Source organism: Leiobunum rupestre, chromosome 4, assembly GCF_980474605.1.
Source record: "Leiobunum rupestre chromosome 4, qqLeiRupe1.1.hap1, whole genome shotgun sequence".
Taxonomy (NCBI): Eukaryota; Metazoa; Arthropoda; class Arachnida; order Opiliones; family Sclerosomatidae; genus Leiobunum; species Leiobunum rupestre.
Window position 1 is genome coordinate 11564323 of NC_143387.1, and position 55475 is coordinate 11619797.

The 55475-nt window shown below is 38.1% G+C and overlaps 1 protein-coding gene across 2 annotated transcripts; it reads right to left on the bottom strand.

Annotated features, from left to right (window-relative positions):
- Positions 1-10306: 10306 nt before the first annotated feature.
- On the bottom strand, positions 10307-49496 carry LOC149946401 (ornithine decarboxylase 2-like). 2 transcript variants are annotated; one of them, XM_090171331.1, is made up of 10 exons: positions 49474-49496; positions 23451-23521; positions 22040-22154; positions 19598-19674; positions 17004-17179; positions 16041-16178; positions 15498-15663; positions 13707-13854; positions 11745-11827; positions 10307-10724 (listed from the first exon to the last, which is right to left on the bottom strand). In XM_090171331.1, exons 2-10 carry the CDS (start codon positions 23499-23501, stop codon positions 10467-10469), a joined length of 1212 nt encoding a protein of 403 aa, XP_090027457.1. In that variant the 5' UTR covers positions 23502-23521; positions 49474-49496; the 3' UTR covers positions 10307-10466. The 2 variants fall into 2 exon arrangements, with proteins under 2 accessions (XP_090027457.1, XP_090027456.1); XM_090171330.1 differs by lacking the exon at positions 49474-49496 and adding an exon at positions 26118-26263.
- Positions 49497-55475: the final 5979 nt, after the last annotated feature.

Below are 55475 nucleotides of genomic sequence, written 5' to 3' on the forward strand. Positions count from 1 at the left end.
TAATACCACTAGGGACCATACTTCCGAGGAGAGGTATATTTTGGCTTGCCAACTTGTTAAGAATATACTCTGAATATAGCGGTATATTGTTGAGTGCCGTGTTCATTGGTTAGTACGCCCAAGAGCAAACTTTTCCGAGTAGAGGTATATTTTGGCTTGCCAACTTTTATTTATTATAAAAATCGTTTACGTAAATAAATTTTTATTATTGTAAATACATTTTGGTAAAAGCATAGTAAGCTAGATCACCAGGCCCCCGAAATCTCAAAAAAATTAGATTACATGGGTTCTGTGCAGACCCCCGATAATGCCAAGCTGTTGTGCTTCATTAATTTTTTATTTATCTATTTGCAACCAAGTTTCTAAACCTAATGATTCTCAAGATAAAATTATGCTAATTTACATTATCTATATACAACGGCTACGAGTGTAAAAATGAAACAAAAACATTTGTTATTGCAGTGTAAATTAACATGTTAACTTCTCACAGTAGTTTAAGTAAATAATTAACATATTGATTTTTTCTGTAAATACCAAGAACATAGGTAGTTTGGATGTAATAATAATAATAATAATAATAATAATAATAATCAGCTAGGCTAATACCCAAGGCACCACCCTAGGCCTAAGTCGTCAAGCGACTTTTAAAGCCATTAATTCAGGTGGCCGGGTTACAATGCGTAGGAGGGTGGTGGCAAGCCCTGCATGCCACGCGTTCGAGCCAACAGCTCCCTACACTAACTATTACCGTTAACCTCAACAAGTTTTTATGGAAGGGGAAACCGAAGATCTCGGGGGAAAACCCCTTAAACCAGTGGGGAGAGAACCATTGCCAAACCTAGTTAAATTTATAATATTAAGTTATGGTTATGTAAATATTACTTAGTGGTATATCACATGGGTGAATTTTGGGAGGTGGAAATTTTTCAGTCGATGTGCGGTATTTTCCTGGGCGCGTCCATGTTTGATTTTCCCTTTTCAGCCCCATCCTCCATTACGGATACCCAAAGAGTGGATGCTAGACTCCCCGCTGCGGGCAGAGGCAATGTCCGACGGTCGGGAGGCAAGTAAGAGGGGTAAAATAAAGGCACGGAAAAGAGTGTTAACAAGAATTCACTTTCAACTCGTAATTTGAAAATGGGAGTTTTCTGTGTAACAGGAATGCGTTAGGAATCCGGACTCCGTTCGCGGGTTTGAGAGCTAAAACCATGTAACGTAACTCGTGTAGTTAGTTGACGTATTTATCCGTAACACCTGGTATATATCTAAGGTAAGCTACATAACTAGAGTACATTAAAAAAACGATTTTTATGTGAAGTTATTGATGTGTTCGTCAGATTTCTATATTTAATGGTTATACTTTGGTTTATATAAAATCAGTTTCGGAAAAATTACGAAATAAGGTCAAAATGAAAAGTAACGTTTAAATAATAAATACAATTGCCGAGTTGATGCAATATGGTATTATTTTTATCCGTTACTACCAAAACTACCATGTAGTACGTAGTTTCATGTTTTAAATGGCGACGTCCACGTTTTGAAGCGAAAAAAAACCAACTGTTATGGCCATGACCGCCATTTCTGTTTGGTTTATATTTCGTGCCCCCCGGGCAAGAAATAATGAAAGAGGGATAGGAACGCTACCAGATTTGCGGTTTATCGCCAAAGCTGGGCTACTTTAGATAAAATTGATATTTGAGATAGGAAGAAGATTAAAGCTACAGAAAGATAAAAAACTCGATCCTGAATTCCAAACAAGAGAAAACCGCAGGCAACGCCAGGATTACGCCAAGTGGAAATAAAAAAGACCGAAATTCCCAAATAAATCCCCTAAAAGATGCAAATTTTGATCAATACTACAAGTTTCAAGCCCAAACAACCACCAAAATAGAGACTTTACTTTCAACGGTCGTAAGAACAGTCTTTGGATAATAATAACAGAGAGTGTAAACATGGACTGTATTATAGCTAAAGGGACGGGTTATCTTGTAGCTTCCACAATGCTATTTACCTAGTTCGACGACGATTTGTCGCGGGGGGGAAGAGTGAGAGATTTTCTTAGGATCTTCAAGGCCATTTTGTCGCCTGAAAGCAAAAACCAAGTAACTTTAACTAGGTATAAACAGGTTAAATGTACGTAGTTTTTGCTTTCAGGGGCCGATTTTCTTTTTTCAAAATGAAATGGTAACGGTTTTTAGCGCTCCTCGGAAGTTTTTTAACGTTGATTATATTTGTAATTTTTGGCTTTTTATTCAGTTTATATTTAAATTAATGAGAAAACTTAGCATTTTTTGTAGAGGCTAAAGTTTATTAACAATTTAAATATGGTTAAAAAGCAGTGTTCGTATTCTTTGTGTGGTAATAAGGACAATTCTATTGCCTCTAGTAGACAAATTAGGTATTTTCCTTTTCCTCGCCCTAAAAAAGACATCGCAAAATGTAAAAGATGGATTTCTGCTTGCGGTAGATTTGACAATCGCTTAGAATTATCAAATATCAACAAATCTACACTTTACATTTGCTCTGAACATTTTGTCGGTGGTCTTGGTCCTACATCAGAAAACCCTGACCTCGTTTTGAACTTTTGATGAAATTTTCACAATAACCTTGAAAACCCTTGATTTAGGAGACTGCCAACTATTTTTAACCTCACCAAGTTGGCCGCAAACGGACTCTCCTCCCGCCGATTTTTTAGCTGGATAACCCGTCCCTTTAGCTATTAATACAGTCCATGGTGTAAAGTCGCTTCGCTACAGAGAGGCGCCTCTCTTTAAAAAATCCGTGGTACGATTTTATTCGCCGAGAATGTCCACAATTCCCGGGCGTTTGATGGCGCTAGTAGTATCTCCGGCGCGCGCTAGATTAGAGTTTGAGAAGACGCAAAAAAGGAAGAGTGTTTTAGGTATTTTTGCGAGTTTAATTTATTTTGAAATGTCTTGTTCGGCTTAAAATTGTAAATCGAATAAAAAGGTAACCACGCGTCTCTCTGATAAAGACCGGTGAATACGCGTTTTAATTTAATAAGCCTATTCTAATACATTAACATTTCTTAAAAAAGTTAAAACTTAATAGTTCTGCAGTGGCTGCAAAATGTAAACAGTGAACAGCTCCAAAATAAAACTACAGATTACTTACACTTTAACCTCGTATTTTGCGGTCTTCATTTCACCGACGATTGTTTTATGAATATCAAAACCAAAAACAGGCTTACATCATTAGCTACACCTACTATTTTTTTTGGAAAATTGCTATGAAACCACGGTTTTCCCTAGGTAAACTGAAGGCAAAAACATATCCCGCCATGGTCTCTTACTGCCTTATGTTCATTTATAATTAATTCAAATAGTAGCAAATGAAAATGCACCTGAAGATCATGTTACAACTACAATCTGTTGTAAGGTAAACGCAGCACTACAAATGCCAAATTATGCCCTCCAAAATCAATTCAACGAAGAAAATGATGATTTATATAAAATATTCACAATGATGAACACTAGCTTTAAATGAAAATTTTTTACAGTGGATAAAGTCAATTCCTATGAATTTAAACCCAGAACTATCTATTGAATTCTATTCCATTTAAATATATTTGTACTGAACATAATTATAGCCATTCAACTAAACATTTTGACAATAATGAAAACCATAACATTGAAGGTTTCGTAGACTTCGGTCCATATGGAAGATCAAAATAGTACGCAAATCAGGCCCTAGTATTCATGGTGAATGACATAAAACTGAAATTCAAACCACCAATTGGTTACATCCAGACTTTGAAGATATTGCTTCATGATTGTGTAACTCACCTGAAACGTATTGGCCTTATTGTCAAAGCTGTAGTCTGTGACCAAGGAACAGGCAATCAAAATTTGTTCAAAAGTATGGGGATATCAGTGGAAAAGCCATTCATTGAAATTGATCCTCCACATCTCTTGAAAAGTGTGATGAACAATTTCAAACGGTATCCCATAATAGTGGAAGGCAATCTAGTTTCTTTGGCAGTCCTGGAACATTTTATCAAAATAGACCAAGAAATTGGTAAGTTTCAAAGCACACATAAGCTGAAACGTAAACATATCAAGTTACCAGCATTTTCTAACATAAAAGTCAGTTTAGCTGCCCAAATTTGCAGTCAAAGTGTTTCTAATTCAAATGGCCTGTTCACTGGGATTAGGAGAGTTAACAATTGAAAGCACATACACAGCCAAGTTCCTCTTACACATGAACGGCCTTTTTGATTGGTGCAATAGCAGGACATTAAACAATGAAACACACTGTAAGAGAGCAATGACTGATCAATCCATCCACATACCAATGCTGAAAGAAAAATTGGAAAGGTATAATCTATGGTAGCTTCAGAACTGTAGGTATAAAACCTTACCTTGTATTGAAGGGTGGAAACTATCAATTCAGTCTTTGCTACTCCTATGGAATGATATAAAGGATAATTTTGGTTTTAAGTTCTTAGTAACTGCAAGAATTAGTCAAGATTTTTAGAAAACTACTTAGGTTCCTTTCGCCAATAAGGAGACAATTGAGATCATCCAAATCCTCAACAATACCAGGCCGCGTACAGAGCTGCATCAGTCAATAGCCTCTTAAAACCATCAGATTCATATTGAATTGACAATTTGGATGACTTTATTTTAAACAGACTCGTTTAAAGTACCAGCTCCTGGACCATGATGAAGAATTGTCCAAATATAATAACCATTGGGTTTTGCAAGGTAAAGGACAATTCACTGACGAAGATTTAGAAATTTGCAAAGCCATTGAAAGTCCGAACCTTCTAAAAGAAAATGTTCTTAATTTTATTTCAGAATATTTAATTCACCGCTGCTATTCAAAACACCAATGTTCTACCATGGTTTTGGTATATTTAATTAAGACTTGGCCAGCCCATAAAATATTCCACTTTAGATTCCACGAATTTCTTTTGATATATTAAAAAAGTACAGTTGATAATAAACTTACTTTTATATTTCTTTTGAAATCAACTGTTTTACTTAAATAGTAAAAATAATTCAACATCACAGCTGACTGAGCTGAATTCAACTTTAACCTATTGAGAGCAAAATTTATTTTTCTTTGATAAGCAATTTTACAGTGCCATCGTGTGTCCGGGAACTGCAAACACCGTCGTCTGCTTCTTCAACGCTCTCATGGGGAAAACACGTACCACGAAATTTTAACATTACGGGGATAGGAAGAGGCGCCTCTCTGTAGCGAAGCGACTTTACACTCTCTGATAAAAATCACCAAAATAAAACTTCTAATCCGCGCGTCATCCAAGTTCGACCCGTTTGTGACAGACAATCCAGATTCCATCCCTTCTTAATTAGTCGGTTACAGACACCTAGAACTGTGAGACATCAAAAAAGAACATCGCCCATCCCTGGTTCATCTAGCGTGACATTGAAATTAATCTATTTATTCTCCTCCTTCCTTGGGTTGCCGACCAAAGTAAGCGAAAATCATCCTGTTAATCTAACCCAAGCCACCTCCTTATGCCGAAGTCATCAAGCGACAATAATTAACCCGATCAAACGCGAGGAACAGAGGCAAAGCGGCGCGTACTGCGGACACGTGAAGGTTCCAGTTGCTTTCTCGGTCAGCTTTTAGCAAATTACGAAGAATCGGGAAAGTACGCAAGACGAAATAGCTCCAATATTTGAAACGCTTGTTGGATTTTTCTCTACTCTCGACAAACTTTGAAAAGTCATCCTTTAACGAGTGGAGTTCCGTGGTCACATCTTGGCAAAGATCACTCACTCGTTCGTCGTCCTCTTCCTCGCAAGATTTATTAATTTGATTTATTTTATTAGAGATAATTTTTAAGTAAGCGTCGTCAAAGTCTTTTAAGAATTCTTCCCAGAGTAACGAGTTCATTACCTAAAAACATGAACAGTGCTCTAAATCCACTCGAGAAATGGTTTCCTGCTAGAGCACTCTCAATAACTCGAGGTCCCATGGTTTCAGTTTCAACAAACACTTCCTCTATTCCGCTCTCTTTCAAGTAGTTCCATATGAAACCCACACCAAGACCCAGAAATACATTAGAAAAACGCTCCGGAAATAAAAGCTGAAGTTTTTAGCTAGTCTGTAGACTCCTTCGTCACTCCATAATGATCCTTGATCTTGATCAAGTTGACTCATGGTATCTTGGAAATTTATCATAGCGGTGTTTATCGTATTGAAGTTTGTAGCTGAGTGTGGTATAATTGGAGTAAAACCATAAACAGTTTTTCGTCAACTTCTTGGCATAACGAGACTGTTGTACCCGCTCCAAGAAGGCATATAATTAATTCCTTCTATTCGAGATAGATACCGACAATATCAAATCATCGTGCCTATCGATCTCCAATTGCTGATCTAAAGTGCTAAAGTTCTAAAGTATTTTACTCTGGCAAAAGGCGGTGCCCATCACGCTAGACGGCTGTACAGTAAGGGATCAAAGAGATTTAAGGATACAAAAAAATTCACACAATAAAGAGATCAGTAGAGTGGCGGCGGGTCGAAGTCCCCATGAAGGGGAGGACTAAATTAGGTCCGCACCGATCGCCACGGGGGGACCGCGACCATCCCGAAATGGAGCGAGAGAGGGGGGACAATGCGCCGTGGGTTTTACGCGCAATAGCGTTGATGGTCACAAGGCGCTTGACACGCCGCCGCGTCGTGAGAGAGGGCCAGTGTACATTAGGGAGAACCCTAGTACTGCTGACGTCCCACGAGTAGCCGATAGAAGTTACGAAACGAACAGCCTTCCGCTGGACCATTTCAATCTTATGTATTGGCGCCGCGGAGTGGGGGGACCACACGGACGAGCAATAGTCCAAGATAGGAGTCACGTGGGTCTTGACGGCTGAGGCTTTCGTGGGGAAAGAGCAACCGTGTAGATGACGACGCGGAAATCCGAGAGCACTATGCGCTTGAGAAACGATCCTTGAGATATGGGAATCCCAAGAAAGCGTGGATGTAGCGGTGACCCCAAGGTATTTGAAGGTCGAGACATGCTGAAGAGCTTTCCCAGCGAGGTGGTAGCTGTAAGCAAAGCCTTGGAGCCCGGGCGGTGTAGGAAAAGCACCTTGCATTTTTTGGGGTTAAGCTGGAGCTTCCATCGGGTGCTCCAGGACAGAATTTGGCCAACGTCCTCTTGTAGCGTTAGGTGGTCAGTTGGGGCCCCAATCGCCTTAGACAGGGCAACGTCATTAGCGTAGATGGAGAGCCGAGAGACAACCCCGGTGCCTACATCGTTGACGTAGATGGTAAAAAGTAGAGGACCAAGGACAGACCCTTGCGGGACGCCCGAGGGAACTGGATGCCAGGCAGACTCGGCGCCTGGTAGGACAACCCGGAATTGGCGACCCTCCAGGTAGGCCACAAGCCACAGCAGCGTTGGTCCACGAACGCCATAGGAGCAGAGCTTGGCCAGTAGGAGCTGGTGGGGGACAGTGTCGAACGCTTTTCGAAAGTCAAGAAAGATGACATCCACTTGAGTAGATCAGGCATCCACACAGTTGAGGAGCTGCGTTTCCGTGCTATGGCCACATCGAAAACCATGCTGAGCGGGAGTAAAAGTGGCGTGACGGTCAAGGTGGGCGGTGATTGAGGACGCCACAACATGCTCGGTGACCTTGAGCAGGTGGGCCAAGAGAGAGATCTGACGATATTCCTTGGGATCTATCACGCCAACTTCGTGTTCCGTTTTCGGTAGTTTGGCATTGTGTGGTTGATATTTTTGTTTCGAAGTTTGGGCGATTGGGTTTTTTTTAATATTTTAATTTATTGATTGTGTTGATCATTTGGGTGTTGAAATTATTCTTCTTCTTGTGAAATGGTTTAAAGTGGGTTTGTATTGTTATTTGCTCGAACAGTTCATTTTTCTCAAACTATTTCACTTAGAATTTTGAGATTTTCAGGGAGGGTGTAGTAGACAGTAAATGTCTTAATTATGAAATTTCAGAAAAATAATTTTTCACGGTTAAAATTTCTAACTTAATCTGTGATTCTAAATTAAGTTTTTAAGGAACATCGCTCAGATATAATTAATATAGTTTAACTATTAGATTGTTAGAGTTAATGGTTTTTATTTACCTTAATTACTAAATTGTTAATAAATTAAGAGTTGTTTAATTTCTAATTATTCTTTACATTATCACTGTGCTAATTAATAATTGTTTAAATATGTATTTGGATAGAATTTAAGTCAATATAAAAAGCTGGTCTAAAGAAGAATAAACTATTTTCTTGTGTTTTCTATATTTCCACCTTTACGAACAGTTTGGGAAATATCGAACCCAATAAACTTTTGAAATATCGTAAATTTATCGTGGGGGTCTTGGTGAGATATATAAACTTTAAATTCAATTTTAAAATTTTCGGCCCGTTTTCTATATTTTTATAAAAAAAATGAATCGCCCTTATAACAGTTTTGAATAAGCGTAGTTATAATGTTGTGAGACGACGCGTGGAGAATGAACTAAATTCCCCCCGAGGAGAGGTAACATTACGGGCTTGGCCGACTTGTTTTACAAATACAGCACAAATTATTCTGCTTCTTCTTATCCGGGGAACAAACTAGTTTTATAACTCCATCCATTTCGATTATTTTACTAATTAAAAGTTAACATACTTGAAAAACATGACTGTAAAGAGCATACTCGAAAAACCATGACTAGAAAGTTTGTAAAACACGTTTAAACTGAAAAGGTTACACGTTAGAATATAATTTTAGAATTTGCATATTTTTGGTTATAATGAGTACGCGACGACAATTATATCGTATTAATAGTTGAATTAATACTAACTTTTATCGTTCTTCAATTAGCCTTGTTAAAACCCTTAAAAATCACTTTCTTTCATGTTCAGGGGTTTTATTAAATGTTAAATAACTAAGTTATTTATTGATTTTCGCGATTGAAAATTCAGAGTGCAGATTGGGCATAGAGGTTTGTAACTACATTTTCAGATATTAACTATTTGAGGTCACATGGGCGCAAATCTCCATTACGCGTACTTTTTGAAAGAGGTGTCTTAGTTATTGTCTCATAACCTTTGACTTATGACCGATAATTCAGTAATAAGACATTAGACAGAAAGATATTACCCTAGCAATGAAAACGACATCACACTTGTTGAAATCGGACCATTGGATTAGGAGATATAACATATTTAATTATGGCGGCAATTTCCGAGATGGCGCACATTGGTACCCGAATTGGGTCTTGTGACCAATTTTTTTTACATACCCTAGGGGTCTTCTTAACAACAACAACAACAACCAAAAATAAACTGAGGGGACATCGAAGTGCTGACGGAATCATAGCTAGCGCATAAACTATAATGTGTAATCCAGCCCTGAGTATAATCAAAATCTTTAAATTAAGGTTTTTTTTAAACTTCTTTTCGATTTGCGCGACCCGCCGATTCTAGTTACCACAGACAGCATTTGATGAACTCGTTTGGTTGTTTGTAATGCAACATAGTTTAATTCCTTTTACAATATTTACTTTGTCGCTTACGATTAAAAGCAGAAATAATATAATAAATATTTTTGTAGATTGATTAATTTCACGACGAAAATCAATAGAACGTCTTGAAACGATATGTATGTTTGTTATAAATTTTTCACGAAAAGGAAAAATTGCTTGTTCGATTGCATTAACTAGCTTCGCTGTGATGAGTCAATAAGATAGTTGCAAAAGGCATGACGCTTCCCATACTGAACATACTGAAAGATTAACTTGAAGTCAGTCACAGCACCGATTCTACCGATAAATTTTATTTTTCTAATTACGTTAATTTCGTCAAAACCTTTCAGTAAAATATTTTCCAAAGAAATGTTCTTGTAAAATAATATCATAGACTTGCGCATGGGGCTTAAGGGTGCCATAATCGCTGAGCATTCTTGACCTCTAGGTACCCATCCCGGCTTGAACAGTTATTCATGGTTCAACCGTTGATCGGCATTTACTATTTGACGTGAAAAAGTAAAAGAGTTTTTCTATATGGTGTAACTATTCCGTTGTTTTTGCATCTTTTATTATGATAATTATTTATAATTTTTAATTGCTATATAAAGGTTATATTTGTATGGTTTTATTTTTATCTGCATATTAACTTATGATTGTAATCAGTGTTTTAATTTTGATTTTCTTTCTTGTCACTTCTGATGTTAGTACTTATAATTATAAATATAATAATGAACAATTATGACTGACCATTTTAATTAAATGAAATAATATTAAATTTAAGAACAGAAATTGAAACAATCAATACATACATTATATTCTTATTCGAAGCCACCAGGTGCAATAATTGGAAATAATTGCAATAACTTTAATATTTTAATAATATTTTATATTAATACGGCCTTGAAATGAAAATGAGGCATTCTAAAGCGTCCAATTGTGTTAGTTATGAATAAAAAGCAGAGATTATACGCCTTAGGTTGATGCAAAACAAGACTAAAAATTAAATTGGTCATTGTCCACGACGTCGGTGAATCCGTTTACGAAGTACAATCTTGGATTCGGCAATCCGGCAAATTCCGGAGTGAATCTGTTGATGGTGTAAGCTCCGGCGTTGGTGATTTCCATTTTGTCTCCTTCTTTCAGTTCCGGTAGCATCAGATCGGTCAACCAATCGCGTGGGTCACACGTCGGACCCCAAACGACCGTCTTCTTCAGCATTGGTTGCCAATCTTCCATTATTTCATCTTTATCCTGTAAAAAATTTGATAAATTGGTTAATATTTATAACCCGGAATTAATTTATTTATTCTTGGGGATAATGACTATTTTGTGTCGAATTTTAGGCTTTTTCCCATTTGTCACCAAACTCGAGCATCAGCTCCTACCCTTAAGAGTAAATCAAATCGGCGTGGTATCTCATTGTTTCTTAAAGACCCACGTCTTCTGACTGGCGTAGAAATGTATATAACGTAAATAAAACTGTCTCTTGCCCTCTCTCGTGTGGTGAGAAATTTGCCTGGACATAAATCCGCAGTGGAGACGTAAGAGCATTGGGAAATTTTCCTAAAATTATCGGGAGGATAGGGTGTTGAGTAAAATTAGACTCTTCATTTCACTCTCCGTTGAGGAAAGTCTTGACGAAGCCATTGTCGAGCATGACCCAATAGTCTTGAGGGGCCTCACAGCTATAGCTAAAAAACGCGAGCGCTAGTAACGGGGAAATTGGTGTCGATGCAATTGATTTCTGATCATCACGACTAGAGATAGTTGAACTGAAAGCGCTCCTTGACTTTAAAGGAGTAAATAATATTTTAAACCGACTTCAAAGAGGCAAAACATGGCTTTACCGTGTCAAATTAGTAAGAACGGGAGTCATAAAATTTTCGAGGTTCATGAGTTAAGAATGGAAACTGCGAGCTAGCCAAAGTAGAGAGGTACTACATATTACCTCCAGGAGTAGCTTCAACCAGTTGGCCAAAGCAAAACGTAATCGGGTTCAAAGGTCATTTTAGACTAAAATGGGATAATCCTTGAACGGGACCAGTAGTATTTGGGGATACGGAGAAGACACTAGAGGTCGATCAAGGGCAATCTCTTTTTAGTATTTCGATTGTGGTTCTTTAGTTTAAAAAGCTACCCATCGCGTTCTTTCCAATTCCGGGTTGTAAAATTTTCCAAAAAGGGCAACCTTAAATCCGAAATGCTCAACCCAGAATTGTAGACTACTGATTGATTACCAATATAATATGAAAATATGTCTGGCACACTAACCTTGATGACGTTTATCTCTGGTTCGTGAAAATCGAACAAGAATGAAGTCATGCCACTATACACGCCACAGTTGAGAAACACATCTGAAACGGTTAACGAAATGGTTTTAAACAAAATCCTGAAAAACAATTTGAAGGAATCGAAACTCAATTTTTTTATATTAAATAGCATAAACTTAAAGGGATAGTAATTTTCCATATTTACGGTTTGGCTAACGGATTTATCAGATGCTGGTCCCCTTCACTTATCACTCCAATGACACTCATTACAAAGGTGCATAATCGGTTTACCAAACTAACGCTTAACTTCCAAAAAATGCTCCCCACCAGCGCGATGCCAGCTTAAAACTTTTGGCTCCGTCTGATCGCCACCGTGTCATTGATTTGGTTTTTTACACGACATATATCATGGGAGGAGTGACTCAACTTTAAAACAATTATTATGTGTAACTTAACTCCTCTTTTTTTCCCCTCTCCTTTGTTATTATTTATATATATCTTGTTTGTGATGGCTACAGACAAGCCTTTCGGTTTAGTAGCTCTACACACCATGTAACCAAATAAATAATAAATAAATAATCAATCTAAATGTCGAAAGTCACAATAAAAATATTATGGTATCGCATGGTAGCAGATGATTTTTCGGTTCAGAATATGATCATCTTTCTTTTCGCATAAAATGAAACCGGCAGCCATTGCATTATAGTATTTAAATTTGATATCTTAAAATTTCAAAGTGCCTCATCGTCGCTTGCCCTTTTGATGATTACCAGTTTCACATTTTTAATTTAATTTTTGTTGTACAATTATGAAAACCATGAAAATATACGATATGCATATTTAAACTTGCGAATTTGGATAATAATACAGTTAACTAAACTAACTAGGACCTCAAAGTTGATTTGTCAAACTCTCTCTTGTCTGGTCGTAATGGTTTTCCGGCGAGGTTTTCGGTTTCCCCATTCCATAAAAACGTGTTCAGGTTCATGGTAATAGTAAGTATACGGAAGTGTTGGCTCGCCTAGCATGAAGAGCTCGCCACCACCCTCCTACGCATTTTAACCCAGTCACCTGATTTAAGGGCATTAAAAGTCTCTAGCTTGACATATGCCTAACGTGGTGCCTTGATTATTAACCTTGCTGAATATTATTATTATTATTATTATTATTATTATTACTTTTATTATTACTTTTTCAAAAACTAAACCTGTCTCCCCATTATTGCGTATGCAGCTTACCTGCAACGCCTTCAACCCCCCAACTTGATATCTTTTCATGTAAATATTCTTCTATTTTGAAAATTGTATAAAATTATAAAATTGTTTAATACCATTAGTATTTTAATATGGAATTATTATAGTACTTTTTTAAACATTGTATAAAAATTGTATAGTACATTTCACATTCTAAAATGTCAATATTATACTAATTTCATTATCTTTTTCAATTTTTCAATTCAATTCCTTTGCTGTGAATTACCTTGTTGGTGCTATATGTACTGTTGTAGTGCACAATAAACAACCGATTCATTCATTCATTCGTTCATTTATTATTATTACTTTAAAAGTATGAATGTTTGCCCAATATATCATTGGTTCTATTTATAATATTGCTACAATTTGAAATATACATTTTTCACGTAGGCTGCAGGTAGCTTTATATCTCCTGGCTGCCGATTTCGACAATTCTAAAGAAAACTAGGTGCAAAGAAAGGGTACTCTTAACTAATAAACCACCGTGAAATCAGTGTTGCTTGTAACGGTTTTATCAAAACAAAGTCTATATTACGGTCTACTAAAAATCTGTGAGAATCAAGTCATGCAATTTCCAGTTAGAACATTTCTAGTTAAGTAAACAGGTGGTATTGTCATGTTTTTATTTGGTCCAAGTCAGTATCATTAGAACTTTTGAAAACCTCGAAAGTTTAATATCCATGCTCCAAGTACATTACTCAAAATCCTACCTTGACACTTCACGGATTTTTGCCGCACTCCAATGATTTTGGTATAAAAGGAAATCATGTTCCCCACTAGGAACAGACCAGGTTCTCCGATCACTTTCACGTTCGAAGGATAGGTCTCGCTCAGCGCGGTGCGGATACCTTCAGCCAGCTAAAATGAAACAAGTTCGCCAAGAAGGCGATAATATTATTTCGTACCCGTATTCCATTTAAGCGGTTAGCAGAAAATCATGAATTGGTAATAAACCTTAAATTTGACTGAAATATTACTTCTGGCCAGACACGGCTTCGATAAGAAAGTGTCACACTTATTATTACTTCTGACCATACACGACTTCGTAAAGATAGTGCTACACCAGGCCTTTAAACACGCTTTTGCAGTGTTGTGTACACATTTCATTGTATAAGCCATAAGGCTGAACATTTTACGAAAAGAGGGAAGATCATTTCCCAATTTGCCCCTTCCGACGGCAGCAGGCGCTAAAGCTCTCTCATCTCTCTCGTTCAGTGAAAGAGTAGGAAGTGCGACTTTGTCACCATTACTAGGTAAGTGTTTCCCATTTTTCTCCTCACCTTTTCATTCAGAGAGGTTACTTTCAAACAGAAAATTCACCTTCCTCGAGCGTTTACGACCACTACCAGCTAACATTATTATTAGCATTTTATCTTTCCCCGTTTTCACCGCAGAATTTTTTTACCTTTACTGCTCATCAGGATTTGGAGCAGTAAGCGCGCCCTTTCAACCACTACGAGGTGACTGATTTCCAGTTTTCTCCGCCATTTCGCTTTCAGATAGGTTACCTGTAGATCTCTCTACGATGTCGAACGGTTCTCTCCCGCCTTTACGCGCACTACTAGCTAACCATCTACTTGTACCACTATTAAGTAAACGCAATATTTCATGCCCGACCCATATAGGGGGGCACGAAATAAAAAGAAACCTATTAATAACGTCGCGTTCTTTTTGTCTTAGTAGTGAAAACATAATTCGTTTTAAGAAGATTCTGCTCAACAACTCGCTGCTTGAACTTGGGGAAAACTCCTAGATTATTTCGGAGAGTAGATTTGTCTGAGTGTGAGATGATAATTTGACTCTCCATTAAAGGGCGTTCACCCCCACACGATAATAAATTTCACTCGTCTATAGGCGTTTCGGCGAGAATTCGAAATATGCCTTGATCACTTTAGGATTAGATACATTTTGCCTCGGTAAAATATCCCCGTAAATAAGATCATGGCTAATTTTCATATTCCTCTAAAAATGGCTCTAGGGAATAGTATGCGTTTTAACGATGCCTTCTGTTAGGTAATAAAGGTGTTTGGACGCTCTACAAAAGCTATGAGACTCACGTGAATAAACTGCCAACCGTGCGGGGGGAAATACGTTTTCTTGATTTAGGTTGAACCAAAAGTAAATAGAGAAGAACCTAATTGCGCTGTTTTTTCCTCTGAGGGTGTGCTACTCTTTCTTGTTCAATTTGGTTATAAGAGCAATTGAAGAGTGCTCTTGATAAGATAACTCTGACACCATAAGTTTGTGCCAAATGACAAGAGCAATATATCAGAAATTTCAATTCGCAATAGATCTTTAACGGAATGTAACCAGCAAAGCGATCTTAATGGAACACCTCTTCAATTTTACAAATTTCCCGGTACAGTAGCGCAAAACATTTTTAAAGCCAAAGGCAAGAGCGTCCGGAGCTGCAAACGTTGGTGTTCCACACCAAATACCTGAGGTTATATTCCCTTTAACGGCTAGCTATTGGAAGCGGTGAGATTCGAAGATTTACTGACCTGGATAAACAAATCCTCGGAGCCGTCGGGTCCCGGGAATCCTCCTCCAATGTCCAAGACCTCCATGGAATGTCCGAGTCTTCTGGCCTCGTCGAATACCTTCCTGGAACTCTGAATGGCCGCTCTGAAAGGCTCTGGCGACTTGGTGCAATGGCCCACGTGGAAACTATTAAATGGAATGCGCTATTTGAATTTTATATTCTCGATTACTTGGAGATTTCCAACAGTGACGTTAGGGAAGAAACATGAGGCTCCCCAGGCCAATTGGCACTAAAGTTTTTAAAACTTCCATTAATTTTAATTAGAGCTGCAGACTAGGGGAAAACTATATAGTCTGCTGTCTATCGCTCACTTCGGATTAATTCCGGAGGAAAGGCTCAGTTCTTCCCCTACTTGCCTGGTGAAACCATTTTGTACGCCGCCTTATGGAAGACGCAAAGAGACTTTAAAAATATTTTTGTGGTCTTCTTTGCGTTTTTCAAATCTACGGTGAATCGTCTGACCAACAAAAAAACATTGGACGCATTTCTCGTGGTCGTGTACCTGATGCCATGCAAATCGAGTCCCAGGCTGGAGCAAACAGCGACGAGACGCAGAGCTTCTCTTTCGGAGCATCCAAATTTTGAACCGAAATTGGTGTAATTGCTGGATACAACTGAAGCCGAGAGGCGAATAATGCATCTGAAAAATACTTCTTTCTTAAATTTTTTTACAAAATTTCCTGCCTACCTTAAGTCTAGAATAAAAAGTTTAGATGGAAGCTCTAAGATTGTTTTTATTTGTACTAGACTTGCTTAGTAAGTTGTTCTTGGATCGTGCTCCATTTAGTTGAGTTAATCGTATAATTCTTTCGGTGAATGAAGTGATCCACCAATACAATTCAAATTAGCCAGTCAATAAAATTGAAGTTTTATATACTAAGAAACGAACTGCACTAAGAGTAACGCTCCAAGAAAATATATTGACACGCGTAACAAAAATAGTTAACCTACTCCAAGTGGCTCGATCTTAAAAATAAAATAGTCTCACATAGGCGCGTGCTTTTCCAAACTATACCACTACAGATTTCAAAAGTTTCTAATTGGCCAATTTTAGTTTATTTATTCGTGAAACAAATCTGCCGGGCTCTGAGGACCTGAGGTTCTAAGAGTGGACATTATTTGCTCTTTCGCACATTATTGTTCAAAGTGTGAGCGCTCTAAGGTAAGATGTACACACCTATAGCGAGACAGACAGTCCAACAAGTTAATTGGAAATGTATAGTACTTGCTAAGACTTCGTGTATTTAAAAAATCCAAGCTTACTTAATCTTTAAGGCTAGTTAAAAAATAACCTTTCAAACGTTTTTATCATTTATACTTTCAAACACAATCTTTCGCAATATAGTTATTATATTTAACTTGTCTTTCCTCTGTAAAGTAAATCTGCATAAATTTGTTGGTTTAGTGGTCAAACTCTCCATGCAGCCCCATGAAAAAGCGCTCGTTTTGACATTACAATACTCACTTTGGTTTTCCAACACAATACTTGGACATCTTCACGAGTTCTTCCTCGCAATCGAAAACCATCATTTTCACTCCCAGCTTGTCGGCGCTCTTTATGTGACTCGGGAATTTTTGCGGCGCCGAGAACACGATGTCTTCTGGTGCGGCTCCCGCATCTATCGCCAACTCAATTTCTTTCTGGGAACGTAAATCAAATCTTCAATGAACAGCAAGAATGCATTTATTTGTACTTGGGGAGATTGAGAGGGACAGAAATTCACAGAATAGGTGTTTCTATCAAATACGGGAGGTCAGGTGTAAATGTGTTTTCAACGTCACTAGCTATAAACTCTTAAACGCGCCTCCCCAATCGACCTCCATTACCCTACAGTCTACGGGGAGGATGATGAAAAAACCGGTTTTGGGGGGAATGAAATTTTTGTGGTAGAGCGCTCGACTCGATAAAGATTTTGGAATTTAAAGTCCACGTGGCAATAAAGTACTAAAAGGCTTAAGATCGTGACGCGCAGAAAAACATTTTATTCTTTTTATAATTTTTTGGTTTTATTTTATGGAAACACCTATCAGCCTTTAATCAAAATAGGCACCTGATTAGGGCATCGTAATATTTAGGAATGTTAATGAGATATATGCCAGTATGTCCCTCCCCTTAAATATCAATCAGATTGGTTCATTGGCCCTCTAAAACGGCCATGGATGGAACTGAGATCGAAGGGCTGTGACTGAAAGGGAAAATTCGCCATGCGGGTTTGCAGTTTCAAAGCACAAAAGGGAACAACGGCTCCGGGTGGCTACGCTAAGTCTGTAGGGAACATATCAGATGTTTTGTAATATGTCCTGGACAGTTACGTTGGGCGGTTGCACGCTTGGTTTTCGCAATTTAAAGTAATTTGGGGAAGGGGATGTTTCCCCCCATTTCAGTAAGAAAAGGTGGAATCTCAGTTTTAGGGTAAGTATACCATACAGCATATATTTTGGAGCTAAAAGCGCGTTTGGTCAACGGCGTCACTGAGAGGGTCCCTCTCAAACATTGGGTGCTTATACGGAGAGAAAACCTTTTTCTTAAAAAAAATCATTTGAAACCGTTGTTTAATGTGTGGTAGAAACTTGCTCATAGTTATTTTTTGACTATTGCCAATTTTGTGAAATGCTGTCCACCTGAGACTACCTCACGTGTTCAAAGGCTTAACTAAAATTCCCACGTATACAAATAATTTCTATAAAATATTGCACATTTTCTTAATTATTTTGATTTTTCTTAATTAGTTTTACCTAAATATATGTAAAATAATATGATAATCACTAAGTTGATTGCTTTTAAAGACTAAATTTAATGTTCGCGGCATTTATTGGTTGTGCTTACCTCACTACACTATTGAGCAACGAAAAAACCTGCTCTAGTAGTAGATGACTTCGCTTAGTAACGTGACGTCGAAACCGGAAACGCCAAAAACCGTACAGTTTAGAAACCTAACACAACTGTGAGTTTGATTTCCCCAAGTTGCATCTTTTCAAATTTGTGTAAAGTTTAAAATATTATTTCTACGATTGCCGAATAAAGTCAATCATTGTGGTATTTGGTTAAATTATTTCGTTTTGGGTTTTTAACCAGACGCTGGTGGCCATAGAGACTCCACAGTCACCTGCTTTATAAAGGCCAAAATTTACTTTTACACTGAAAGAAGTCGATCCAACCCTACTAACAATTGTAAGAACTGCGAAATATTATCATAGCAGACGAAATTTATATGATGCACGGCATTTGGTAGGGTGACTGTCGTTCTATCTTATATTTTTTAAATAAATTATTTAGTTTTTAAAAAAGGAAATTGTTAAAGAAGTGATGAAATCGTAATTGGCAACTGGTTAAACCTAATATTTAGGATATGGAAGTGGCAGCATAAACATAATAATAATTACGACCTTTTTTCGCCACTGACAAGTTTTTAGAAGGATTAACAAAACCAAAATCAAGAAATTGATTGGATAATAAACGAAAAATTGGTCGATATTGAAAGTGCAACACAACGTGTTTAGATCTAAAATTCAATTCCACACATATTACCTCTAGAGACTAAACTAATATTTATGTAAGTTAATTTCATTTACCTATTCAAAAATTCCTCGTTTTCTAGCAACAATTTGCGTTAATTTCCATTTTAAAAGCGATTTAATTCCGCTAAGCTTTAGTGTCAAATTTTAAACACTTTGAGCGATTAAATGCACGATATTAAATCGCTCCCGGGTGGCGCTATTTCAATATTTTGGGCATCACCCGTGAAAAAGGAGCTACTAAAAAAGGACCAAGTGTCATACTTATGAGTAATATGTTACTTATGGCATTTTCTCCGAGCTTTTAAAAAGTACGCCTTGCAAATTGTATTATCAGCAGAGCCAATTTCCGAAATAAGATATATGAGAAACATTATGCGCCCTAACAAAAGCCTCATCACGCAAAACTCTCTGGCTTCTGATCTGGAACGCCAGAAATGAGGGTTTTGTATTCGCATACCCTCCATACATTGAAAGTTCGGTACTCTTACTTACTTACTATACCTCTCAGGGTAAAATTGTTTTAAGACTAGATTTTCGTACCTGACTTGAGCAGTCAAAGTTTCCTCCTAGACGACCCAGATGCTTAATAACTTCCGGAAGACCATTCGCCTTGACAGCTGAAAAACATATAAAAATATAAATGCATTCATTCTAGGAAACGATAATAAACTAACAATGTGAGTGAAGTTTTATCTCATTTTGGATTCATTCAGGTTAATCTTTGTCTCGCGCCAATAAATGTGCGCCGCCATTTCCACTATGTCCGTTACTCGCCATCTTTCAACAGCATATGTAACAGATCCATCATAACTATGCCTTAAATTATTTTTAAAGAAACTTTGGGTACGACTTCAATAACGTCACTTTCAAATCCTGGCGCCAACTCCACATCGATTTTACAGAAGGGACGGAAGTGAGTCAAGCGGAATTTTAAAACTTGCGGAATTCGTCATGCGTTTCCAGCTTTGGCGGCTTAGCTCGTGCCTCGCGGTCATGGTAATACTTCGAATAACACAAGGATTATAATTTTTTTCCATCTTTGCGTTCACTTATTGAATGTTCCTTGTGGAACCAGGTCTCTTTGAATTTTTTTTTCTATGGAAATGTTACACAGAGGCACATTTATAAGTGATTACGTTAGATATGCTAGCGTTGATGGCAGGTCATTCTTCCCAATTTCTATAGTCATTCTATATGTTTGTGCTAATGTGTTTTCTATCATTTCATTTAAAAGGGGCCGAGGTCGAGCGTGATTTTAAATATCTAGCTAAGATCATTAAAAACTTTACTCATTTATTGGTTAAACATTTGTTGAATATCTTTGAATTATCTCATTGCTGGTGTAAATATTCGATTTATATTATTGCTTTATTTTGTGAAACTCTCTATTCACCCAGGTCATTTCAGCTATGTAGAAAACCAACTACCTTCTATCATATGTAACATAATTACTCATAAGTTTGTCAGTGTACCTTTATTCCATTCAAAAATCTTCACTATCGGTTAGTTTCACCACGAACCAGTAAAAGGTAGACTATGTTACATTTTAACCTTTTTATTCATCCTAGTAATTTGGGGAGTCATACTATTGGCTACTAACATATGTATTTAAACCAACCTCTAAATTGAGAAGAATTTCTGTGTCGGAATTTTAGTCAGCCCAATGTTATTTTATTGAAATTTATAAACTCGCTCGGTTTGTGCGGATGAAGTTAAATAATGAGTAGTTTTGAAAAGAAAAGGTTGACCAATACGGTTCGGTTCAGTGATCGTCGAAGTGGGATATTTCACCAGCGATATTAACATCCATACCAAGCCTAGAAGAGTTAGCCCTAGGCTTAAAAGAATCTGCAAAGACTCCAACCTTGTAGATGCCCCAGAAACAGTGGCGTATCGAGGGGGGTGGAATGGCGGACCACCCCGGGCGCCACCATTAGGAGGGCGGCAAAATTGCCCCTTTTTACAAGGATGATTTTGGCGCCTTCATCCTCGCCTTCATCCCTTCTACTTCGCCTCTCTTCCTATCCTCCTTGGAATTATGATTCCGCCCCGGGCGACAATGGCCCACGCTACGCCACTGCCCAGAAAAGCTCAACCTGAATTTCAACTATTTTTTTCTAATAAACCGGGTTCTTTTATTTCACAATGCAAATTTATTTTAGAACCTCAGTCTCTAAAAATTCATTAATTTGCATATTAATTGCGCTTAATTGTAGTTCATTTTAGCTCCTAAGCCTTTGTTGTTCAAAGCGGTTTTTTTACTAAAATAATGGCCGTCATTTTATCAGACGTAGAACTAACTGGGCGACGGCATAATCGGCAGTTGAGATTCGATGACGTAGGGTACGGATGCCGCAATATCTCTGAAGCAAACCGTTCGTGAAGAAATAGAGCTAGTGGCATAATTACGTGTAATTATGTTACATATACTTTTATATATAACTTTGTTCAGGGTTGATTGTTCAATAACACTTTATTTATTTTTAAAAACATAAACTTTCGATAAATTCTACAGTAAAAGTGGATACTCGACCTTTAATATCTCTGCTAAATATTTTATCACAACATATTTGTGTATTGTTTTATTGGCAAACAACCTCAATCAATTTTTTGCGAGTATTTTAATTTATATCGAGTCGGAACCACGCCGGGAAAATACAATCTGTGATAATTTAACCTTAAAATGCAAATTAATAAACAATTTAAGGATGTGTAAATATGTACGAAAACATATTATCTCTTTCAAATGCGAAAAATGTCTGTACGTTGAACGAATTTCATTTGTTTCACCATAGAAGTTAAAATTTTCTAAGTGTTATTTTCTGGTGATTTTTTTAAATTTAACCCTTAATTATTGTCTAAAATTAATTAGGTTCACACATTTTCTTATTTCCCTTGATTACTTACGATTTGTACAACTGATTGCATAAATAACTAGCTTTCGGATTTTACATAAAATATATTATAATTATTTTTGTTTACCGTAGCAGCATTCTACGTCCGGCAAACACTGTTTCCACAAGTTGAAGCGATTGGTCAGCTTTTGAAGGTCCACGATACAGAATGGCTCGTCATCGCTCTGCACGTCATAAAGACTCTGCGGACAACAACCAAAATTCCAATTAATCAAGTTAAACGTAGCAATAGAGATACACGTATAACAAAAGTTTGAAACAAAAAGTTTAACAAAAGAAATACTGGGCATGCTTTTAACACTTAAAACACCTAAATTATATTAATTTAAATAACATAAATTATCTATTTGAAAGTTGATAATTTTCCTTTAAAATTGCAGACGAGTAAGCGATGTGAAAAACGGTGTTTACAGCTTTAAGAGTACATTTTAAGTTTTTTTTAATGGGTAGGAGAAGATTTTAATCTCAACGAATGTTTCCCTAAATTTACAGTTTCATTATCTTCTTTAATTATCACTGATAATATCAGAGGTACTGTAAATAATGTTTTATATATTGACCCATAAAGTAATACTACTAGACTCGAAAACCTTTTCGTGTGTTGGTGTGTTTGGTACCCACGCGAAAACCTAGGCTAGAATTCCTCAGAAAGGCTGCAATTTTAGAAATATATCAATCGATATCCTACATTTTGCAAAATATTTATGCGTGAAATACTAATAAAAACATGTTTTTGAATAACCAAAATAAATAGACATAAACAAAAAGCCTCGCACTGGATTCGCGCAATCTGAGAAACTACTTTTTTGCGGTTCTGACTCCCTTCGCGGATCGTTACGAATTTAGGGCATGCTAAAACTGGTTTTAAAAACGTCGTTCTCCGCAAAATAGCTAGCAGCTAAGTTCGTGTACCAAAACGTAATGATTTAGTTGTGTTTTAATAAAGGAAAATTCTAGGAGAGTTATAGAGTTTATTATTAAGAATTATGCTGAAGAGGATTTTTTCACAATGAACGTATTGAAGATATGGTTTCTCAATTTACATTGTTGAAATATGAGGAGGATAACAATAGATTCAGCCACTAAGCCTAGGTCTAAGTTATCTAAATCTTCTAACGCTTTGCTTTTTTTTAAATATCTGCATTTTAGCAGCACAAAACACCACTGCCAAAAAGTTTCAAATGCTTTAGAGTCGATCTGAATGGGTGGCACTCTGAGGGTGGGAAACATTGGGCGTTTGCACCTCCGATTTCAAGGAAACCTGATAGGAAGGTACAGAATACAGCTAATGCGAGACTTTCTGTTTATGTCTATTTATTTTGGTAATAAGCTTTATCACCCGGGCGTCTTAATAATAAGGTTTAGCATTGAAGCTTCATCGTTTTTTTTGGCTAAGATAAAAGTGTAGTATCTTTTCGCGTCCTACTTCGTCGATATATTTTTTTTCCTACTTGCTATAAATAGTTAAAACTGCTCACCTTGATGGCTTCGAGGCGCTTACCCTCAAGTCGCGAATTTCTGGTTGCCATTCTTCAAACGAAAGCTACTCCTTGAAAGAAAGATAAACACGATAACCATTTTAATTTTATTCTAGTTTCGAAAATAGTTTATAGGTACGACCTTAACTTTATAATTTTTTTAGTTTAAGTTTCTCAGTTCCCTATCTTAAACTTGTTCAATTTTTACCGAGTGATATTTCAAGAATGATCACGCAGTTTTGTTCAACAAACTAAGTCATAAGGTCTAATATGCGCTATTTGCCTGCTCGTCAAAGTGAATGCATTACGGAGAACGCAGTACCGCATTATCCATAAGGCTGACTAGGCCTAGCCTACGGGCCCAATGCATCAAAAGGGGGGGGGGGGGATGCCGAGGGGCCCCAAGAAGCTGGAAGCCTAGGAGGCCTGCTAGAGGCCTTATATTACATCCAATAAGAGCTCGGATTAAATTATAGCTAACATAATATAATGATGTTAAAGCAATCTATACTCATAATGCTAGGGTTATTTACCCACAAACTGCACTAAATTGATTTATTTGTTCCGAAATTATTATAATAACCAATTAAATTATGGTAATAAAATATTTTAAAATTGGAAAGGAGCCGAGCTATCAAAAAGCTCGCTCAGCTTGGCTCGTGAACAGTCCTAAAATTGGATCAGATCAGAATTTGATTTAAATCAATTATAAAGTATGAAATTCCACTTTATTCCGATATGATAAAAAATTATGGATCCCAACAGAATTTTGGAGATTGAATCAAATAATTTTTTTAATAGGCGATATTATAAAGTAAAATGGCCTTCTTGTTTTGATGGGAAAGACTACCTTCCACTATGCTTCCATTAGCTTCCCCACCAAAGAGCCTATGAATTCATCCATAGGCTTTAACTGTACTATTTCGTCGTCCCATTTTAACAAGTTCAACAAGCATATCCGACTTTATACTAGCGCCTATTGAAGCAAACTCGAAAATTAACAAAATTTCCGTACAAGTGGATTCTATATGAAACTAAAAGAGACAACAATTTCTGGTTGGTTAGCTTTTTTAGGGAAGGCCTATCGTTCGAAGTACCGCGTTTTTACTTAAAAAAGCTAGCAACCCCTAAATCGTTGATATTTGTTAATTTTCTCATAAAGTTGTCATTTTCCATTCCAACGGTCAATTGCTCCTAGGAGCAACAAACACAACACCCCACACAAGGAGAACGCAACCCGTCAAAAGTCGTTGATTTTCTTGTGTACGTTTTTCATTGGCTAGACGCTTTAGCGCCTGCTGCCGTCAGAAGGGGAAAATTCGGAAATTGTCTCCCCCCCGCCCGTAAAACGTCCAGCGTAAAGGCTCGTGACGCCCGTCCAATGAAATTCGTACCCAACCCTTCGTTAGCGTGTTTAAAGGCTAGCTGCGTTCTCCTTGTGTTTGTTGCTCGTAGATTGCACAAATGAAGAAACTGTTTCGAGTGAATTAAAATTGAAAATTGTTTGTTTTAAGTTTCTCCATATTTCAATAAAAACCAACCTTTGGAGAAAGTTCGGTTTTAAAATTTGGAGAATGTTACCGAAATGGCTAGGCTGAAACTGATATATTTGTCTATAAATGATATTAGCCGGCAATGAACGGAATATTTCATAAATTAGGTGAAAGTAATTTACAGATATAAATTAAAAGTAAACAAAGCTCTCTGAAAGAACAAAGTAACTTTTTGCGGAAAAATATTTCCATATTTTTAAACGTATATTATCTTTGTAATGAAAGAATTTTTATAAAAACTAGAGATGAGATAAAATAGTTTAATTTAATTACATAATCTAAAATGTAATAAATTTAAACTTATCGAGAAAAATTTATATTGTTTATAATATAATTATTTGTACCACATAGTTTTATCAAGTGGTAACACTAATTTTCGCAACGGTAGGACCACGGTTTACAGAATCTACACTGTAGATTCTTTAAACCGCGGTAGGACTATTCTGCTACAATTATTTCTACCCTAAGAATTTAGTTATTAATTTTTTAATTTTAAAACCAAACTTTCTACAAAGGTTGCCAAGGGAAACTCCAAAAAATATTAAATAAACCAATTGTAAAGTTAACTAATAAATTTTTACAAAATTATAGTTATCTATATGCGCCTCTCGGAATAAATCGCGTGTTAACATGCTCCAAAATGGCCCTTTCCAACCCTCAAACTTGGTGTAACTATTGTTTGAAATTACGAAGGACTATGCATTTTTTTCGACGTTCTAAATTTGCTAAGATCTTTCGAATTACACCAATGAAAACCCCCCGTGCTCTTTCATGGAAAGTAACTTCGCCGCTAAGGGTCGCATATAAAAGCTTTTCGTGCTGCGTCAATCTCTATTATTTCCTTATTTTTAAAATGTAAATATTATTTGTTACGGACCTTTTTTTATTTTGGTCAAAGAACACTGGTGAAGAGCCCGGCAATGGGCCCTGAAAAGCAGGCTTGTGGGTCCCTGCGACCCACTGCACGGCCTTCTGGATACTTATCAGAAGTACGTAATATAATATAACGTACTTCTGGTAATAATAATTGATCATGCAAATTTGTACAATATTTGAATAAAAAATCAGTATACCCATTTCTAATTAATATAAAAGTAATGAAACATATATTCACTTTTAGTTGAAATTTTCTTTTTGATGGAAGAGATGAAAACGTGGTGCGAGGCTCCTGGTTAAGTCGAGACGAAGAGTGTTTTAATCAAGCAATCAGCGATGGTATGGTGTCCGGTGTACATTCAAATTTGGTACTCGACCTTTAATATTTTATCACAACATCTTTGTTTATTATTCAATTGGCAAACAACCACAATCAATTTTTGGGAGTATTTTAATTTAGATCGAGTCGGAGCTATAATCAGAGAAAGTTTAATCTTAAAATGTAAATCAATATACGCAAAACAATAAGTTTGTGTATATATGAAACATTTATTATCTCTTTCAAATGGGAAAAACCGTCTATACTTTCAACGAATTGGTTTCAATGAGATCATAGAAGTAAAAATTTTCTAAGTGTAATTTTTATAGCTGAATCTTTTTGCAATATGATATTGAACAAGATGGGCAAGCCAATAATACACTTTCACTCCTACCTCCTAAAATATGATGGAAAAGAAATTCCAATGGCCAAAGCGCAACGTGAACTTCCGGAAAATGACGTGATTCTAAGTAAAGAGCAAAGATCGTGGGAAAATACTAAACAACGTTACCCAAGGGGATGTCAGTCGCCGTAGCTGGGTTGGCGTTTTTTACGCCACCTAGGAGCAACAAACACAGCAGCCTTCACAAGGAGAACGCAACCCGTCAAAAGTCGTGCATTTTCTTGTGTACATTTTTCATTGGTTAGACGCTTTAGCGCCTGTTTCCTTCGGAAAGGGAAAATTCGTAAATTGTCTTCCCCCCTGCCCGTAAAACGTTCAGCGTAAAGGTTCGTCCAATGAAATTTGTACACAACCCTGCGTTAGTGTGTTTAAAGGCTAGCTGCGTTCTCCTCGTGTTTGTCGCTCCTAGACGTCCCCAAGTCCCTTCTTTCGTTTCACTCTCTCTCTCTCTCTCCTCGTAAAGCCTGACGAAGCTAAGCGGCCATATTGTTCTCCAACCACCAAATCAACTACGTGAAATATTCTGAAACAAAACCACCAAGTAAACCACGCTAAATTCACAACCAAAATAATCATACATGAAACTTTTGTACCATGGTAAATTGAAATTTAATGATAAGACTGATAAGTTATGATTCAAATTTTTAATAAAATACGGATAGTAAAGCGTTTTGAACAGTGGTCCCTCTTCAGCGGTTGAACAACTAGAAACAATCTAATTTGTCAAACGAGAAAATATAAAAACTCGCGAAGGAGAGAAATGGGAAAGACACCGACTTATTCCCCGAAAGAAACGTCACTGGATGTCAGACAACAAGTCCTCCCTTTTCCTTTTTTTACAAGAATTTGAATCTTTGACTGCGCACGTGTGAGTCAGCCACACTGAGGCTAAAACCTGTTGGCAGTGGGATTCCTTTACAATGGTGTTCTTGATACTTCTAGCACTGGTCACTTGACAGCGGAATTTAAAAAATGTAAAAGTTCTTTGTCACTGATTTCAATAGATATCTGCCTCTCTTGTTAGCCCCAAGAACGTTTTTCGAAAAAGGAACAGTTTCAGTCGTCGTTTCTTCTTCCTTCGTATATTAAATAATTAAGTGTTTTATTTATATATTTAATTATAAATAGTGCTTTATTTTTATATTTATTAATTATTAGTGTTTGAAAAATAATTACAATTAATTATGTATATCAAGTCAATATTGCTTAAGAAGTCAAGTTATTTTGAAACTAATAATATAACTATTGCAAAGCGTTGCTAAAACCTGGTGCTGTTTAGATGTGTATAATTTACTTTACTATCGTAGCATTTGTAATGCTAGGTATCTAACGTACACATGGTGTTGCCATCATAAAATGTTTTTATTTTTAATTTAAATGGTCCAAACTAATTAAAATATTTTATGTATGCTATATTTAATCTATTCTAATTAAAAAATTAAACTTTGAAAATTTTCCCAAATAATGGTGTAATTTTTACGACTGCTACGTGACTACGGAGGTGACAGACAAATACCGGTAAACGAAAAGGTCCACCTAAATAGAAAGCGACAGCCAGTGACATCACTCGCGTCTGCGCAAGAGAAGGAAGGAAAGAACGAGAGTTTTCTTCAGAGGATTAACTTTTTTTTCCGAATGCGCGCCCGTTGGGGCTACACAACTTTTCCCGATGGCCAGTTTCAGGTCTGTCAGGTAAACAGGGGGCACAATTTCGACCCCCTTAATGAAACCGTGTATGGTCAGAAGTAATCTATAAGTGTGGCACTTTCTTATTGAAACCGTGTGTGGTCAGAAGTAACAAATAAGTGTGGCACTTTCTTATCGAAACCGTATATGGTCAGAAGTAATAAATAAGTGTGGCACTTTCTTATCGAAGTCGTTTATATGTGGCACAAAATAATATTATCGCCTTCTTGGCGAACTTGTATAGTTTGTATAGTTGGTCCAGAGATTTGGTCTCATTCGATAGAATTCTTAGACGCGCACGCAGTGCCGTTAATTTCTGCCCCCTCCGACCGGCCCTCAAGGGGTCGGAGTGTGCAATAACTGGTGGCTTTACCGGGGAGTCGGGGTCCGGCTTTTGTAACCCTTATGGGCGGTGGTGCACTGGGAGATGTTAGCTCCGTCCAAATGGTCCTATCTCCACCTCCGGCTTCGGTCAGGTGTGGGCTGGATACTGGGCTTCGGCCCCGGGCTAACGGAGAGGGTCCGGGCAAACTGGCCGCCTCGGCGGATTGGGTAGCCTGCTGTGGGGCTGCGGGCCTCCGTATGAGGGCACGGCGGACTCATCTCCCGGCCTTTTGGGGTTCCGCCGGGATATCCGGTGCCAGCTGTGCCGGGTTATGCGGGCTGCCGTGTGCCCACCGTTCCCCTTTAGGAGCTCTTTCCAATGGGCTTGGCTCTCTACCCTCGTGGGTGGGGTGTCGGCCGGAGTTGCTAGAGCATCCGTTCTCTATCCCACTGCTGTGTGTGAAGTGGCGGGCTGGTCGTCCCATTGCTGCACCTTCTGCTGGGTTGAGCGGCTTGCGTCGAGGGTGCGACCATCAGTAGTGGGGTTCTGCTACCCATGCTGGTTTTGTCACCTGTCCAGGCTTGTGGACGCTGGCGTAGGGCATTCTGATGATAGGCCTCCGGTGGTGTGGTTCTTTTTCTTACCGGTACACCGGGCTATAAATTCTGACAACATGCCCCCTCCGACCAACCCCCTTAAAGGGAAAGTGACCGAAAAAAACAAGTTGGTATCATTCGATAGAGCTCTTTGACGCCCACGCAGTGCCGTTAATTTCCGCCCCCTCCGACCAACCCCCTTAAAGGGAGAGTGATCGAAAAAAAACAATTTGGTCTCATAGAACAATAAAAGTAAAAGATTGGAATCGTCTACGCTAGCGTCTACTTGAAAGAGTGAGACCAAAAATCCAAAGCAGTGGAACTTAGGGCGTGTTGCAAAAGTCTGCTTTGCTAGAATCAAACATGTTAAATTCAATGGTCTAGCACTTTGGCTAGGGCTTTGGCAACAGGCCCTTAAGCTGAAAAGTGTGCGACCATGGGGACAGAATCTCCGTCTTGCCATATTCTTAGTACATAAATACATTCTTGCAATAATATGATTTATGCAGTTGTTAATAATCAATATTAAATATCTGCTCTAAGAAAATACTAATTTAATCACCGAGATATTATAAAATCACATGACCTGAACAGCTTTTGTATTAATTTGCCCACCCGGGTATCCTGAGGGTGGGCGGTGGCCACTCTTTAACATAGGATGCTAAATTATATATCAAACGCTAGGAAATCATATGACCTCAACAGCTTTTGTATTGGTTTGCCCACCCGGGTATCCTGAGGGTGGGCGGTGGACACTCTTTAACATAGGATGGTAAATTATATATCAAACGCTAGGAAATCATATGGCCTCAACAGCTTTGGTATTGGTTTGCCCACCCGGGTATCCTGAGGGTGGGCGGTGGCCACACTTTAACATAGGATGGTAAATTATATATCAAACGATAGGAAATCACATGGCCTCAACAACTTTTAAATTGGTTTGCCCACCCGGGTATCCTGAGGGTGGGCGGCACCCACTCTTTAACTTAGGATGGCAATTTATGTATCAAACGATAAGAAATCACGTAGCCTCAACAGTTTTTGTATTAATTTGCCTACCTGTGTCTACTAAGGGTGTATGGGTTTGCCCACTCGAATACACTGATGTGGAACTAATATTACGGCCTGGGCCGACTTGTTATACGTAAAATTACATTTCTGTCCTCAACAGTTCTTTTATTATCAATTTAAAAAGTGTTGTATTTTTCAAAAATTATCAAGTAAATTAGTTTAACATTTAACTTGGGTAATTAAAAATAATTTCACACAATTTTTAAATAAAATGGATTTAAGCAGAGACAAACAAGAATTTCCTCAAACTTTTTAAATTCTTTAATTTTTCAAAGATTTTCTTAGTTGGAAAATGATTTGTGTCGAATCTGAAAGTCATCGAAAGACTTTGGTCAAAAAAAGATTAGTATCGAAACTGAAGACCTGAGAGGTTTGATTTGAAGGCTATTACATGGCGCCAATTGAAATGTTTGACGGGAAGGCAATAAAGACTTACTGATTTATAACAACAGAAAACTACTTTCAACAGTTTTAAGCGATGCTTTGTGTGATAACTACAAATAAAAGTTAAATGCAGGAAAAATCAAACATATTTTCCCGAATTTGTGAATAATTTGAAATTTCTGCTTTTCAGATGGTTGGCGCCATCTGGTAAGACTTCAAGTATTTAAAACTAGGCTACTAATGGTGTTACTCCTTTAAAATGATCTTCTATCCGACTAGTGTTGGATAAATACATAATACCATAGAGAGCTTAAGCCTACGATCTTATGAATTAATGAGAGGAGCTCTTGCGTTCAACCACGTTTTACAGATATTGTGATAAATCCCACGCAACAGTGCTGTGAACGTCTTCGATTTTAAGCTTAACTGTTTTATAAAGCCAGAAATTAACGAAACTTTTCATTTAATAAAATACATGGCAAAAGTATCCTTACGTTGTAAACGTTCTACATTAAATTTCGTCCGGCGGAGTATTCCAAGCAGTATACTTGAGTGTGTGCTCCCGTGGTTTTGGGGGAAATTCGCGTCCTTTGGAATTGGCATCGAAACTACACTTTTTTGCATATCTCTTCAAAAGATATATTCTATACAGCTGGCGTTATTTCTTTGGGGGTAAAAATCGGGATAAAATATAGCTGGTACGCATGAACAATGAAATTTTGTATTCATGAAAGCTGATATTTAAAAAAAAGACGAAAATTCGATTTTCTGGCGTCACTGGTCTAATATAACATTCAAACCATTCAAAAATATGCGTTGAAACCGGTTGAAACGTTTACGCGATAGTTTTATTGCTATTCAAAACTTAATGATAAAATCGTGACGTCATCATCTCTTTATTAAACTTCTATTCCCCCCTCGACCATTGTTTAAGATCCATGGTCGCCATTTTGTCTTAAATTTTATTGATTCTGGTGACTTCCATCATAATTTCATATTTTTTAAAATTATGTAACATATATGTTTCATAATACGCTATTATTTAGGTCGATAAATATTCTTACTGCTATCTAGGGTGTTGTGTTTGTTGCTCCTAGCTGATATAAATTTCTTTGTTTCGAATTATCGTTTAAAAGGCTATACACCTTCCCTGATACCACTACCCGAGGGGCTGATCACTCCGCGTAATCGGTGTACAGAGCCGTACCTTTGACTGTACTAATGGGATTACGCGTAATCTATGAAATCCCTGCTAATCTAAGCGTAATCCGGTGTACAGAATTTCTAAGAGTGGTTAGCCCCTCGCCACTACCAGAGGCTAAAGTGCCTTCATTGCTTTAATCATCATTTCCTTGGACTACAATTGGGCTGTTTTTTTTTCTGTTTCGGCGAGTTTTTGGGCGAGTTTCTAAATTTTGAGTGTTTTTTGAGTGTGCAGGATCCCTAAAATAATTCTGTCACCTTCGCCCACGACGCCGCTCCCACAGACATGCGTTTGGAATCCGCGCGCCGTTCGTGGTTTGAGAACTAAAACCACGTAACGTAACTCGTTTAGTTATTGAGTTGTTTGAGAGCTAAAACCAGCTAAAAGCATGGGACAAGAAAGGGGGGATTATATTTAAACTTTTATTGGGTCATGGAGATAATCGAAGCCATGTATGTTACAATTTAGAATAAGTTTGCTTCCCCCAAGAATTGATCTATTTATATATAGAGAGAATGGTTATATTCCGTCGATTTTTAGGTCTTCGCTCAAGTTGCAGTTCTAGGATAAGAACCTGGTCCCTCCCCTTAAAATTCAATCAATTCCAGGCGGGGCAATATTGGCTCCCTAAATATTACGTCCTCTTGACGCGATTGATATTCGCGTGAGTGACGCGTTAAATAAGAACGCCTCCTTTTACATTTCCTCCCCTCTTTATTTGATACCCCTGGTTCATTCTCTCTATATATAAATAGATCAATTCTTGCTTCCCCGTTTTGTTAATATACTAAATATTTGTCATTTGATATGTTCTAACATGGAAGAAGTAGAGAAGGAACGGCGGCCAGAATAGGAAAGCCTGTACCGAAAATGTTGTTGTCTTCCCTCATTTCAACCCCCTTTTCGTTAGGGCACTTCGTCCTTAATGCGCATTATTCGACGCGCACTACGTCACGAGGCGGAGTCTAGTCAGCTGTAAACATTACAATATATTTTTCGTGTGTTTGTGTTGAGCTTCACCAAGGTGGAGCTTCACAAGGCGCAAAGGCCTAATTTATTTAAATTTTTTTAAATAGTTTTGTTTAGCTTATGAATAATTATGTACAATGGTAAACTACAAAAAATGTTTTTACACGGGTTGTAAAAATAGCAGTAAGTTTTATAAAGAACCTTATATGAAGAACGTTTCCTTTTCAACATTCCCTAAACCTAAAACGAAATATGAGAAATGCCAACTATGGATTAAAGCGAGTGGTAGGACCGATTTAACCACGGATTTGATTTAAAGGACTCACTATGTGCGTTCTACACATTTTCGTGGAGGAAATGGACCTATAGAGAAATTCCCAGATCCCGAATTATTTTATTTATACATGTATATATATAATAACCTCTATAATTTAAAGTTAAATCATCATTTTTATTTGCCCTTAACTACCTAAGCCTTACACATGAAAAAATATCCGTTAAAATTTTAAAAACAGTACGCAGTAGAGGACCAAACAAATAAGTTGTACCTTACTAAAGAGCATTGAATACGGACATTCAGACCAATAACATAAGATAGGATGCGCGTGAGGGTTGCACAAACGAAACTTGATGCCGTGTAAAAGTATGGGGGGAATGAACAAAAAGGGGAATTTCTAAAGATTTTTGCGACAGGTTTTTTAACATGACGCCGCCGTTCCTTCTCTACTTCTTCCATGGTTCTAATTAAAGAGCTTTGTGAATGAAACAGTTTCGCCTTATTGGATATCTCAGGTTGATCAGTTTTATCAGGAAACTATATAGGTATACATAAGGTTATGTATTTGTACCCCGCCGTTCCGCTGGGCACTACGGCGGCACACAAGACAAAGAGTCATGCCGGACAAAAATGCACTTTGCAAAACAAACGTTCGGCTCACATATGGCAAACAAACGCCCTCATCATGGCCCAACAAAAGCCGACACCATGGGCTGCCCTAATTCCCACCCTCGCACAGCTGAGGACTAGAGTGACTTCCTCTTCCACCGCAAAAATCCTCCCCAGTAGGATATTGAATGCCGAGTATGGAACACCCCCGAGGTCCCAGTGACCCAGCGCCCCGAGCACGCGACACCCCAAGGACTCCAGTGACCCAGTAAACCGGGTGTGGACCGCCCCCAAGAGCCCCGCGACTCCGAACACCGGGTGTGGAGCCCCTCAAGAGCTCCAGTGACCCCATCAAACCACTGGATAGGAACAGCGTATATAGGTATACACTTGGAATGTCTAAGAAAGATTTTTACGGCCGTGATGAAGCTCGTAGAAATGGGCGTGTCCAGGGCCGTAACTGGGGGTTCTGGCGCCCTTGGCAAATTGAACATTTGGCACCCTCTAAGTTGTGTAGCAAAAGATGGGTTTTCGACCCCCGAGGGCCTTGACTAGCGCGCCCCCTCTGGAAATTTAGAGCGCAATTTTTCCAAAAACCAATGACCCACCCAACCTGCAGACTATATAACCTGTCGAACCTGCAAATCACCTGCAGAAATACTAATAACCATATATGCAGATAAGTATTAATATATATTTTATTGAGGTAAAGGCTAAAGAGTGAGCAAGTACCATCTAGTAGCCGTAAACGTTTATTTTTTTATTTTTATCGTAATAATTTTATCCGAGTTTGGGCGACGGCGCGATCAGTGTTGTTGTTTAAGAAGAAAATTCATTATTAGCGCTGGCCTCAAGTGAGGAGACACGAGTTTCAAAAACAAAAGGGCAATGTAGCCATACGGCTGTCGAAATTCAGTCGAGGCGCATCACCGGAGAGATTTAAGGAAAATACAATCCGAGAAGCTACACATTTCTACTCTCAGCACGGTTAATTTTGCGAGGACAGACACCAGTCCGTCACTGCATAGTATGCTTACTCGTTTTCTCAGTTCTTTTACACTCTGTAACAACTTATATGTTACGGTAAAGTGGATCTTACGGATAAATGGCAGATTTGCAGGTAAAACATTTGTTATAATGTAAATCTACATGTTGACTTTTAACAGTAGTTTGAGTAAATACAAAGCAAATTGGAGGTAGTTTGACTGTGCCATGGCACAAACTAGTTAAATTCGACATTATTTTGTTATGCTAATGTAAGTAGTACATACTGGAGTATCTCATCGGCGAATTTTGGGGGCTTGCAATTTGTTAGTAGGTGCACGTACAAATAGCAGTTATAGTTCACTTTACTTCTAACTGGAAATTTTCAAAATTGGCGTTTACTTGGTTTTCCCACGAGACAGCCGAGTTGTTATAAAAGCTTTAATTTAGATTTAGCTGAATCAGAATTAGATTAGGAGAAGTTACTACAGAGCCTGAAATTCTGGAAACACAAATACCTTACAAAAGCGTGGGGGGTAAGTTTATTTCTCGTTGAAAATTCCACCCCCCTCAAAAGGAGAAAAGATTCTCGAGGGACGCTGGGTAACGATACCGCCATCTAACGTGAGCTAATGAAATGAAAATATCGTCTGCTATATCATACGACTTACGAGGCTTAGATATTAAGTGTTGTTGGACATGGAAGGGCGGGACTGGGATGACACCTATTTAAGTTACTAATATATTTAAAAAAAAGATGTAAGTTTATTTGTTGAGTCAAGAGCTGCGTTATTTAAAACATATACTTCAATATTCTTTACACTTTTTATTTATCTTTAATGCCAAAATTGCTAAATACAAATTTACTTACTTCATAATTTAATTCGATATGATAATTAAAATTGATCATCTTTGAAATATCACAAACTAATGTCCATTATGTCCCAACTACCACTGATTCTGTAAGGGTGGACTAACTCTTCGTTTTGATGTCAACATTGGTAAATTGGTCAGTGGCGTAGCTGAGAACTCAGAGGCCCCCCCCCCCGCAAAAATCTCTATGAGGCCCCCCCTTTTTAATTTTTGTATGGTTAGTGGGGCCCCCCGAAGCTCGAGGCCCCTATTGAAGCTCGAGCCCCCCCCGCACCGCGGGCCCTGCGGACCATCAGCTACGCCACTGAAATTGGTTAGCTTTTGAATCGTTTTTCTTTGTAATATCCGGCTTAAGAAACCGATTTAAAATTTGGCGAAGGCTTAGTATTCTTTGCCGTTTTTAGTTTCACATCGAATATATATTCGAAGTGACACTATTGCTATGGACGGAATGTCGTTAAGTGTTTGTTTGTTTGTTTGTTTGGCGTGGAAAAGCGACATTATAAAACTCTAAGCCACTTTCGTCGCTTTTTTTTCTGACTTTCATTCGCGACTCTAACGTGGCATCGCCGCGGGTACACGGAGGTACACACCGAAGGTATGCCTAGCGCTTCGCCTTAATACTAGGTCATTGGGCATATTTCAGAAATCAGGTTTAACGTGACATCGCCGAAGGTAATTTCTCTGTGTAAAACCCGCGGTCGTTGCGCTTCGCCTTAATACTCAGTCAAGTATACATTTGGTCATTAAGTTTGTTTTTGGAATTTCGGATCGGATTTCGCACTGGCTCGAATTTCGCACTGTAAATCGGGACTCAAGGAAGAGCGTATTTTAATTTCTTCGTCATGAGAGTAAATCAGCCATTGGATACAGGGGGTTTCAAGGATTACAGATGGGTTTATCGACGCCTGCAAGTTTTTGAGTTATTTTTGCGAGGAAAAGAGTACCACGGAAACTCTCGCATGGGAAAAGGGGAGGGGAGTACCACGGTAACTATCACATGGGAAAGGGGGTACCACGGTAATTATCACATGGCACGTAGGGGGAGGGGGTCCCGCGGTTATTATCACATGGGAAAAGGGTGGAGGGGACACCACGGTAGTTATCACACGGGAAAAGGGGGAGGGAGTACCAAGGTAATTATCGCATGCGAAAAGGGGGAGGGGTACCACGGTAATTATCACATTTGAAAAGGGGGAGGGGTTACCACGGTAATTATCACATTTGAAAAGGGGGTGGGGGTACCACGGTAATTATCACATTTGAAAAGGGGGAGGGGTACCAAGGTAATTATCGCATGGGAAAAGGGGGAGGGGTACCAAGGTAATTATCGCATGGGAAAAGAGGAAGGGGTACCACGGTAGTTATCACATGGGAAAAGGGGAGAGGTACCACGGTAATTATCACATTTGAAAAGGGGGAGGGGGTACCACGGTAATTATCACATTTGAAAAGGGGGGAGGGGACACCAAGGTAATTATCACATGGGAAAAGGGGAGAGGTACCACGGTAATTATCACATTTGAAAAGGGGGAGGGGTACCACGGTAATTATCACATTTGAAAAGGGGGAGGGGGTACCACGGTAATTATCACATTTGAAAAGGGGGGAGGGGACACCAAGGTAATTATCACATGGGAAAAGGGGAGAGGTACCACGGTAATTATCACATTTGAAAAGGGGGAGGGGGTACCACGGTAATTATCACATTTGAAAAGGGGGAGGGGGTACCACGGTAATTATCACATTTGAAAAGGGGGGAGGGGACACCAAGGTAATTATCACATGGGAAAAGGGGAGAGGTACCACGGTAATTATCACATTTGAAAAGGGGGAGGGGGTACCACGGTAATTATCACATTTGAAAAGGGGGAGGGGGTACCACGGTAATTATCACATTTGAAAAGGGGGGAGGGGACACCAAGGTAATTATCACATTTGAAAAGGGGGTGGGGGTACCACGGTAATTATCACATTTGAAAAGGGGGGAGGGGACACCAAGGTAATTATCACATTTGAAAAGGGGGAGGGGTTACCACGGTAATTATCACATTTGAAAAGGGGGTGGGGGTACCACGGTAATTATCACATTTGAAAAGGGGGGAGGGGACACCAAGGTAATTATCACATGGGAAAAGGGGAGAGGTACCACGGTAATTATCACATTTGAAAAGGGGGAGGGGGTACCACGGTAATTATCACATTTGAAAAGGGGGGAGGGGACACCAAGGTAATTATCACATGGGAAAAGGGGAGGGGTTACCACGGTAATTATCACATTTGAAAAGGGGGTGGGGGTACCACGGTAATTATCACATTTGAAAAGGGGGAGGGGTACCAAGGTAATTATCGCATGGGAAAAGGGGGAGGGGTACCAAGGTAATTATCGCATGGGAAAAGAGGGAGGGGTACCACGGTAGTTATCACATGGGAAAAGGGGAGAGGTACCACGGTAATTATCACATTTGAAAAGGGGGAGGGGGTACCACGGTAATTATCACATTTGAAAAGGGGGGAGGGGACACCAAGGTAATTATCACATGGGAAAAGGGGAGAGGTACCACGGTAATTATCACATTTGAAAAGGGGGAGGGGGTACCACGGTAATTATCACATTTGAAAAGGGGGAGGGGGTACCACGGTAATTATCACATTTGAAAAGGGGGGAGGGGACACCAAGGTAATTATCACATGGGAAAAGGGGAGAGGTACCACGGTAATTATCACATTTGAAAAGGGGGAGGGGGTACCACGGTAATTATCACATTTGAAAAGGGGGAGGGGGTACCACGGTAATTATCACATTTGAAAAGGGGGGAGGGGTCACCACCGTAATTATCACATGGGGAAAAAGGTAAGGAAGGGCCTTACTGGGTTGGTTCTACTATGGGGAAAAGAGTACCATGGAAATTATCCCCTGGGAAGAAGGGAGAGGTGAGTCCCACGGTAATTATCACATGGGGAAAAGGGGAGGAAGGGCCTTACTGTGGTGGTTCGACTATGGGGTAAATGGTGCCACGGTAATTCTCGCATGGGAAAAAGGGGAGGCGGCCTTACTGCGGTGGTTCGAATATGGGGAAAAGGGTGCCTCGAAACACATTATAAAACTCTAAGACCCTTTCGTCGCATTTTTTTCTGACTCTCATTCGCGACTCTAACGTGGCATCGCCGCGGGTACACGGAGGTACACACCGAAGGTATGCCTAGCGCTTCGCCTTAATACAAGGTAAACGTCGCATTTTTTTCTGACTCTCATTCGCGACTCTAACGTGGCATCACCGCGGGTACACGGAGGTACACACCGAAGGTATGCCTAGCGCTTCGCCTTAATACTAGGTCATTGGGCATATTTCAGAAATCGGGTCTAACGTGACATCGCCGAAGGTAATTTCTCTGTGTAAAACCCGCGGTCGTTGCGCTTCGCCTTAATACTCAGTCAAGTATACATTTGGTCATTAAGTTTGTTTTTGGAATTTCGGATCGGATTTCGCACTGGCTCGAATTTCGCACTGTAAATCGGGACTCAAGGACGAGCGTATTTTAATTTCTTCGTCATGAGAGTAAATCAGACATTGGATACAGGGGGTTTCAAGGAGTACAGATGGGTTTATCGACGCCTGCAAGTTTTTGAGTTATTTTTATAGTTCTACTATGGGGAAAGAGTTACTGGGGTGGTTCTACTATGGGGAAAAGAGTACCATGGAAATTATCCCCTAGGGAAAGGGGGGGAGGCCTTATTGGGGGGGAGGTTCGACTATGGGGTAGAGGGTACCACGGAAATTATCGCGTGGAAAACAGGGGGAGGTGGCCTTACTGCGGTGGTTCGAATATGGGGAGAAGGGTACCTCGAAACACACCACTAGCTGAGGGCCCGCCTGTAAAATATTTTAATGGCGTTACCGGGATTCGAACCCAAATAGCGGCTGGCGGCGTAATCTCCAAAACTGACGTTTATACCAACCGAGATACGCCGTCCTCGTCGAATTACATGTTTGAACTTTTACCGTTGCGCAATGGCCCCGGAACTAGCCTTCATTAAACGGAAATATTTTTAAAAAATGCTAGTTCCTGGGCGTAAAGATTTTTTTTATCCTGTTTACTCAAAGAAAAAACAAGAATAGTTATATGATAAAAACTTGCACTGGCTAAAGCTAGGAAGGATCTATCATGGATTAATCAAACGGAAATAGATTCTTCTTAGGTGAAAGTTGAATTTAGTTCTAGCGGATCGCGATGGTGGCGCCCCCTGGATTGTGACAATTTTTCTTATCGAAATCGTGTGTGGTCAGAAGTAATAAATAGGTGTGGCACTTTCTTATCGAAACCGTGTATGGTCAGAAGTAACAAATAAGTGTGGCACTTTCTTATCGAAACCGTGTATGGTAAGAAGTAACAAATAAGTGTGGCACTTTCTTATCGAAACCGTGTATGGTCAGAAGTAACAAATAAGTGTGGCACTTTCTTATCGAAACCGTGTATGGTAAGAAGTAACAAATAAGTGTGGCACTTTCTTATCGAAACCGTGTATGGTAAGAAGTAACAAATAAGTGTGGCACTTTCTTATCGAAACCGTGTATGGTAAGAAGTAACAAATAAGTGTGGCACTTTCTTATCGAAACCGTGTATGGTAAGAAGTAACAAATAAGTGTGGCACTTTCTTATCGAAACCGTGTATGGTAAGAAGTAACAAATAAGTGTGGCACTTTCTTATCGAAACCGTGTATGGTCAGAAGTAACAAATAAGTGTGGCACTTTCTTATCGAAACCGTGTATGGTAAGAAGTAACAAATAAGTGTGGCACTTTCTTATCGAAACCGTGTATGGTAAGAAGTAACAAATAAGTGTGGCACTTTCTTATCGAAACCGTGTATGGTCAGAAGTACCAAAAAGTGTGGCACTTTCTTATCGAAACCGTGTATGGTCAGAAGTAACAAATAAGTGTGGCACTTTCTTATCGAAACCGTGTATGGTCAGAAGTAACAAATAAGTGTGGCACTTTCTTATCGAAACCGTGTATGGTAAGAAGTAACAAATAAGTGTGGCACTTTCTTATCGAAACCGTGTATGGTCAGAAGTAATAAATAAGTGTGGCACTTTCTTATCGAAACCGTGTATGGTAAGAAGTAACAAATAAGTGTGGCACTTTCTTATCGAAACCGTGTATGGTCAGAAGTAATAAATAAGTGTGGCACTTTCTTATCGAAACCGTGTGTGGTCAGAGGAAATAAGTGTGGCACTTTCTTATCGAAGTCGTTTATGTGTGGCACGAAATAATATTTTCGCCTTCTTGGCGAACTTGTATAGAGTGTATAGTTGGTCCAGAGATTTTCCGCCCCCTCACGCGTGCCGTTAATTTCCGCCCCCCCCCCTGACCAACCCCCTTAAAGGGAGAGTGACCGAAAAAAAGTTGGTCTCATTCGATAGAACTCTTTGACGCGCACGCAGTGCCGTTAATTTCCGCCCCCTTCGACCAACCCCCTTAAAGGGAGAGTGACCGAAAAAAAAATGGTCTCATTCGATAGAACTCTTTGACGCGCACGCAGTGCCGTTAATTTCCGCCCCCTCCGACCAACCCCCTTAAAGGGAGAGTGACCGAAAAACAGTTGGTCTCATTCGATAGAACTCTTTGACGCGCACGCAGTGCCGTTAATTTCCGCCCCCTTCGACCAACCCCCTTAAAGGGAGAGTGACCGAAAAAAAGTTGGTCTCATTCGATAGAACTCTTTGACGCGCACGCAGTGCCGTTAATTTCCGTCCCCTTCGACCAACCCCCTTAAAGGGAGAGTGACCGAAAAAAAGTTGGTCTCATTCGATAGAACTCTTTGACGCGCACGCAGTGCCATTAATTTCCGCCCCCTTCGACCAACCCCCTTAAAGGGAGAGTGACCGAAAAAAACAAGTTGGTCTCACTGCCCTACAGATCAGAAACGCATTATGTTCCATAGATTAGTTTCAGTATATATGATACGAGCAGCGATAGTTATCTTAATTTTTATACAATCACTTTAGAAACAATAAAATTGATAAATACGAGTTTTTTATATGGTTATTTTTAATGGAAGTATAATACTCGTGTTTGTGAAAAGTTTGTGTAATTATTTTCGATTTGACTATCGCTACTCGTATCATATACAGTTTCTTTTTTTTTGCTCGGAAAAGTGTTTTTTTTCAAAAACTATTTATAGTACCGATTTCAAATTTGGAAGGTCAATTCTCTATACCGGGGGACATCAGTTTGAGAAATTTGAGCGTTTTCGGTAATGTTTTTCACCAATTTTGAAAAATTATTTTTCGACCACTAGGTGCGAGATAAAAAATTTCTATTATAAAGTTGTAGGCCGTCATCGAAAACCCTTAAAAATTGTTCACTCGACGAAAAACAATTTATTTATCAGTGAAAATTCGAGCTTGAAAAATTTACAAGTTGGTGAAGCCAAATTACGATTGTTTGAAACGATAATTGAAACCGAATTACCTAATCCAGTTGAAACTTTGGTTAAAAAAACGACCGGATTTAAAAAACACGAGGCTATAGGTCAATCCTAAACATGCATTGGGTATTTAAAAGAAAACTTTGGGAGATTATTATCAGTGTTTGATAATATTTCGAACAATGCCTCGTTATTCAGTAGCTGAGCGTACCGAGATAGTTGCCATTTACTATGGAGAAGCAGCGCAAAACCTTAGAAGAGTGACTGAAATCTTCGCAGAAAGACATCCAAATGGAGCACCATCTGTAAATACAGTAAGACGAGCAATTCACGATTTCAATCAATTTGGTAACTTGCAACCTAGGTTTCGCGGATTGGGTCAACCGGATTTAGACTTCGAGAACAATGTACTCGCGTACTTTGTGGCATATCCTCGTCACAGTTGCACTAACGCCGCTGCTGATTTGGGTTGTTCTGCAAATCGTGTGTGGAAAATTCTTCGTAAGAATCGCTATCACCCATACAGAGCTACGCTCCACCAAGGACTAATTGACGGAGACCATCAAAGACGTTATGAATTTAGCAACTGGTTACTAAATGCTGTCCAAGAAGATAGACAATTTTTGCGCCATGTTTTGTTCTCCGACGAAGCGTCATTTTCTAGAGATGGGCCCTTTAATCATCAAAACAGCCATCTTTGGTCTGACATCAACCCACATTGGGGTTTTGAATATCATCACCAGGTTCAATTTGAACGGGTCAATGTTTGGGTTGGACTCGTTGGAAACCGTTTGATTGGTCCCTTTTTCCTGCCGACGAACCTCAACGGCCAAAGGTATTTACATTTTCTACAGAACGAACTGAGTGACGCAATCGACGACCTTCCATTGGCTGAAAGACGTCAGTTGTGGTTTCAGCAAGATGGCGACCCTCCGCATTTTTCCCGGCAAGTAACTGAGCACCTCAACAACGAGTTTCCTGAAAGGTGGATAGGGAGAAATGGTCCAGTGCATTGGCCAGCAAGGTCACCTGACCTAACACCGCTGGATTATTTTCTCTGGGGATTCGTTAAAGCAAAGGTATACGCCACGCCCATTGAAACTAGGGAGGAACTCATTAGACGAATAATCGTGCTTGCCGAGACGTCACACCAGAAATGGTAGAGAAAGCGTTTGAGAACTTAATTGTCCGCGCACAAACCTGTGTTGCAGCCAATGGTGATATTATTGAAAATGTTTTGTAAAAATTTATGTGAATAAAATATCTGCATTTAAAAACCAAACGTGTACATTTTTTCAAGTGTGAAAACTCTACTACGTTTGTATTAGACTTGTTCCCTTTTCAATTATCGTTTCAAACAATCGTAATTTGGCTTCACCAACTTGTAAATTTTTCAAGCTCGAATTTTCACTGATAAATAAATTGTTTTTCGTCGAGTGAACAATTTTTAAGGGTTTTCGATGACGGCCTACAACTTTATAATAGAAATTTTTTATCTCGCACCTAGTGGTCGAAAAATAATTTTTCAAAATTGGTGAAAAACATTACCGAAAACGCTCAAATTTCTCAAACTGATGTCCCCCGGTATAGAGAATTGACCTTCCAAATTTGAAATCGGTACTATAAATAGTTTTTGAAAAAAAACACTTTTCCGAGCAAAAAAAAAGACCCTGTATACTGAAACGTTTTGACGCGCAGGCAGTGCCGTTAATTTCCGCCCCCTCCGACCAACCCCCTTAAAGGGAGAGTGACCGAAAAAAACTAGTTGGTTTCATTCGATAGAACTCTTTGACGCGCACGCAGTGCCGTTAATTTCCGCCCCCTCCGACCAACCCCTTAAAGGGAGAGTTATTGAAAAGTTAATAAATTCATGGGTATTTTTTTATGAATTTGCGAATTTACATGACTTTTGGTGCCTAAACTACCCAATTGTTTGATATAAATTTCCTAAAATAAACCCATTTTAATCCCAGTTTAAGAATTTCTTTATATCATATTTCCACTAATTTCAATAATTTAAAAGAATTATGTTCGTCGTGTTTTGCTTACCTATTTCACCTCTAATTTTTTTTTATTTAATTTATTGATGCTTGTTTAGTTACATATTTGTACATTAATAAATATCGCATCTTCCCATTGGCCATATGAGCAAATATTGGTCGTGCATGGCCGGGAAATATTAGAGTACAATTGACTTTTATTTGGAATATACATTATAAAGCCGTAAATTATAAATTACGAAATAATTTTATGTATACATTCAAGAATTCATAACAATTTTTATATTATCGATCCCGAAATTAATCAACCATACATTCAACAAGGTTACAAAAGATTTTACAGTAGTACACTTTTTAATATTTTTATCTATTTTATTGTATAATTTTGGACCCAAAAAATTTATATGGTTTTGACCGAGGGTTTTTAACATTTTTTCACCAGTCACATTTTGGCTAGTTACACTTCTAGTATCATATCTTATGTTGGGGGGAGCAATAGTATCTTTTATCTTAAAGGTATGTGTCAAAATAATTTTTGCATATATTTGTCTTACACTAAATATTTTAAAATCTCGATATAGATTAATAGTTGGATAAAAATTATCTCTCTTAAGGCAAATTCTCAATATTTTTCTCTGTAATGTTTCTAATTTTTCGATAAAGGTACTATAAGTTCCCCCTCAACCTATAATTCCATAAGATAAAATTGAAAATACAATCGCCAAATATACACTTTTTAGCCATTTTATAGATAAAAAATTTCGCAATTCATAAAATTTTGGCAGGCACATTCTCATTTTTTGTATCAGGCTATTAATATGACAGTCCCATTTTAGTTATTCATCAATAGTTATACCTAAGTATTTGATTTTAGAAACTTTATCTATTTTTAGGCATTCTGAGGTACAGTTTGAGCAGTTTGCAGTGTTATGTATAGTCAAATGTAAGTCTGTCAGGGTGATATCTCTACTCGAAAAACATAAATATTTGGTTTTATCAACATTTAGAGTTAATTAAGCATTTTATATACTTTTGATATACCCGTTTGTGCCTTTAAATATGTTTCTTGCCATGTATTAGCTAAAAATAACAGAGTAGTGTCATCGGCAAAGGATATCACCCTACCATAAAGTCAATATTACAAATATCATTGATATATACTAGGAATAACACAGGACCTATTACAGTACCTTGGGGGAGTCCATAAGTTAACAATTCAGTATCACTTAGGGTATTATTTATTTTTGTTAAAGTTTTTCGTCCTGATAAATAATTTTCAAACCATTTTAATGTTAGACCCCTGACTCCAACTTTTTCTAACGATAGGAAATCACATGGCCTCAACAGCTTTTGTATTGGTTAATTTGGTTTGCCCACCCGGGTATCCTGAGGGTGGGCGGTGGCCACTCTTTAACATAGATTGGGAAATTATATATCAAACAATAGGAAATAACATGGTCTCAACAGCTTTTATATCAGTTTTCACACCCGGGTCTCCTGATGGTGGGCGGCATCCACTCTTTAACTTAGGATGGCAATTTATATATCAAACGATAAGAAATCACGTAGCCTCAACAGCTTTTGTATTAGTTTGCCTACCTGTGTCTACTAAGGGTGTATGGGTTTGGGTTTGCCCACTCGAATACACTGATGTGGAACTAATATTACGGCCTGGGCCGACTTGTTTGGTTATTATTTGACAATTTTTTATCGAAATTACATGCTACAGACTTATTTTTCGTTTTAGATTTGCTAATTAAATAATAACTTTATTGAGTTGATGCATCCTAGGAGGATTGTATCCTAGGAGGATGGAAATTCTTTTTCCTAGATGCATCTGTCTCACTTTCTAAGCTGTTATTATCCATAATAGATAGCAAAGACGTTTCAGCGGTTCTATCAGCTGCTATTTTCCAGTTTTTCTATAAATTTCCACCAGGTACCGATCTCGGTCTTACTCCCGTGATAGGGGGCCCAAAATTGTCATCCCAGCTAGTCTTCCCCTCTCTCTCTCCAGATGGTAATTCAAATGCGCCCACAGTGGGCTCTATGGCTCTATGATAACTTCCTCTAATCTAATTCTGGTTGAATATATAAGATACAACTATTGACTCGAGCGAGTATGTTTCATAAAGATCGATACAGTGTTAAGGTTGCACGAGGAGATAAAGCTGGTGATCTGAGCTAATGGATGAATAAGCTATGATATGAATTGAAGACATATTTATTAGGAAATGTTACCCCAAGGAGTCACACTTCTTCAAGGAAAAAAAATTACTTATGATGTGATTGTTTTTTTTCTTCCTTTCTATCAAAAACTAAATAAAATTTTTTACCCCAAATCAAAGAATATAGACCCCAGGAATCGAAAGAAAAACCGTTAATGTCTCACCTCTCAAGTTGACGGGAGAGCTTCCGGCTAGGCGAATCAATAGAACCGGAAATAAGCCCGTCAACCTAGGTTGGCCTTTGGAGGCTAGGGACAAGTAAATTATACTAGATAGAGCTGCAGTTTCCATTCCTGGGGTCTAAATTCTTTGCCCAAATAAAAGGATAAAAATTATTAAAATTACCATATTTAACTCTGATAATAATAGTGACGATAAAAGTTTAAAGAGTAACATCAGACACCAATTGTAGGGCTCAAATAAGAACGAATACTCTTTCGCCCCTCTGGAGGAAGGTTTGTAAACTACACAATAGAATAGATTCGTCCCAATAGCTAGGAGATCGTTACCCTTAGAACAGGTTTTACACACAATATGTACATGTACTAACATATTAGCGTGACACTTTCAACGTATGACCAAAAGTAACGAATAAGTGTGACACTATTTTGCGGAAAACGTCGTAAGGCCAAAAGTAACAAATAAATGTGACACTATTTTGCGGAAAACTTCGTATGGTCAAAAGTAACAAACAAGTATAGCACCCATAAAGTAATAAATGAGTGGTTTAGAGTGCGCTTTGTTAAAGGTAGTTTTTTCGTACATTATTATGTTGTTTTAGGTTAGTGTACTGGTTGATTAAACTATTACTCGTAGTTATTTATTTACAGGGTGAGTAAGAACATGTTGTAATGAAGTTGTTTTTGTAGTTGTATGTACAGTGTGTTTGGAAATTTACCGAAGATTCAATTTCATTGTTAGAGCGTAGCTCCTTCACTAGCGACTCAAATGGCGTTAGGTCTACAACGCTGTTTCTCAGAAACTACCCCACCTATTGAAAAGAAACTTCACACAAATAACGATATAAATAACCTCCGTGTCCTAACGAAGTGGAAAACGAAAAAGGGTTGTGAAAGGTCCGAATATATAGGACACGCACCGTTTTTTTACACACAATCCTAAGGATTTGTGTGTATTAGTCTCACGTACAGTGTAGCCGTTGCCGATGCCGCCGATTCCGCCGTTGCCGCCGTGTCACGCCTACCTCTTCAACGGTTAGGGCTAGAAGAGTCAATGATATCTCGTTCGAATGTACCGACATCGCCATTGATAGCCTTTCATAAAGTTTTCAAATCGGAGCCCAAGAAGTTGGGCATTTTCCCAATTTACTATTTTCGGTGATTTCCTTTATGTGGTAGATATTTTCTTTAAAATTAAGTCCGATAACGTTAAAAAAAATATTATTGGATAGGTTAGGATTAACTTGAAATACAATATCAGTAAATATTAAATTTAAGTATAGTTTTCGGGGTTATTTACCGGACCCAAATGTTCGTGGTTTTATATTTCCGCCTGAAATTCGACATAACGTTCCTTAATTGAAGTCCGATTTTCATGAAAGTTATATTTTTGAATAGCTGTGGTTTACACTTAACCTAGAATTGCAAATACGTTCCTTAAATTTAATTCTAAGTAAGGTTTTTTGGGCAGCGTATACGGACCCCCGCAATTTCCAACATTGTAAATCCGCGTGTTTATAGAGGTCTACGCGCCCGTTTCCCTCTGGCGTTTTTCCAGGCGCTTTCAACATATGAGCAGAAGTAACAATTAAGTATGACACTGAACGGCCTAGTCTTCGGCGTATGACCAGAAGTAACAAATAAGTGTGATCAGAAGTAACAAATAAGTGTGATAAGAAGTAACAATTAAGTGTGATCAGAAGTAACAATTAAGTGTGATCAGAAGTAACAATTAAGTGTGATCAGAAGTAACTAATAAGTTACTAGAAGAAATAAGTGTGACACTCAACGGCTGACTAGTAGTAACAAATAAGTGTGATCAGAAGTAAAAAATAAAAGTGACACTGATCGAAGGAATCTTCGATGCTTTCAAAGTATGACTAGAAGTAACAAATAAGTGTAAATATTATACTCCGCAAGGGGAAACAGAATGAAATCGGGATAAATTACTTTTAACCAGTGGTGAGATAACTTGCAAACGCGGAAGGAATTGTTCCGAGTTTTCACTCAATGCCACAAGCTGGAATTGAACCAGGCTCCTCTTGCTGCGAGGCGAAAGTGCTTACCACTCTGTTGCCATTAAGTTTCATTCCTAGAAATTCTGTTTTGAAATGTTCCCCTTCACCCATTATTTTTTCCTTGAAGCCCCTCGTAGATGGCTAATAGTGTTTCGCCGTGTACTCTCCTTTAAAACGGAAGATAAACAAGTTCGCTAAGGCGATAATATGATTTCGTTTACTTCTTGGTCTATTTTAATAACTGGCAGCATAAATCCCTTGCTTAAACTAAATTTAAGATCACACTGAAATTTTTCACGATTTTACAATTTGTACTTTTTGAACGCTAGGTGCTAGACGAAAAGTTTCAAGGAGTAAGTTGTAGAGCATACTCGAAAACCTTTAATGGAGTTGGTATGGTCAAAATTGTACATTTTGTCACTGAAATAATAGGTCATGAAAAATAACAAGTTGGTACTACCCAAATGTTTTTACGCCTCATGTTATTGTAATGATTGCCTGTGAAAAATGAACATGTTTTGAGCCAAATCATTGTTTTATCTTTACAAATTAAGTGTTAGAACACGGCCAACTTTGATTTCTCGCGCATCTCTCGCGCGACAGCGGCCATCTCATTCGTTGACGTTTCTGTGTTGGCTCAAAACATTTTCATTTTTCACAGACAATCTTTACAATAACATGAGGCGTAAAAACATTTGGGTAGTACCAACTTGTTATTTTTCATGACCTATTATTTCAGTGACAAAATGAACATGTTTTGAACCAAAGAATATAAAGCCCCAGGAATGGAAGGTGTAGCTCCGTCTAGTGGAACTTTTGCGCCTCTCGTTTTTAAAGAGAGACCGGGTTGCGTTAACCGTTTCCGGTTACTCTGATTTGCTTTGCCGGAAGTTTCTAGCTCGGCCAAAACACGCGGCCAATAATATCAATCCTTCCATTCCTGGGGCTTTATATTCTTTGTTTGAACCAAACCATTTGAAACACAATAAAGCTTTGAAAAAGAAATAAAAGTTATCATCAAATTATGTTAGAACTTACAAATTTTTCCAGGTCGTACACAAAACTTTAACTGACAAAATTTTAAAAATGAAATGTTTTCATTTGTGTGAGTTTTAAAGTTCAGCCGAGTGCAAACCGTGTGTTTAAATTTGAGTGACTGGCAGAAGACGAGAGACGTGACAGACGTCAGTAGTTAAGCCCAGTATTCCTACAGCAGTGGGCGTCCCCCAAGAGTCCCCCCCCACGCAAGTGGCGGGGGGAATGAAGCGGGGAATCACGTTTCCTTCCCCGCGCACGTGCGCGACGAGCACAGGTGTTTCAAATAATTAATGAAGTGCCAATCCAATTAGTTAGCCTAATTGGGGTACGTGTTTACGTAATCATGTGTTTAAATTAAAAAAGGTGCATATTAATTAGCGTTCCGCCATTTTTGAAAATAATAACATAGTCGCCAATTTTAGGAAAGCGCGGGAAAATATTAGCGTCGCCGGGATCAAAGACCTACAAGTGGTCTCTTTAAGTTGTTGCTATATGAAGTTTAAGAAACAAATATATTTATTTAGCGGTGTTTTGGCGGGAAAAATTGTTTCTGCATATTTACCTTTATGACCTTTTAAGGTTAACAGTACATATTTGTTCGGGGTAAAGTTGATGTGAGTCCGTGCTTTAAAAAAAAGTGAATTTTAATTACTTGTCAAGCGTGGCCATCTTGGTTTATATTTTTAATAACTCTTATAGGAAACAAAAATTTGTTTCGGGGTGAATTGTTAATGGATTAATGAACGGTGTATTCAAGATTATTTTTCGAGTAGTACTTAAAATTACCAATTTTAGTGGCCATCTTTATAACGGATATTAATTGCCGTATTTCATCACTAACAAGGAGACTACCCGAGGTGTTACACACCGATTTTGTTCAAACTCGGGAGATTGGTAGACCTTCATGTACCTTGAAAAATCCTAAAGGGATTTTATTCAATGGGCAACGGTTTTGCCATGGCAATGAAAAATGTTTTTGACAACAGATAATGGAAATTTTCCCATTGAAAATAACATGGGATTTTGGCCGATTCCAAGGGTCCCCCCTGTGAAACATTTTACAATATTGAAAAAAATGAAAATATCAAAATTTTAAAAAAAATGATAATTGGTCACATTTTGATCAATTTTTAAAATTTTTTTCACTGGGAAATCGGTCAAAATCCCATCTTATTTTATGTTGTCAAAAACATTTTTCGTTGCCATGGCAAAACCGTTGCCCATTGAATAAAATCCCTTTAGGATTTTTACCTCTCCGAGGGGACAAAGTCCCCTAGGAGGGGTGGGTCTGTGGGTGTGTCTGTCTGTCAGGACTGCGAACGCGTTCGCATTTTCGGTGCAAAGTGTAATCACTGCGTACGCAGTTTCTCAAAGGGTTGGCAAAACCACCGTGCGACGGTGAGCGTTAACGGATGCATTTGCGGTTTGGTTTGGATGGTGTTTTTTCGCTCACCGTCGTGACGGTTTGGTGTATTACGTTTTTGTAATGTTTATGCGTAGGTTGTGAGTGTTGAATTTGTTGTGTTTGTGTTCTGATGGATGTGCATGTTGAGTCTGTTGTGTTTATATGGGCGTTTTCTCTCCAACTTCTTCTTAATGACTTTGGGACGGACCGAGTGCTGAATGTAATGCTACCTCTCAACGTCCAATGGCAGGGTTTCCACCAGTTGTACACGGTATTCGTCTTAGTATCAATTTGCGATCGCATCGGGCGGGATTTGAACCCGAGACCTCCTGATTGACAGGCGGACGTTCTACCACAGAACCACCGACACTTGTTACGCCTTATTGAAAATTAGACCTTCAGCTTTATCGGAAGCGTATTTAATAGAGTACGAAATTTTGGTTTAATTGAAATAGAATTGAAATTGAAATTATTGCATCGAAGAAATTCTAATTTAGCGTTTCTCTATTGATTAAAAACAAATGCGCCACCCAGGTTTCGAACCCAGACCATTCGGCTTGGCAGTCGAGCGCTCTACCACAGAACCACCGATAGCTGCTTAGATTCACTGAAATTAAGACAGGCATCGTAAGCATAATAGGTAATAAAGTCTTTTTTATTAATGAATTTATGAAGGCCTAATCTGGTATTTTTTAAAGGTTAAATCTTGTTTTAGCGCAGTCAGCCGAGATTAGAGGGTTAAAGGGTAGACCCTGTGGGTGGTCCACTTTCTTAACGACCTATATATAGTTCTGTTAATTCAAAGGAGATAATTTAACGTTAATTGCTTTAAAAGCTGGCGGTTAGTCAAGTGGCTCTCTGTGCTTTGTTGATGGTAAGGTTTTTGCTTCTTGTAAATACATTTGGTGTGGATATTTGGATATCTACGATTTCTAACGCAGTCAATGATTTCTTGGGTGTGCGAGTCATTATATGATATTGGAAATTGGACGGCATTGGTCTTTTTCATGTGGTATGCGTCACAACGTCAACAGGAAGTGAACGAGTCGTCCACTACCAGATATCTACGGTATCTTCATCAAGGGCGAGTGTTGAAATAAAATGAGCGTTAAAGATGCGGCAAGTATTTCGTAAGCGAGTAATTCCAAAAAGCCTCTGTAGATATTTATTTCATTAAAATTTGCTTCGTATTATATTTAACTGATAAACTTGTTCTGTAAAAGGGTTTAATTCAATTGTGCATTGTTATAGTACGTCTAACTTACTGTTGTAACTACTTAACTTATGATATTCTGAATAAATTAAAATTGGTCGTTTCGTCTCAATTATTTTAATTATAATAAAAATTTTATACCGGGCGGGATAGAAATGGGTTAATATGTTTAACAAATAACTCTAAATTGCGGAGATATATCTTTAAGGGTTATCTCGAGAAATTAATACCACTAGGGACAATTCTTCCGAGGAGAGGTATATTTTGGCTTGCCAACTTGTTCGAGGTACATGAAGGTCTACCAATCCCCCGAGTTTGAACAAAATCGGTGTGTAACACCTCGGGTAGTCTCCTTGTAAGTTTTTGAGCGGGAAATATTGTTTAGCAAGTGGTTCATCTTACTAGTCAAAGTTAATGGATCGATAAAAGGCTTTTCAATGTTATTTTTTGAGGATATTTGTACGGGGTAAAGCTTGTTTATATTAGGGTGTATTTTAATTACGTGTCAAGCATGGTCATCTTTGTTTATATTTTTCCTACCTGATCTTTATAGTGGAAGTGTCCCACCAGGGGTGTATTTTAAATGGATCAATGAACTGTGTATTCAAGGTTATTTTGCGAGTAGTACATATTTGTTCAGGGTAAAGCTTGTTGATTAATTTTATTTAACTATGATGTCCGTACTTAAAATTTTCATGTGCATGTTAAAAAGGGTTAATTGACATTTCAGTGACCATCTTTGTAACGGATATTTTTTATTCGCATATTTCAATAACCGTTCGAAAACTAAAATTTGTTTCGGCATCGTCACTTTTAGTTTAATGTGACGTTAATTGATCAATTGTTAAATACGTTAATGACCTGTTTCACGGGAATTGTTTTAACCTCGAGGTAGCGGTTTCAAACAAGTAGTCCCTATATTAAGAATATGGTTCGAAAGGGAATATGACCTCATGTATTTGGTGTGGAGCAACAACTTTTGCAGCTCTGGCCGTTCTGGCCTTTGCCTTTATTAATGTTTTTCGCCAAAATACAGGGATATTTGAAAAATTGAAGGGGTCTTCCATAAAGACTGTTTTGAAGGTGATATTCCCTTTAATGATTATAAAAAGTTTATCAGCCAAGTGAGAATAACATTGTTAGTTTGATTACTTGTAAATGCTGCCATTTTTCACCACTTGGTTTTTTTTTATAAACTCCGGTATCTATGGATATTACGTTTGGTCAAAAAACAGCAATCAAATATTTGTCTAGGGAGAATGATAGGAAATTATATACAAACACTATAATGAACTTGGGTATATAAGCTGATTATTGTTATTTTTCCAGTTCAATAGTTTAATGTACCAGACTTTGGGTACATCTTTTTATTTGTTATTATCTGGAATTGTTATCTTAAATGCTACACAAACGTATTTAAACTTAATTTCGTGTATTATGAATAAAAATTTGCATGAACTCTTACTCTTCGTGTATAAACGTAACAAATTATGAACGTTCTAATCTTATGTAAACGTAAATTCCCTGGGAGTGCATTGACAAAGCAGCGCGGGTAAGGTCAGATAAATACTAATGTATTGTTTTCGTAAAATTTTCCGGTTCAATCGGCTTTTATTAAAGACTATATATGTGGTATAAGAGGCGTAAGTGGCAGCCATAGTTGAATCTTATTGTATTTAATTACATATCTCTACTAGGGTATATAAAGGATTCTTTTTTTTTTAATAATTTTTTATTGCATTAATCAGAATTACGTTAACATGAAATACTTGACATATATTGCTTCCACGCGTACGGATATTTTTAGTATAACGAATTGGTATTTGTATTATTTTTTGTGTAAAACATTTGCAGTTACACTTTCTGTTATAATAAGAGTGAACACATATCTTAATTCATAGTATAATTGTTAGTTTATCTAGCGTCTTTTTAATGTAAACATCCGAAATAAATATTTGGAAAAGTTATATCATGGACTACCAAAACGTACGTTTTGGTAGTCCATGGTTATATTATATATCTTAATTGCTCGAAAAAGTCTTGGATAATAAGGAATGGTGGGATATTAATATGGGTGAACTATGAAATACATTTCTAATTAGTCTTATTACTACCACAATTATTATTTCCAAAATGGTGTATTTTTAAATTTAATTGTGCATTTTTAAGCGTACGTTCAATGGCTTGTAATTGACCCTTGGCTATTGTGTATTATAATTAAAACAAGTTTTGTTTGGGTATAAATATTAAATAATGGAAAATTTGGTTAAAAATGTATATGCGGGGTACTTTATCACCTTTTTAACGCATACAACCGTCTATTATTATTTTACATTTATTTTAGCTACTAAAACTTTTCAATAATTGGTTAAACTAATTTTTTCTTGAATGGTTAACCTTTTTCAATGTGTATCATTTTCGACCAGGTCGTTGGTATTTAATGGAAGACGGAATAAAGGCTACGTGTGATGCGTTCGCGAGCGGACGCAAAACGGTGATGAAGCCCGTAATGCAGTCTGTCTTGTGAATAGCTCTCAGTAAAACTTTTGCATGTGAAGAAAAAGAAGTGTCACACTTATGTTATAATATTATACACTTATGCTATGACCGATTACAGCTACGTTTTCACCATCGACTAAAACGTTTAAATTCTGCTAGTTGATTGCAACAGGGTTGCCATACGTCAGGGAAAACAGGGAATTTGAAAATGGGCCTAAAAAGTCCGGGAAAAGTTAGGGAATTTAAAAAAGGGCCCAAAAAGTCCGAAAAGTCAGGGAATTTAAAGAATTGGTAAAAAGTTAGGGAATTTGATTTTATCTTGACACTTTTTGAAATTTTACTGCAGATCTGTGACAAATTCTATGATAATCATTTATTTTCTTGAAAGTTTGGCTAATTTTTTCAACAGTGCAATAACCTTTCTACTGAAATAAAAGTCCATTTAAATTTATTAACAAAATATAAAATAAAAATTTGGTCAGGGGAAAACAGGGAATAGTCCGGGAATTTGAACATGAAAATTTTGTGGCAACCCTGTGAAAGTAGTTCACTCGAACTAATGTCTTTAGATTGTTGCTCAAACAATGTAAGATAGCCAGTCTGGCGGATCAATGGTCAATGTCTCGAGTGTGTCCTCGAAGAAACCTTAGTAGCAAATGTGCAGCTACGGAATGCTCAAAGTGGCCCTGGATCAACTGACTCGCTCGATGGCTCTAGAACTTAAATATCAGAGTGAACCCCGTCAATCCGGCCAAATTGGTTTGATAAGGGCGCCAAATTGATTTAGAAGGGGCGCAAAAGGCCTGCTGATGAGGGGCCCGACAAATTTAGCATCCAAGCTGTACCCCCTTAGTCCAAAACGTTCCTACGCGCCTGAGCGAAGAG

Coding starts and splice junctions, on each gene's coding strand:
- LOC149946401 (XM_090171331.1), bottom strand. CDS start 23,501: ATGGCAACCAGAAATTCGCGACTTGAGGGTAAGCGCCTCGAAGCCATC. Junction 16,179..17,003: donor TATTGTGTTGGAAAACCAAA/GTGAGTATTGTA, acceptor AGTATTTTTCAG/ATGCATTATTCGCCTCTCGG. Junction 11,828..13,706: donor AAAATCCGTGAAGTGTCAAG/GTAGGATTTTGA, acceptor TAACCGTTTCAG/ATGTGTTTCTCAACTGTGGC.